At 42.1% G+C, this 72,089-nt stretch overlaps 1 protein-coding gene across 3 annotated transcripts; it reads left to right on the top strand.

The window, feature by feature from the left end:
- The first annotated feature begins 7,636 nt into the window (after nt 1-7,636).
- VGLL3 (vestigial like family member 3) lies at nt 7,637-38,885 on the top strand. Of its 3 annotated transcripts, none has more exons than XM_073584441.1 (3): nt 7,637-7,964; nt 29,120-29,369; nt 38,105-38,885. In XM_073584441.1, exons 1-3 carry the CDS (start codon nt 7,860-7,862, stop codon nt 38,629-38,631), a joined length of 882 nt encoding a protein of 293 aa, XP_073440542.1. In that variant the 5' UTR covers nt 7,637-7,859; the 3' UTR covers nt 38,632-38,885. The 3 variants fall into 3 exon arrangements, with proteins under 3 accessions (XP_073440542.1, XP_073440544.1, XP_073440543.1); XM_073584443.1 differs by having other exon boundaries at nt 7,959-8,076; XM_073584442.1 differs by lacking the exon at nt 7,637-7,964 and adding an exon at nt 8,067-8,175.
- The last annotated feature ends 33,204 nt before the right edge of the window (nt 38,886-72,089 follow it).

Here is a 72,089-nt window from a genome sequence, read left to right on the forward strand (position 1 = left end):
TTTGCACAGTCTTGACATGCTCCAGTTGGCTCACAGCAAGTTACAGAACCAGTCTAGTCAAATAATCTGTGTCCACAGCAAGGCTGTTGAAGTTGCAGTTCCCTTGGAATCCATGGTGATAATCTGTAAAGTTCACCTGATGAGGTGGATTTATGAGGTCACAGGTCAGGGTATACAAATGGACCCAGGGTGTTGGTGCAGATAACTACAGAGCACATGGAAGAACGCGGACTTGGACAAGCTGGAACCATAGGGCAAGCAAGGCTGACGAAGAGAGTAAGTTCAGAATATTATACAGAGGAAAGTAGATGAACCATAGGAGTATGGGAAGCAGGAATGTACAAAATGACCATAGTCTAAAACCATTCATCAGCTTACTGATGGGTTAATCCAGAAGGTGGCTATCAGAGTGTAAACTGGCAAACCTGAGGAATGCAGGGATAACAGGATAACTGCAAGATGACTGCACAATGAGAATGGATGATGGAGTAATCCAAACCACAACTAAAGTTGAGTCTCAATATTAAGACACCGATGTGTCTCTAACTGGGCTTTAAGTTGTCTATGGAGATGATGTCATAGAGACATGTTGGTCAACTTTTAAAACCCAACGTGGGATAGGACAAAGGGGCAGAAACCTGCGAATCCTCACGGCGCTTAGTGCTTGCAATGGGGGATTCAAAAGTCTTCAGTCAAATAGAATAATTGCAGACTTTTCATTTTAGACCAGACAACCGAAGAACTTTGTGGGATTCATATTTTGTGCAGTAAACCTGGTAATTATTATTTAAGGGCACAGCACGGGCAAATATTTTTACTTATGACTATAATAATGAAACTGTTATTTTTAAGGCCACCAAGGTCAGAGAAAGAGACTAAAATGCAGAGATGATCTGTGGATGTCCAAAGTCATCATGGCGTCTAGACAAGAAGGAGATGAAAGGAAAGAGAATAACTCCAATCAGAGATGATACAGGAAAGATGTATATCTTTGTACCGTGTTAGCCAGTAGATAGAAAAATAACCGGGTGCCTCTAGTAGTCACCTACAACCCAAATCTGGAAGTGCTAAGGGGAGATGCACGGAAATTGCAACCTTTACTACAAAAAGATTCCCGATTACAATCTATTTTTCCAGACCCCCCACTGCTGTGTTTTAGGCAGCCCCCAAATTTAAGAAGCATAATTGTCAGAAGCTCCCTGTCCTCTCCAACAGCTGCAGGAACCTTTCCTTGCAACCAGAAAAAATGTAAAACTTGTCCATTTACAATGACCACGGACAAGATAAAGATCCCCAACTCACATCAGGACTACAAGATCCCAGGTACTTTCAGCTGCATTACATCTAATGTGGTGTACTTAATTACACAGGTCAACGAAAAAAAATTTTTTTTCTGGTGTCCAAAATATTTTAATGAATTTGGGGTATTTTTGGGGTGCTGATTCTGAATATGTCATCAGTTTTGCCAGATTGGCTCAAGTTTTTGAGATTTTTGGTATCTTATTTATAGCACTTGTTGGTAAATGCGACGCATCATCTCATTAATTTCTTTGGATTAGTACTTGAACTGAGCAGTTCTCAATATAGTTTTGTGTTAATTAGTGTTCTAAAAGTTTGTTCATAGCTTGATTTTTGCACTAACTTTATGTTGTTGTCTGTTTTCCAGTGAAAAGCATGAACTCATCATGAAGAAGTTGTCTTAACGATCCAGACTCATTCTGTTACATTTGTGGTGAATATACACTGCCAAAACATAGAAGAAACATAACACACTTCGTAAAAAAAGTGTATTTTGCCTATTTTGGGGTTATGCTTGGGGACCAAGACAAGTTTTGGGCACCACACATAGTGTGCAAAGCATGTATCGAATTATTACGAAAATGGAGCAAAGGACAAAGAAAAAGCTTCAAATTTGGTGTTCCAATGGTGTGGAGAGAGCCAAAAAATCATCATGATGACTGTTATTTCTGTGCAGTGCAAGTGCAAGGATTCAATAAGCATAAGAAACGAAAATGGGAGTAACATGGAATCTGCAAGAAGGCCTGTCCCTCATTGTGAAGATGTGCCTGTACCTGTGTTTACCATAAATAACAGTCATCATGATGATTTTTTGGCTCTCTCCACACCATTGGAACACCAAATTTGAAGCTTTTTCTTTGTCCTTTGCTCCATTTTCGTAATAATTCGATACATGCTTTGCACACTATGTGTGGTGCCCAAAACTTGTCTTGGTCCCCAAGCATAACCCCAAAATAGGCAAAATACACTTTTTTTACGAAGTCTGTTATGTTTCTTCTATGTTTTGGCAGTGTGTATTCACCACAAATGTAACAGAATGAGTCTGGATCGTTAAGACAACTTCTTCTTGATGAGTTCATGCTTTTCACTGGAAAACAGACAACAACATAAAGTTAGTGCAAAAATCAAGCTATGAACAAACTTTTAGAACACTAATTAACACAAAACTATATTGAGAACTGCTCAGTTCAAGTACTAATCCAAAGAAATTAATGAGATGATGCGTCGCATTTACCAACAAGTGCTATAAATAAGATACCAAAAATCTCAAAAACTTGAGCCAATCTGGCAAAACTGATGACATATTCAGAATCAGCACCCCAAAAATACCCTAAATTCGATGAAATATCTTTGGCACCAAAAATGCTGTTGACCAGTGTTATTTGTACTAAATGTCCACCTGGGGGTCTGTATGTGGGGGAGACTGGGCAAAAACTGAGAACAAGGATGAATGCTCATCGTCACACAATAAGAGAAAAAAGAATGGATCTACCTGTGGCAGAACATTTTTGTATCCCTGATCACAGCAGCGTGGATATGAAATTACTGGTATTGAAAGGTAACTTCACATCTCGGCGAGAGAGACGTGTTTGGGAGTATAAATTTATGACAACCTTTGACACTCTCAGTGCTGGAATGAATGTGTCGCATGGATTTATGTCTTTTTACATCAATTAAGGAATTTGCTTTCAAGACCTGGTGGGGGCATCACAACACATTAGGAGACCCCACTCAGAGGACTATAAAACATCCGGACTCCTTATCTATGTACTGGTCCAATATTTATGTTTCTCCCTCTCCCATATTGATATTTACCATAACCAGGTTCCCCGCATCATGTTCCCACATGCTTTATGCATCTATTAGCCCTCTGCATCCGTACTGTTACATATTTAACATTATGGCTGATCCATACAATCAGGGCAACTGTTACCACCCACCTTTCGTGTCTCCCTTTTTTCCTCATAGACTGTAAGCTTGCGAGCAGGGCCCTCATTCCTCTTGGTATCTGTTATGATCTATGTGATTATTGTTATGCTGTAATGTCTATTGTCTGTACAAGTCCCCTCTGAAATGTAAAGTGCTGCGGAATATGTCGGCACTATAGAAATAAAATTTATTATTATTATTATTATTAGTTCTGCTTCACGTCACTTGTCTTATCCATTGCATTTTTTCTGTGTTGTATTGTGCATAAATATGTGACTCTTAAGATTTTGCATTAGTCTAGCCTGAAGAAGAGACCTGAGTAGTCTCGAAAGCTTGCAATGTGTTACCATCTTTTCAGTTAGCCATTGAAAGGTATCAACCACTGAGGACTCTCAATTCTGAATATTTTTCCAATCAGAGATGTCACCTATAAGATGACACCTATTCTTATCAATTGTTGGTGGATGTGCAGTACTCAACCACCGCCAGTATTCTGTGGACAGAGCTCTGCTGTGTAGCTCTGCAACTGAGCAGTTCTGGTCGGGTCTGTTACATCCCGCGCCAATCAGATATTAGTGACCTATTCTAAGGATAGGCCATCAATGTTGAAATCCCGGACAATTCCCTTAAGGTGTTAATAAGTGATAATATAGCAATATATATTGTGGGTCTGACCTGAAAATGCAATGGAAAACTCTACTAAGTTTAGCGCTATATTCAAGTAATAAAGTAATAAAGTTTGTGCTGGGGATGTACTCACATACTGATAGTGGTTCTCGTGCTGAATTACTGTACTGCTGATAGTTCTGGTGCTGTATTCATGTTCTGATGGTGATTCTGGTTCTGTATTCATGTTCTGATGGTGATTCTGGTTCTGTATTCATGTACTGATGGTGATTCTGGTTCTGTATTCATGTACTGATGGTGATTCTGGTGCTGTATTCATGTTCTGATGGTGATTCTGGTTCTGTATTCATGTACTGATGGTGATTCTGGTGCTGTATTCATGCTCTGATGGTGATTCTGGTTCTGTATTTATGTTCTGATGGTGATTCTGGTTCTGTATTCATGTTCTGATGGTGATTCTGGTTCTGTATTCATGTACTGATGGTGATTCTGGTGCTGTATTCATGTTCTGATGGTGATTCTGGTTCTGTATTCATGTACTGATGGTGATTCTGGTGCTGTATTCATGTTCTGATGGTGATTCTGGTTCTGTATTCATGTTCTGATGCTGATTCTGGTTCTGTATTCATGTACTGATGGTGATTCTGGTGCTGTATTCATGTTCTGATGGTGATTCTGGTGCTGTATTCATGTGCTGATGGTGATTCTGGTGCTGTATTTATGTTCTGATGGTGATTCTGGTGCTGTATTCATGTTCTGATGGTGATTCTGGTTCTGTAGTCATGTTCTGATGGTGATTCTGGTTCTGTATTCATGTACTGATGGTGATTCTGGTTCTGTATTCATGTACTGATGTTGATTCTGGTTCTGTAGTCATGTTCTGATGGTGATTCTGGTGCTGTAGTCATGTTCTGATGGTGATTCTGGTTCTGTATTCATGTACTGATGGTGATTCTGGTTCTGTATTCATGTACTGATGGTGATTCTGGTTCTGTATTCATGTACTGATGGTGATTCTGGTGCTGTATTCATGTTCTGATGGTGATTCTGGTGCTGTATTCATGTTCTGATGGTGATTCTGGTTCTGTATTCATGTACTGATGGTGATTCTGGTTCTGTATTCATGTACTGATGGTGATTCTGGTGCTGTATTCATGTTCTGATGGTGATTCTGGTTCTGTATTCATGTACTGATGGTGATTCTGGTGCTGTATTCATGCTCTGATGGTGATTCTGGTTCTGTATTTATGTTCTGATGGTGATTCTGGTTCTGTATTCATGTTCTGATGGTGATTCTGGTTCTGTATTCATGTACTGATGGTGATTCTGGTGCTGTATTCATGTTCTGATGGTGATTCTGGTTCTGTATTCATGTACTGATGGTGATTCTGGTGCTGTATTCATGTTCTGATGGTGATTCTGGTTCTGTATTCATGTTCTGATGGTGATTCTGGTTCTGTATTCATGTACTGATGGTGATTCTGGTGCTGTATTCATGTTCTGATGGTGATTCTGGTGCTGTATTCATGTGCTGATGGTGATTCTGGTGCTGTATTTATGTTCTGATGGTGATTCTGGTGCTGTATTCATGTTCTGATGGTGATTCTGGTTCTGTAGTCATGTTCTGATGGTGATTCTGGTTCTGTATTCATGTACTGATGGTGATTCTGGTTCTGTATTCATGTACTGATGTTGATTCTGGTTCTGTAGTCATGTTCTGATGGTGATTCTGGTGCTGTAGTCATGTTCTGATGGTGATTCTGGTTCTGTATTCATGTACTGATGGTGATTCTGGTTCTGTATTCATGTACTGATGGTGATTCTGGTGCTGTATTCATGTTCTGATGGTGATTCTGGTGCTGTATTCATGTTCTGATGGTGATTCTGGTTCTGTAGTCATGTTCTGATGGTGATTCTGGTTCTGTAGTCATGTTCTGATGGTGATTCTGGTTCTGTATTCATGTACTGATGGTGATTCTGGTTCTGTATTCATGTACTGATGGTGATTCTGGTGCTGTATTCATGTTCTGATGGTGATTCTTGTGATGAGTTTCTTCGAAGAATACAGGGATTCGTTCTATATGTAATAATACTATGGTATTGCATTGTATAGTATAAGTAATCAGACTGTGGCAGGTTCAAGTCCTGAAAGGTGAAGAAATAATGGTGAAAAACAATAATGGTATTGTGTTTGTTTATGGCAGGTTTATGTTGCACTGTGTTGAAGGGCGCCATTTCATGTTGCATGATGCCAGAGGTAGCACCAACAGTCCCATTGGCCAGAGCGTTTAGATATCGGCATGGGCAGCAAATTGAATCTTTGCCAAATATACATAAATGCCGATCATACACTTATAAAGAAGCCACTAAATGATACAATCAATTCTGATACATCGGTATCTCTTCAGCTGACTCGTTTGTCATGATGACCCTTTCATTTGTGGTTTGCTCTGTTCCCGCTCTACCGTTCCCTTCTTTCTCTTCTTCCTTGGTAAGGCACACCATCCTACAGGTCATATTAACGTACTGCCTTTTTTTTTTTTTACGTGACCGTGTTATTGCCTCTTGATTTGTGTTCTGTCTTCCTGGTACCTTTTTTGGAACCTTACAGTATCTTGTTATGTTTTTGTGTTTGAGTTATGATTTGGATATCTAAACAGATAAATAATTATTTGAAAGCTGTAGAAGAGATTATGTCTGTAGGATGTTCACAGGACCACTTCATCCCTGGGCTTGCCTTCATTCAGTGTGCAATCTTAGAACTGTATCTAAATACCATGGACAAAGTAGAGTTGGCAACCCTGAAGGCACCCGGCATCTGGGGAACCTGCCGCCCAACCACCCTGCTTCACCTCTGCCATAATATGTAGGACAATCATTATGCTATGTATCCACGTACGCAGAAAAAAACAGACTCCTTCCCAGGAAAAACGAGCTTTTTTTGCCTGTTTTTTGCGCGTTTTTTATGCGTTTTTTACAGGAGCATCCTCCTGCTGATAGAATATAGTTGGAACTGCGCATTTTTCCGCGAAATTAATGAGCATGCTGCGTTTTTTTTACTGCGATGTTTTTTTTTTGCCAAAAAAAGCATCAATATGCACAAAAAGTGCGGAATTCATTAAAATGAATGGGATGCTTCTTGTACACATTTTTAAAGTGTTTCTGGCGGTAAAAGCGCTTAAAAAATGCGAAGAAACGCTTACGTGGGTGCACAGCCTTACTCCTTTGTCTGAATTGATGAATTATGTGTTAGGCTGAGTTCACACGTTGCGGTTTCTTTGCGTTTTCGTGGCTGTTTTTAATGTGCAATTTTGCAGCGAAAATGCAAAAAAAACCGGCATCCCATGCAATGCTATAGGATTCCGCAATGCTGTGCTAATGCTGCGGATTTTCCCGCGGCCAAATCGCATCGCGGATAAATACGCAGCACGCTCATTATTTAGCGGAATTGCGGCGACTCCGCCCACATAGGAATGAAAACCCTAACATTCTGCCGAGTTCCGCAACGTGTGATCTTAGCCTCACGCTGTAATGTCTGATCCTGCTTGTTTATATATTCTTCTAAAGTGCAACATGCTCGTGTTATATAAATAAAACACTATTATTATTATTATTATTATTATTATTTTTGCCTCCCTTCCCCCATACGATGGATGGCACAGCCTCCCTGCACCAGAGTGCTCCGGAAACTTCACTGGGAATCCTCAAGTCCCCGGCAGCCAATCACAGCGCAGCCCGATGTCAAACTTTCCTCCAGTAAAGGCGCAGAGAGCGGTCCCCGCCCCCAGCCCCATGCAGCCGCGCAGATGAGTGTGAACAGCGCCCTGCTGCCTATTGGCCGGTGTGCGGCCGGTCTATTGTGTGCATGCTAATGCTGCTGCCCGGGTCTTCAGCCTGCTCGTCTATAAGGGACGTATGGAGGGAGCACCTAGGAGCGCGGACTATGCGGGGCTCACTGACCCACTCAGGCTGATCAGGGGGCGCACCTTCCCGGGGGGCCGGCAATGAGCTGTCTGGATGTTATGTATCATCACCCAGTGTATGGCATGCCCCAGTGTCTGCCCGGCACGGCAGCTTCGTCCTATTACCACCGTCATCAGAGCCAACAGGTGAGTGCTGCGCATTTCTGGGCTGTTCTCAGCCGACATCTTTCTCTGAACACTAAAATATCCCCGGTACTGGTGATACGGGTGCGACACAGACTAGGAAGAAAGCGGAGAGGTGAGCTGTCACCAGTGTAGCAGAGCTGAATGTGTCACATGGTAGAAGTCAGTGTCATACGATGCTATGAAGGCAGGCTGGTTTTACCTAGGACTGCAGGTAAACCTATGTAGGCGTCATTCACACACCAGTATCTCTATGCCAAAACCGGGAAGGTCTCTAAAACACAGAACGGGGGTCTGTCAGTCTTTTCATTATAGTTTCTCTCTCTAAGGTCCTCTCCTGTTTTGGCATATGTGTACTGATGGAATATACTGACCGATGATAAGACCTTACATGGTATTCTGAGAGCTGTCACAATGCACAAATAGTACAGAACCAAAGCGTTACCAAACGACAAACTCATCTCTACTATTCCTAGAAAAGGAAATCTATCCCATATCCATCTATTATCTATCTATCTATCTATCTATCTATCTATCTATCTATCTATCTATCTATCTATCTACCTATCATTGTTCACTTGCACTGAATTCTTTATAAAATATAATAGTATATAGTAAGCTGTGATACACTATTCAATGAGCTTTATCTATCTATTATCTATTTATCTATCTATCATCTATTATCTATCTAAAAAAAAATTTATTTTTATTTTTTATCTATCTATCTATCTATCATCTATCTATTATCTAGCTATCTATTATCTATCAATCAATCTATCTATCTATTATCTATCTATCATCTATTATCTATCTATCTAAAAAAATACATTTTTTTTTATCTATCTATCTTATATTTATCTATCATATCTGTCATCTATTATTTGTTTCATTTTTCCTTTCTTATTTTCTCTCGTATCCATCTATCATCTATCTATTTATTTATTTATTTATCCATCTATCATCAATTCTTCCTTCCTTCCGTCCTTTCTCTCTGTGATTCTATCTATCTCTCATATCTATCATCTATCTATCTATCTATCTATCTATCTATCTATCTATCTATCTATCTATCTATCTATCTCTCTATCTCTCTATCTCTCATATCTATCTATCTATCTATCTATCTATCTATCTATCTATCTATCTATCTATCTCTCATATCTATCTATATCTATCTATCTACCTATCTATCTCTGATCTATTTTTCCCTCCTTCCTTTCCCTCTGTGATTCTTTCTTTCTGTGGGTCCATATTCCAGTGTGACCAGGCGTCACCCCCTGTGTGCAGGAATGTGCAGCTCTGCAGACATAACAGCACCTGGAAATGACGGAATAGTGAGTGCTGTATACATTGGCTGATAGGCTCTGCCATCAGTATACATATAGCACAGCGCACTGTCCCAAAGTGCTGTACGTCTCTAGCTTGTAATGTGGTAAATATTCATTGCTTATTAGATTAATTTGGTATTAATTTGTTAGAGGCTAATTAATTGCGAAATTAAGTGTAAAAACAAGGAAATAGTGCAACATTAAGACTGAAAGTGTATATCCTATTACCAATTGTGTAGATAATAATAAAAAATTATATAAATGCCATTAGCAAAATTGCTTTTACATATATAAGTATATTTATAGAGCAGAGATATAGATCTGCAGATATAGCGGAGCTGAATTTGTCAGTTGTGCCATGTGCTGTTTTACAAAACATAACAGGTTATCTTAAAGTGGACCTGTCACCAGATATCACAATACAGGCTGTATATATTTTTAAATGTATACATATATTAGACCTGATGAGACTGGTGTACAGACTTTGAAACTCCTGTCTAATCCTTCCTGAATTTAAAATGAGCATGTTATAATTCCAGACAGAGCTAGAAATGGGCTGCTAAAATATTCTTTTTTAAAACGAGTCAGGGAAACTTTCAAAAATATAAATGCAGCCATTTTGACATGGATATTCAAAGTAAATACACCGGCCTCATTAGTTCTAAGCAATCTTCTTAATCATGTATGCAGTTTATGTTGTGGGATCTGTTGACAGACCCACTTAGACTAAATTGATCAACTTTATGGAAACTGTGGGGTTAGAGGACGTTGTTAATTAACGTACTTCGTCCCGTATAAGCCATTGCTGCTCCTATCCTGTAGTAGGGATACAAACGCGTCGTGTTATCGGCCTGACAGCAGACTAGAAGCATGCACAGAGCGTGGGTGTGAGGTGGGGCCTGCACTCTTTTGGCTCAGACATCGCGGTCATTAGAGACGGCAGAATTCTGTTGTTGCATTCCATAAAGTTTTATCATAATTTAGCATGAAGATCATTCTTTACATGGGAAGCGTCTCCGAAAGAAGGAATCTCGCCAGTAACAGAGACGTGTTTCTGAGCTGTCCGGGCACTGGGTGCAACTACAGGAATATTCAGTGTATTGGAATTACAATTGCAGTACAGTCATAAAGCCATTTGACTAAGTTTGTACACCCTGCAGTATTATGGTAAGGAGTGAGAACAATATAGTGAATATTTGTGATGTGTCCTTATATCTGGTTGGATGTTGAATTCCACTGGATGCATATGATCAGCCAAAACATATAGCGGCACTCTCACTTTATAAAACTCTTTATATATTCCAGGCGCTGCGTAATGATGCCGATCGGTGAGGGATCGGGTCCTAAGACTGTGGCACTCACTGATTGGTCAAAACACCGCTCCTGCCTAAGCAGCATGCACAAAGCGGTGTACAGGTTTAATAGTAAATCTATGGGTCTGTACATTCACTCTCACCGAGCTGTGTGCGGCCCCATCGATCCACTGTGGAGCGCACTTCAGAGCGGTGTTTTTGCCGATCTCTGGGGGGTTCAGGTCCTGGACCCCCATCATCAGCGACATTATTCAGAACCTATGATGCATAAAACGTTTTATAAAGCGACTATTAGATTTTAGTCTAGATCACTGTACTGTGTGTCGGACTCGTGAACCTGAAAAACAGAAAAATATGTAGGGAGAAGATGCTCAGAGCTGTGCTTCAGCAACAGGAAACGTAAGTTGAGCTAAAGGAATATATCCAAAATAGTAAGTTATCCCCTATTTATAGGAAAAGGGATAAGTTACTGATCGTTACCGGAAACTCCATCATTCTCAAGAGCGGGGCTCAAAATCTGCTCTATTCATTGACTATGGGACTGCTGCCGGTGAAGTACTCTTTCTGTGGCAGTCCCATAGACAATGAAGGTTTGTGGTTCCCCCACTCTAGACCCTTGTTCCTAGTGCTTGGACCCCAGTGATCAGCAAGATATCCCTGTCCTATGGCTAATGGATAACTGGCACCTTGGGGATGACCCTTCAATATTGATTGATCTGGGACTTTTATTGCACTTGGATGGAGCCCATTGGGTGGTAAGAACAAATGCAAAGTCCTCCGTCTCCACAGGTCCCACTAGGCAACATGGATCTGTGGATCTTCTCTCTTGGAGACTTATTATGAAAGTGTTATGGGGGAAAATAACAGGTAGAGACATGTAGTATGGTGGCCTAGATAGTGCTAGGAAAAGGCCACATTTTGCATTCCCTCATAAACCTGCTGTTCCTCCATGTGCCCCTCGTTAATGGTAACTTTTTACTTGTCTGTGTGCTTGATACTTGTAAAACTACAGAAAAGAAGAAAAATGCCTTTGTTGTTCAGAGCGACCAATCTAAGCACAGCTTTCATTTTTCTCAGCGTAGATCAAGAAAAGAAAACTGAGCTGTGATTGGTTGCTGTGGGCAACCAAGACTATTTTTCTTATAGACAGTTTCAACAAATGAGGACCTGTGTGTTTTTTCTGTCTAAGCCCCCCCAAAAAATTAAAACTAGTCTTCTATAATTCTTAATTAATGCAATATTTCTACACATGCCACTGTAACGTGTTCCTGTACATATGACAGCGCAAGTCGAGGGACTATAGGAAGGATTACAACCAGCTAAAGAAGATGGAGGTTTTCTCTATAGCAACCAATCAGAGCTTGTCTTTCATTTGTTAACCTGCTCTAGAAAAATGAAAGCTACAATGTGATTGGTTGCTATCCACAACAAAGTAATAGTCTTGAGTTTGTTTATTTTTTACACCAGAGATGATGCTTTTCCTTAAAGGGACTGTCCTATGAAAACAAGTTATCATCACCTATCCACAAGATGATAATTGATCGGTGGGAGTTCAACCACTGGGGCTCATACCGATCACTAGACAGAGGAACTTTTTATCTCCATCAGAATAGAGCAGTAGTGCGCATGCCTGACTACCACTCCATTCATGGGCGGCACGGTGGCTCAGTGGTTACCACTGCAGCGCTGGGGTCCTGGGTTCAAATCCCACCAAGGACAACATCTGCAAGGAGTTCGCTTGGATTCCAGGTTCTCTGGATTCCTCCCACACTCCAAAAACATAGTAAGGCCTCATAGTCACTGGCGATAAAATCGGACGATTGCAATCCGATTTTTAATCGGATTGCACTCTGACCCATGTTACTCACTGGGTGACATCTCACTTGCGATTTTTATCTCAGTCAAAATCGGTCTGAGAAAAAAATCGCAGAATGCCGCGATTTTTGCCAATAGAAGTCAATCGGTGCGAACGCACCAAAAACGGACCATCCGTTTTCCATCCGTTTTTAACGGATGCATCACCATTCTGTGGTATAGAACACTGTAATTGGTCCTGTAAATGACTGTAGAAAAAGAGTGGCTGGGAAAAAAAATGGATGGAAAAATAAAAAATCGCATAGAAATCGCATGACACTGGCATAACACTCCACCCTTTTTTCCAGTCCTGAAATCGGACCGTTTTTTTAATCGCCAATGGGTATGAGGCCTAATAGGGAATTTAGATTGTGAGCCCCAATGGGGGCAGAGATAATATTGTCTGTAAAGCGCTGTTCAATATGATGGTGGCACTATATAAGTAATGCATAATAAATAATAATTCTCTATAGGGCTGCCAGAAAAACCCATGCACAGCACTCAGCAGCCCCATACTGAATGAATGACCCCCACTGATTAATAAAGTATTTCCACCTATCCTCTCAATAAGTTACAGCTTGTTTTCTCCAGACAACCCCTTTAGGCCGGGGTCACACTAACCGACGCAAAATACGGTCCGTAGTTTACAGGCGTAATACGGATGAATGACCTCTAAATAGTGCTCCGTGTGTCATCCGTAAGCAAGGTGTGGTCGCGTATTTTGCGCATGTCAGCATCCGTATGTAATCCGCATGGCGAGATTTTCTCGCCGCCTTGCAAAATGGACATATAATGGAGCCCTATGACAGGGTTTCTAACAGATACGAAATAATAGATATAGACACATAGAATGCATATATATATAGTGTATATATATATATACCCACAAGTCCATTGAGATAAACATATATATACACTCACTGGCCACTTTATTAGGTACACCATGCTAGTAAGGGGTTGGACCCCCTTTTGCCTTCAGAACTGCCTCAATTCTTCGTGGCAGAGATTCAACAAGGTGCTGGAAGCATTCCTCAGAGATTTTGGACCATATTGACATGATGGCATCACACAGTTGGCGCAGATTTGTCGGCTGCACATCCCTGATGCGAATCTCCCGTTCCACCACATCCCAAAGATGCTCTATTGGATTGAGATCTGGTGACTGAGGAGGCCATTTGAGTACAGTAAACTCATTGTCATGTTCAAGAAACCAATCTGAGATGATTCGAGCTTTATGACATGGCGCATTATCCTGCTGAAAGTAGCCATCAGATGTTGGGTACATTGTGGTCATAAAGGGATGGACATGGTCAGCAACAATACTCAGGTAGGCTGTGGCGTTGCAACGATGCTCAATTGGTACCAAGGGGCCCAAAGAGTGCCCAGAAAAAATTCCCCACACCATGACACCACCACCACCAGCCTGAACCGTTGATACAAGGCAGGATGGATCCATGCTTTCATGTTGTTTACGCCAAATTCTGACCCTACCATCCAAATGTCGCAGCAGAAATCGAGACTCATCAGACCAGGCAACGTTTTTCCAATCTTCTACTGTCCAATTTCGATGAGCTTGTGCAAATTGTAGCCTCAGTTTCCTGTTCTTATCTGAGAGGAGTGGTACCCAGTGTGGTCTTCTGCTGCTGTAGCCCATCTGCCTCAAAGTTCGACGCACTGTGCGTTCAGAGATGCTCTTCTGCCTACCTTGGTTGTAACGGGTGGCAATTTGAGTCACTGTTGCCTTTCTATCAGCTCGAACCAGTCTGCCCATTCTCCTCTGACCTCTGGCATCAACATGGCATTTCCGGCCACAGAACTGCCGCTCACTGGATTTTTTTTCTTTTTCGGACCATTCTCTGTAAACCCTAGAGATGGTTGTGCGTGAAAATCCCAGTAGATCAGCAGTTTCTGAAATTCTCAGACCAGCCCTTCTGGCACCAACAATCATGCCACGTTCAAAGGCACTCAAATCACCTTTCTTCCCCATACTGATGCTCGGTTTGAACTGCAGGAGATTGTCTTGACCATGTCTACATGCCTAAATGCACTGAGTTGCCGCCATGTGATTGGCTGATTAGAAATTAAGTCTTAACACACAGTTGGACAGGTGTACCTAATAAAGTGGCCAGTGAGTGTATATTTATATTTCACAGAGTTCTTCATAGCAGAATAGCCGCTAATTCAATTGCCGGCTTCTATCAAATAATTCCCCAACCCGACATGAAATGACACATGGTTTACATTCAGTAAACCATTTCATTTCATGTTTTTTTTTATATGTCCTTGACTAATAATTAGATGCGGGTTTGTGTGCAAAATTTGGGAGTTGTAGTTGTTATATTAAGGGGTTAATTCGTTTTTAAAAAAAAGCGTGGGCTTCCCATTACCCTGTAGCGGTGGCGAATGGGTTAATCTAACAAAGGGTTAATGTCACCGTACAATCGAATGGTGACATTAACTCTTTGTTAGATTAACCCACTCGCCACCACTATAGGGCAATGGGAAGCCCACGTTTTTTTAACAAAGAATTAACCCCTTAAAATAACAACTACAACTCCCAAATTTTGCACACAAACCAGCATCTAATTATTAGTCAAGGACATATAAAAAAACATGAAATGAAATGCTTTACTGAATGTAAACCATGTGTCATTTCATGTCGGGTTGGGGAATTATTTGATAGAAGCCGGCAATTTAATTAGCGGCTATTCTGCTATGAAGAACTCTGTGAAATATAAATATATATATATGTATTTCACAATGACATGTATGCATATATATATATATATATATATATATATATATATATATATTCTATGTGTTTATATCTATTCTTTCTTTCTTTATTAAACCTGTCAGTGTGAGTTTACTGTATCGCGCACTGAATTGCCGGCTTTTGTAAAAGACACCGGGTGCGTATTTCTCGCAAGTCACATGTGTGGTCCGTGTGTAATCCGTATTTTTTGTGCACCCATAGACTTGCATTGGCGTATTACGGGCGTAGTACGCTGACAATCGCAGCATGCTGCGATTGGCACGGACCATAGAATACGCCCGAGAAATATACGTCTGGTGGGAGCTGCCCCATAGAGAATCATTTGTCCGTGTGTAATGCGTGCTTTTAACGCCTCTCACTCGGCCGTATTCCTCCCCAGTGTGACCCCGGCCTTAGCTCGCATTACCAATGTGGATCCAACCCTCTGATCAAAATCGGATATGTCTCATCAATTTTCCGATCTGTGAAAATTGACGGTCGTGTGACTGGCCCCAAAGATTGTGACAGGTAGGAGTGATATCCGTTAAAAGCACGGAGACCTCTCGTACGCGAAAATTGGATGTCTGAATGAGGCCTGAAGGAATCGAATTTTGCGTTTTCCCAATTTTTAGCTCTATACACTCGGTACACTTGATCACCTTATTAACCAACGCTTCCCATGTCCCAAAGAATTTTTTTTTTTCCGAAAATTGTCAGAATGTCTTTGCATTTTTAACATAAGGCCTGTGGGAAAGGAAACAACTTCCCTTGTTTTACCTTTCAGTCCATAAATATAATGTCACCCTATTAGTCTCACACTGTCAAGCTTTACTTAACCTTTTCACGAAATTGCCAATTTCAATTTTGATGTTTTCGTTTCCTCATCCCCTTCTTCCTGGAGCCATAATTTTTCTGTCCACAGAGACGTGTGAGGGCTTGTTTTATTGTGGGACGGGTTGTACTTTTGTTTGACGCCATTTATTTTACCACCCAGTGTACTGAAAAACAGGAAAAAAAAATTCAAGCGGGGTGAGAATGTAAACCCCCCCCTCCCCCGCCATTCTGACACTGAGAATTGTTTTCTTTTGTACATTGTGTGGTAGAAATGATGTGGCGTAATAATTCTCCTTGTCGATATGATCACAGTCGATACCAAAGTTGACGAGGATTTTTTTTAATTATTTTTAATGCTGAGCAAAAAAAAAAATGTATAAAAAAGTATATATTTTTTTTGCTTGTGGCCACTTTATGAGATGCGTCTCATTTTCAGTTTTCAGTGGTAGAGCTATGTGAGGGCTTGTTTTTTGCGAAGTGAGCCAACATTAATAATATTAATATTTTGTGATAGATATGACATTTTGATCACTTCTTTGTGCATTTTTTTGCTACGTAAATGCGGCTTTCAGGTAGGAAATTTTGATTTTGACAATAAAAAAATTATATTTTTAATTAGTCTAACCTTCTCAACTACTTTTAAGCCCTAACTTACGGTAACTTGTCCATTCAGTTCTCTCTTTAGCCTCACGGCATATTTTTGTCCAAATGTATCCAGCATTGTCCCTCATTTTCAATTTAAGTGTAAATTAGATCAGAAGTGAGACCCCAATTTATTGTTTGTGGGTTTTTTTTAGTGACTTTCCTTTTCTGTCTTTTTCTCTGTAAAATGACACAATAGGTTAGTGAATTTTGCACAAAATCAAAGATGCTCTTTTTCTTGTCTTTTACCTTTCTCCTTTTTTGGCTCCATTCTAGATCATAAAAGTTACAGGATGCTTTAAAATGTTGCACATTAGTCTTCAATTGAGCAAAAAATAAATTTAGACAGTGTGCACCACGTTAGGGTACTGGAGTATAACTGCACGAAATTTTGCAACATTTTGAAAAGTCGCAAATTACAAATTAGGCTAAAACCTCTACATAAGGAAAAGTAAATAAAAAGACAAAACAAAAAATGAGTAAGAGGCAAACAAAATAGTCGCTATTGGGCCGGGGTCACACTTGCGAGTGTGATGCGAGAAACTCGCGCGAGTCTCTCACATCAATATCCGGCGCTGCCGCCAGCAATCTGGACCGGAATGTGCGGCTGCGTGTATTTCTATGCAGCTGCACACTCTGGTCCCGAGTGCCGGCGGCAGTGCCAGGTATTGATGAGAGTTTCTCGCATCACATTCACAAGTATGACCCCGGCCTTAGGGATTGCTCATACATCCGGTAAAATTGGATACCACATGCAAATGACCCTCGGCTCAAACTCTGCTGCGAGCGTGAGCCGAGTGTCATCTCACTGTGTTCCGATTGTCTCGCATGCAAGAATCGGATCACAGGTGCGGAGAAGATGGAGAACTTCATTTCTCCATTCTGTGAGACGACGTATATTGGACTGCAGTAGGATGACATCCAATGTTTGGCACCCAGTCACAGACTTCTATGGGTGCGTGCCGTCCAAGACACGCTGCCAGTCGCAGCATGCAGTGATTTTTTTTTTCTCATGCCGACTCATGAAACACCTGATAGCACTGGTCCGAGCTCTATGATGGCTGCTCGCCAGTGTGAGTGGACACTTGCCACCATGTAGACTGTACTCCAGAAAAAAAGACGCAAAAACAATGGTGAGTTCAGGCTTCAGTGTTTCTTAAGGGTAGAAAAAATGCAACATAAACATACAGAGATTATCCGAACTCCACAAATATGTTTTACGCTATGTTAAAAAATGCACCAAGGGAAGAATACCTCAGTGTTGAAATATACGATGATTCAAACATAGTGCAATCCAATGAGACTATAAGTAATTATTTCAAATTATTAATTGTGGGTTATTCAAATTATTTTCCCCCCATGTTTCATATCAGCAGCATTTTTTGTACTTTTCCATCCAGTAAATTCACAGTCACAAAAGTTCAGTCCAGCAGATAATTTTACAATGACGTCCCATCGTAAGGTCAATACAAAAAGTGATGTCTAATATCTGCAGTGCAGTGGTTTATTTTAATCTGACTCATATGATAGGATTCCTTATAAGACACATATCTTCTGGACAGAAAGCTCTATGTAGAGAATTGTGCAGACAGACATGCTGCCATTGTTCTTCTGACCGCCGTCAGTCACCCTGCTCATTGTGCCTTTTATATGTAGGTGAGGAGGCCGGCACCTCCTGGGCTTGGTCAATAATGGGAGGACAGAACTCACAATTTCTCTTGGTCTGTAAAAGAAACTTCTCTACACCAATCTGAAAGCTATTATGTGTACAGATGGAGAGCAGAGCTTTGATTGGCTAAATCAACTTGTTTTGTTCTTGTGCCCTTCAATGTTTCATGTACATAGAGCAAGTGCATGTAAAGCAGAATACAATGATATACCTACTGTATATAAGGTAATGAGACAACCTAGTATCCAAAATCTATTTATTTATCAAGTTGAAGATGAAATGATCTCTAAGACCTGGGTCACACTGGCGAGGAATACGGACCAGTGAGAGGCGTTAAAAGCATGCATTACACACGGACAAATGATTCTCTATGGGGCAGCTCCCAACAGCCGAATATTTCTCGGGCGTATTCTACGGTCCGTGCCAATCGCAGCATGCTGCGATTGTCAGCATACTACGGCCGTAATACGCCAATGCAAGTCTATGGGTGCGCAAAAAATACGGATTACACACGGACCAGATGTGTGACTTGCAAGAAATACACACCCGGTGTCTTTTAGAAAAGCCGGCAATTCAGTGCGCTGTACAGTAAACTCACACTGACAGGTTTAATAAAGAAAGAAAGAATAGATATATACACATAGAATACATATATATATATATATATATATATATATACATACATGTCATTGTGACAAACATATATATATTTATATTTCACAGAGTTCTTCATAGCAGAATAGCCGCTAATTAAATTGCGGGTTAATCTAACAAAGGGTTAATGTCACCATTCGATTGTAAGGTGACATTAACCCTTTGTTAGATTAACCCATTCGCCACCACTACAGGGCAATGGGAAGCCCACGCATTTTTTAACAACGAATAACCCCTTAAAATAACAACTACAACTCCCAAATTTTGCACACAAACCCTCATCTAATTATTAGTCAGGGACATGTAAAAAAAACATGAAATGAAATGCTTTACTGAATGTAAACAATGTGTCATTTCATGTTGGGTTGGGGAATGATTTGATAGAAGCCGGCAATTGAATTAGCGGCTATTCTGCTATGAAGAACTCTGTGAAATATATATATATATATATATATATATATATATATATGTTTGTCACAATGACATGTATGTATACATATATATATATATATATATATATATGTATTCTATGTGTCTATATCTATTCTTTGGTTTCTGTTAGAAACCCTGTCATAGGGCTCCATTATATGTCCATTTTGCAAGGCGGCGGGAAAATCTCGCCATACGGATTGCATATGGATGGCATACAGATTACATACGGATGCTTACATGCGCAAAATACGCGATCACACCTTGCTTATGGATGACATACGGAGCACTATTTAGGGGACATTCATCCGTATTACGCCTGTAAGCTACGGACCGTATTTTGCGGCGGTTAGTGTGACCCCGGCCTGAAAGGTCTAAAGTTAAAGATGACACATTTCCTTTGTATTTCAGGCAAAAAGAAAAAAAGTCACCCTTTTCATCTTAAAAAGTACAAAAACAGAAATGGGACAATACAAAAGTTTGGCACCCTTGGAGACCAAGGTTTCAGACCTTAATTAGCCTGTAAGGCCTGTTTCACACTTCCGTTTTTTCAAATCCGTCAAAATCCGTTGTTTTCCGTAAAAAAACGGATCCGCCATTTTTTTGCAGGATCCGTTTTTTTTGTCCCATAGACTTCCATTACGGTTACCGCGGATCCGTCAAAAAAACGGATCCGTTTTTAAAAAAACGGATCCGTTTGCATCAGTTTCCGTCAAAAAAACGGAAACGGATCCGTTTGGCGGACACAAAAACGGAAGTGTGAAACAGGCCTTAGGGCTATGGCTTTTTCACTATCATCGTTGGGAAAAGCCAGGTGATGCAAATTTCCCAGCTTTATAAAAACCCAGCCTCCTCTAACCTTGTGCCAAAAAAAAAAGCAGCCATGGGTTCTTCTAAGACAGGGTTCCCCAACTCCAGTCCTCAAGGCCCACCAACAGGTCATGTTTTCAGGATTTCCTTAGTATCGCTCAGGTGATAATTGCTTCACCTGTGCAATACAAAGGAAATCCTGAAAACATGATCTGTTGGTGGGCCTTGAGGACAGGAGTTGGGGAACCCTGGTCTAAGGGCTCATACTCACATGTGAGAAACTCGGACGAGTCTCGCAGGTCAATACCTGGCACTGGGATCGGAGCGATCAGCTGCATAGAAATACATCCAGCTGAACGCTCCGATCCGAGTGCTGGTGACAGTGCTGGATATTGACGTGTGAGACTCGTCCAAGTTTCTCGCATGTGAGTATGAGCCCTTAGGCTATGTGCACACCTTGCGGATTCTGCTGTGGAATTTTCTGCGCAGATTTTGCTAAATCCGCAGGTAATATGACTTGTGTTTTACCTGCGGGTTTAGTGCAGATTTACTGCTGATTTTCTGCAGTTTTTGTGCGGATTTCCCTTGTGTTTTGACACCTGCGGATTCCTATCATGGAGCAGGTGTCAAAACGCTGCAGATCTGCACAAAAGAAGTGACCTGCTGCAGTTTTGAATCCGCAGAAAATCTGCGTGGAAAAAAAGCAGCATGTGCACAGCAGATTTTTTTTTAAATAGGCTAAAATGGTACTGTACATCACTTGCAGATCTGCTGCGGATCCGCAGCAGAATCCGCTACGTGTGCACATAGCCTAAGTAGAAAGGAAAGTGGTAGGTGCGTCTTAGGGTATGTGCACACGTTGTGGATTTGGCTGCAGATCCGCAGCAGTTTTCCATGCGGTTTACAGTATCATGTAAACCTATGGAAAACCAAATCCGCTGTGCACATGCTGCGGAAAATTCCACGCAGATTTCCTGCGTTTTATTTTCTCTCTCCACAAGGGACAAAGTTTACAACAAATCCGTACAGCCAAAACGCAATAGAAGCCGCATCAAAACCGCAAGGAATCTGCATCAATTCTGCTGGAAAACAGCATGCATTTTACCCTGCGTTTTCTGCCAAGAGATGCGGATTCTCTGCAGAAAAATCCGCAACGTGTGCACATTCCCTTATAGTCTGGATGTATGTTATGTGGCTGTGAATATGGGGTTGGGAGCTGCAGCGGCAGAAGAGCAGGTCACAGGAGGCACGAGCCATAAGACACACCTAGGTTTAAGGCTATGTGCACATGCTGTGGATTGAGCTGCGGATTTTTCCGCGCGGATTTGGTGAAATCCGCAGGTAAATCCGCAGGACAAAAGTCCTGCAGTTTATCTGCGAATTAGCCTGCGGTTTTGCCCTGCGGTTTCACACCTCATAATGATAAGGTGTGAAACCGCTGCGGATTCTGCACAAAGAATTGACATGCTGCGGATTGTAATCCACGGCAAAACCGCGTGGAAAAATCCGCAGCATCTGCACAGCGGTTTTTGTTTTGCATAGGCTAACATGGTACTGTAGACCGCTGCGGAAACCGCTGCGGGTCCGCAGGGCCAAATCCACTGCGGATCCGCAGCAGAATCCGCAACGTGTGCACATAGCCTTAGAGTAGTAAAATAGAAAGCAAAAAATGTGGTCATGACGCACTGTTATGGGGTGGGGAATCTGCTGACACTGTCATAGGGGTAATGTCCCTCAATTCTATACTAATATCCCCCATTCTGGTATATATATGTCCCCATCCTGGTGTATATGTCTCCCATCCTGATATATATGTCCCTATCCAGGTATATATAATCCCCATCCAGATATATATAATCCCCATCCAGGTATATATGTCCCCATCCTGGTGTATATGTCCTCCATCCTGATATATATGTCCCCATCCAGGTATATATAATCCCCATCCAGGTATATATAATCCCCATCCAGGTATATATAATCCCCATCCTGGTATATATATGTCCCCATCCTGGTGTATATGTCCCCCATCCTGATATATATGTCCCTATCCAGGTGTATATAATCCCCATCCAGGTGTATATAATCCCCATCCTGGTATATTTGGCCCCATCTGGGTATATTTGGCCCCCAATCCAGGTATACACTGTATTATATTTAGAAAAATATGGTAATTAAGAAATGGCAGTTAACAGGAACAGTGGAGGTCAAGATAAGATCTGGAAGACCAAGCAAAATTTCAGTGAGAACTGCTTGTAGAATTGCTTTAGAGACGAATCAGAACCCCCACTTGACTGCAAAAGCCCTTCAGAGAGATTTAGCAGATTCTGGAGTTGTCATACGTTGTTCTACAGTTCAGAGACACCTGCACAAATATGGCCTTCATGGAAAAGTCATGAGAAGAAAACCCCTCCTGTGTCCTCACCATAAAGTTTACCATCAGAAGTATGAAAAAGAACATCTAATCAAGCCTGATGCATTTTGGAAACAAGTCCTGTGGATCGATGAAGTTAAAATAGAACTCTTTTGCCACAATGATCAAAAGTATATGTGGAGAAGAAAGGGCACAGAATTTCAGGAAAAGAATATCTCGACAACCATTAAGCATGGGGGTGGATCAATCATGCTTTGGGGATGTGTTGTAACCAATGGCACGGGAACCTTTCATGGGTGGGGGAAAGAATGGATTCAATGAAATTTATTGATTTATTTATTTTACTCATTTATATAGCGCCATTAATTCCACAGTGCTTTATACAGACATTATTGTTGAAATTTCAACAAATTCTTGATGCAAACATAACACCATCTGTAAAAAAGCTAAGGGCCCCGTCACAAATAGCGACTCACCAGCGATTCCGACAACAATATGAACTTGTCAGGATCGCTGGCGTGTCGCTACATGATCGCTGGTGAGCTGCCAAACAGGCAGATCTCACCAGCGATCAGCACTAGCGACGACGAGCGCGTGCGTCGCTGTGTACCTTAGATACCAGCGCGCTGGTTCAGGGAGCTCGTATCCAAGGTAAACAGTGGGTTTCTAAGCGCCGCGTGGCGCTTGGAAACCCGCTGTTTACCTTGGATACGAGCTGGGAGCTTGCTGATCGTTGCTCTCCCGCCTGCCACACGCAGCGATGCGTGCCGGCCAGCGGGAGACCAACGATCAAAAAAAGTCCAGGGCTTTTGAGCATGATCAGCGATACCGGCAGGGGGGCCGGTCGCTGATACCTGGCACACACAGCGATCTCGCTGGTGAGATCGCTGTTGCGTCACAAAACTTGGGACTCAGCAGCGATATCGCTAGTGATCTCGCTGTGTGTGATGGGGCTTTAAGCTGAAGAGAGGATGGCTTCTACAAATGGATAATGATCCTTAACACCTGTCAAAATCCTCAATAGACTACCTCAAATGGTGCAACCTGAAGGATTTACAATGGTCCTCACAGTTCCCTGCTCTGAACATCATTGCAAATCTATGGCTAGACCTCATAATAGCAGTGCATACAAGATGACCCAGAAATCTCACAGAACTGGAAGAATTTTCCAAGAAAGAATGGATGAAAATTCTTCAAACAAGAGTTGAAAGACTCTTGGCTGACTACAAAATGCTTTTACATCAGTAATACTTTCAAATGGGGGTGCTGCTAGGTACGAATGATGCAGGGTGCCAAAACTTTAGCATCGGTCCATTTTCCTTTTTGTAATTTTCGAAATGTAGGAGATTAATACAATATATATATATATATATATATATATATATATATATATATACAGTACAGACCAAAAGTTTGGACACACCTTCTCATTCAAAGAGTGTTCATTATTCTCATGACTATGAAAATTGTAGATTCACTCTGAAGGCATCAAAACGATGAATTAGCACATGTGGAATTATATAATTAACAAAAAAATGTGAAACAACTGAAAATATGTCTTATAGTCTAGGTTCTTCAAAGTAGCCACCTTTTGCTTTGATTACTGCTTTGCACACTCTTGGCATTCTCTTGATGAGCTTCAAGAGGTAGTCACTGGAAATGGTCTTCCAACAGTCTTGAAGGAGTTCCCAGAGATGCTTAGCACTTGTTGGCCCTTTTGCTTTCACTCTGCGGTCCAGCTCACCCCAAACCATCTCGATTGGGTTCAGGTCTGGTGACTGTGGAGGCCAGGTCATCTGGCGCAGCACCCAATCACTCTCCTTCTTGGTTAAATAGACCTTACACAGCCTGGAGGTGTGTTTGGGGTCATTGTCCTGTTGAAAAAAAAATGATGGTCCAGCAAAGCACCCCCACACCATCACACCTCCTCCTCCATGCTTCATAATGGGAACCAGGCATGTAGAGTCCATCCGTTCACCTTTGCTGCATCGCACAAAGACACGGTAGTTAGAACCAAAGATCTCAAATTTGGACTCATCAGACCAAAGCACAGATTTCCACTGGTCTAATGTCCATTCCTTGTGTTCTTTAGCCCAAGCAAGTTTCCTGCTTGTTGCCTGTCCTTAGCAGTGGTTTCCTAGCAGCTATTTTACCATGAAGGCCTGCTGCACAAAGTCTCCTCTTAACAGTTGTTGTAGAGATGTGTCTGCTGCTAGAACTCTGTGTGGCATTGACCTGGTCTCTAATCTGAGCTGCTGTTAACCTGCGATTTCTGAGGCTGGTGACTCAGATGAACTTATCCTGCGCAGCAGAGGTGACTCTTGGTCTTCCTTCCCTGGGGCGGTCCTCATGTGAGCCAGTTTCTTTGTAGTGCTTGATGGTTTTTGCCACTGCACGTGGGGACACTTTCAAAGTTTTCCCAATTTTTCGGACTGACTGACCTTCATTTCTTAAAGTAATGATGGCCACACGTTCTTCTTTACTTAGAATTTGTATTATGGCAAGAAAAAGCAGCTAACAGTCTATTCAGTAGGACTTTCAGCTGTGTATCCACCAGACTTCTGCACAACACAACTGATGGTCCCAACCCCATTTAGAAGGCAAGAAATCCCACTTATTAAACCTGACAGGGCACACCTGTGAAGTGAAAACCATTTCCGGTGACTACCTCTTGAAGCTCATCAAGAGTATGCCAAGAGTGTGCAAAGCAGAAATCAAAGCAAAAGGTTGCTACTTTGAAGAACCTAGAATATAAGACATATTTTCAGTTGTTTCACACTTTTTTTTGCTAATTATATAATTCCACATGTGTTAATTCATCATTTTGATGCCTTCAGAGTGAATCTACAATTTTCATAGTCATGAGAATAAAGAAAAATCTTTGAATGAGAAGGTGTGTCCAAACTTTTGGTCTCTACTGTATATTGCTTAACATACAAAGGAAATGTGTCATCTTTTACTTTAGGCCTTTTAGAAATCATTTCATCATCAACTTGATTAACTATTCACCATAACAGTAATTTTGACAATGGTTTCCAACATATACATTAAGATGCCACTGTGTATCTATCTATCTATCTATCTATCTATCTATCTATCTATCTATCTATCTATCTATCTATCTATCTACCTATCATTGTTCACTTGCACTGAATTCTTTATAAAATATAATAGTATATCGTAAGCTGTGATACACTATTCACTATTCAATGAGCTTTAGCAGTGCCCATCTTTATCACACAGTACACCTACATGTATTTAAGTGTATGATCAATCTGAAATATTAGTACCAGCCATTACCTATCTGTATTAGTGTAAACCATCTCCGCTTGCCCATCTTATGGTGTGTACACTGCATCTTTCTCTGTGCCTGTGGATGGAGGCCAGGTATTGGAAGTATGTTCTGCAGATCACTGGAATGGAATTGAAACTATTTGGTACACGTTGTGCCAGAATCCTGTGCGATGTCTGCTCGGCTAATATTTTTTATATCTTTTCATATCAGTATTCTTGTTTGGTAATAGTCTCCAAGGTCTTTGGTAATAGATAAGTATGCACGGTATATGTGCATAAGGTATTATCCTTCTTACCATTCTTGAAGTAGGAAATCACATTGTCTTATATATTGATTACAGTGCATTTATTGGTTAGCTTTCTTCAGGTTTTTTCATACTTTATACTTTCACATAATAAAATAATTCCTCCCATTGGTAGAGTGAGAATAGTCATCGTATTAGAGTGGATAGAAGATGAGTAACTGGGAAATGAATGGCTGGTCCAATGCTGGAGATCCTCTAATCACAAGCATGGAGATCCCTCATTCCTCCGCACCAGCGTAACTCATATAGAAGGAGATTGTACGGAGCAGTAATATTTTACTTGCTGCTTTGCTAGGGGTGTAGTTATTCGGGATGCAGGTGTAACATGGCACACACTGGTACTTAGGTTGCTGGCAATATATACAGAAGTTAATGGGACCTATTACATAATTTGCATTGTGTGTGGCCCAGAGCTTCACATTAGGCCGGGGTCAGACTTGGGAGAAATTTGCACGAGTCTCGCGTCTCAATACCCGGGAATGCCGCCAACACTCGGGACAGGAGCATGCGGCTGCGTTTATTTCTATGGAGCTGAGCGCTCAGGTCCGAGTGCCAGCAACAGTGCCGGGTATTGAGACACGAGACTCGTGCAAATTTCTCGCAAGTGTAACCCCGACCGTAAAGGGTATTTTCTGAGATCATAAAGATATTGCTGAAAGAGAAAATGCCTTAAGAAATTGCCTGCAGAGGTCATATGGGTATATGGACTCATCATTGCTTCGCTGTATTAAACAATGAATATTGAGGGGACAGAGAGGTTGGATTCACTGGGGATATTTTCTGTTAGATAACTGTTCTTTTGTTACTTGACTTTTAAACAACAACAAAAAAAAAAAAACGAACCAGAGCATGTGTCGCTCTAAGTGTAACCCATATGTGTTCATTCACACTGTGGCCATTTAACAGACAGAACCTAAGATAAAAACAAAATGAGCAAATACCCAGTAATTAGTAAGTGAATAAAGAAATAATACATGTAAATATCACACAATACTTACTTAACACTAGTTTGCTAAAAAAAAGTATAAAATCCATCCCACTGCGACAAGGTGTACCCTATCTGGATGGTACCTAACTTGTAGTTCAAGTCACTATTTGTCAGCATAAAAAGACTTTGCTCTCAACTGCAGGAATAATGTTGGTATATTTAATGCTGCCAAAAATAAACGTTTCGGCCACAAGCGGCCTTCATCAGTTTGCAGACTGCTATAAAGGATTGGGTATCTGGTCAAGGAGAGATGTAAAGGAATTTACTATATCACTTCAAATACGGCAGCTGGAGTGCAGAACTGGTGTGGACGCAGTGAAATGAGCTGTCCTTCCAGACGTCTGAGTGGATGTGCGCGGCCTGCACCTGATGAGCGGTGGATACAAGTCTGCAAACTGATGAAGGCCGCTTGAGGCCGAAAGTTTTATTTTTGGCTGCGTTAAATATACCAGCATTATTCATGAAGCTGAGTGCCAAGTCTTTTTATATTTACACAAGGTGTGGGTGCCTACTTGTGCACCCTCCTAAGTAGTGCATACGGTGTTCTTCCTTAATCTACTATGTGTCAGCAGATGTCCAAATGCATAAGGGTAGATCAGGATTGGGTCCTGACTATGCAGCCGCCTGTCCGTGGGTCTGTGGAAATCCATTTAAACAAACATTCCTCATTTAGTTAAATGGTCAGCTAAAAAGTCATGGCGTGAATGATGAATGACTAATTGGGTATGCAATCAGTGCCCATGGCTGGAAGGGACCAACAGTCCCATGGGAGGTAAAACACAGTAGATAACAGCAGTTGAGATAGTAGTTAAGTAGTTGAGATCGTAATTAGTTGAGTAAGAATCCAGTTACATTTAGGGATGCACCGGTGATCCTGACAACGATATGACCTGGTCAGGATCGCTGGTCCATCGCTAAATGGTCGCTAGTGAGCTGCCAAACAGGCAGATCTCACCAGAGACGCAGCAGCGATAAACTGTCCGTTGGCGGTCGCTCTTACCTGTCACACCGCAGCGATGATGACTTCCGCCTGCGTCCATGCGTCGCTAGTCGCCGCCAGCGGGACGTCAATGAGGAAAAAATGGCCCAGGACATTCAAGCGTGATCAGCGATATCCAGCGGGGGGGGGGGCGGTCGCAGGCACGTGTCACCTGTAGCGAGATGGCTAGCGAAGTCGCTGTTGCGTCACAAAATCGGTGACGCTTTAGCGATATCGCTAGCGATCTCGCTATGTGTAAAAGGTCGTTAAGCAGTAAAATAGTTGAGTAAGTAGGTAGTTACTTAAGTTGAGTGAGTACTTGAGATAGTAGTTGAGATAACAGTAGTTGATAGAGAATTAAAATTTGCGCTTAATAATGAACCCCTTTAGCTTGTAGTGACCTAAAAAATACACACAAAGGAATTGGATTGCTCCAAGTTAGGTAGTTATTACCTTAAGGTGTAATCTGAGCAAATGTCTGGACTCCAGGGGACCAGTAAAGAGCGCTGTATATCTTGATGTTTGCCAGATTGAATGATGTTTGCCAGATAAATGTGGGTTAATACCACGGCTCTTCAGGAGTGCTGTCCCGGCCGGTGACAGACACTCCACACTCCCCTCTTCCTCCTGATGAAGGAAACCGTGTTTTTTCCGAAACTAGTCGGAGAGGAATTGGTCCACTGTGCTCCCTGTAATCTATCACGTGACCGGTGACATCACGAAGGTCCTGTTGGCTCATCACACGCCACAGCTTTACATCATGCACACTGCACGCCAGCGCGCCGCAGGAAGAGGGGAGCGTGGAGTGTCTGTCACCGGCCGGTTCTACTACTACATTATTTTATAACTGTAGCAGTGTAATTATACATTTAAAGTAAATGTAAAATCTTGCCGCTTCAAATTTCTTTTTTTCATTTTTTTTCTATGCAGAAAAAGATTGTTGCATACAGTAAGATGCAAGAAGCCTTAGAAATGGCTTTTCCAACCAAGCAAGAAGAAGACGAAAAAGACCAGCCTGCCGAAATGGAATATCTGAACTCACGCTGCGTCCTCTTGACTTATTTTCACGGAGACATCGGAGCGGTCGTAGATGAACATTTCTCTAGGGCCTTGAGTCAAATAAGAAACTTCAATCCAGAAAATATAGTAGTCTCAAAGAGCAAAACAGGAACAAGTCGAGGTAAACGTAAATTTTATTTCCTAACATTAGCACAATGGCTGCTTTTAGAAAATAATACATAAAATGCATCTCATATACGGTAAGATTTAAGAAGCTTCAGAAATGACTTTTCCATTGTAGCAATGAGAAGAAACCTTTCTGTTTTTTTTTTCATTTGATTTTATGATTTTTAGGTTTCTAGAAACTTTCATAGACAGCAGTGTAAACAATGCATTGAATAGCAAACCCTTTTAATAACGAAAATGATAGAGGATATCAGCATAAAGGGGTCTTGCAGGGAATAAAAATATTTTTTTTGAAAGAGCTGAATGTAATAACGCCTGAAACTTCCATTCTAATGCTTACCCCGTTTCTGCTAATTATTTTATGGTCCTGTCTCTTACCTTAGTGGGCATTCCTAGCCAGTGTCGGACTGGGGTGCCAAGGGCCCACCAGTAACATTGACTTTGAGGGGCACACTTTTCACCTGCATACAAATATTACACTACCCTCATTCACAAATGTATCTATATCTGTAAATAATAATAAGGCTGGTTTCACATTTGCGTTTTTTTTCGCGGTAATTTAGCGCTAAATAGCGCATGCGTTTTTTTTTCCTATACTTTGCATGGGATGCGCTTATGTGCGCATACACATGCGTTTGTACGCGTTTTACCACGCATGCGTTTTTTTGCGGTATGCGCTCAGGCGCACAAAATGCAACTTGTTGCATTTTTTGTGCGTCCGATTTGCCTCAAAAAAACGCATGCGCGCGCAATGCGTTTTTTTACAGCAAGACACCCATTATAAGTCTATGGTGAGCATATGTGCGCATTGGCATGCTTATGTATGCGTTTTTTTGCACATGCGTTTTTTTTTTTACCATTAGTTTAGACAATGGAATTTAGGGGTTTGGGTAAAGTTAGGGTTAGTTAAGGGGGTTTAGGGTTAGGGTTAGGGTCAGGGTTAGGGTCAGGGTTAGGGTTAAGTATGGTTTGGTTAAGGGTTAGGGTCAGGGTTAGGGTCAGGGTTAGGGTTAAGTATGGTTTGGTTAAGGGTTAGGGTCAGGGTTAGGGTCAGGGTTAGGGTCAGGGTTAGGGTTAGGGTTAAGTATGGTTTGGTTAAGGGTTAGGGTCAGGGTTAGGGTTAGGGTCAGGGTTAGGGTTAAGTATGGTTTGGTTAAGGGTTAGGGTCAGGGTTAGGGTCAGGGTTAGGGTTAAGTATGGTTTGGTTAAGGGTTAGGGTTAGGGTCAGGGTTAGGGTTAAGTATGGTTTGGTTAAGGGTTAGGGTCAGGGTTAGGGTTAGGGTCAGGGTTAGGGTTAAGGTTAGTTAGGGTTTGGGTTAGGGTTAAGTATGGTTTGGTTAAGGGTTAGGGTCAGGGTTAGGGTTAAGTATGGTTTGGTTAAGGGTTAGGGTCAGGGTTAGGGTTAAGTATGGTTTGGTTAAGGGTTAGGGTCAGGGTCAGGGTTAGGTTTAAGGTTAGTTAGGGTTTGGGTTAGGGTTAAGTATGGTTTGGTTAAGGGTTAGGGTCAGGGTTAGGGTTAAGTATGGTTTGGTTAAGGGTTAGGGTCAGGGTTAGGGTTAAGTATGGTTTGGTTAAGGGTTAGGGTCAGGGTTAGGGTTAGGGTCAGGGTTAGGGTCAGGGTTAGGGTCAGGGTTAGGGTTAAGTATGGTTTGGTTAAGGGTTAGGGTCAGGGTTAGGGTTAAGTATGGTTTGGTTAAGGGTTAGGGTCAGGGTTAGGGTTAGGGTCAGGGTTAGGGTTAGGGTTAAGGTTAGTTAGGGTTTGGGTTAGGGTTAAGTATGGTTTGGTTAAGGGTTAGGGTCAGGGTTAGGGTTAAGTATGGTTTGGTTAAGGGTTAGGGTTAGGGTCAGGGTCAGGGTTAGGGTTAGTAAAGTCATGGTTTGGGTTAGTGTGAGGGGCCACCTAATGTTGGAAAAAAACGCAAACGCGGTAAAAACGCACTAAAAACGCATAAAAACGCTGCGTTTTTTTCATGCATGCTCATAAAAATGCTTGAAAAAAACGCAGCAGTTGTATGCTTTTGTATGCGTTTTTCAATGCGTTTTTTTGCGGGAAAAACGCGCTGCAAAAAAAAGCAAGTGTGAAACAGGCCTTAGCTAGGTAGATTGGTTAATGAATGATGAGATGCTGCTTTTTTCTGTACAGAGTAAATCGAGTGAATTATGCCTAGTACTATCTACATAGTGGGATTGGGGGCCCAGATCTGTACAGGGGCCCACCAGGGGATTCCCCTGTTACCCTGTGGGCCAGTCCGAGCCTGTTCCTAGCCTTTTTTGGACAGTCGAGAAGGTACCAGTCAGTAGATACTAGCAGGGACTGGGTAAGAATCAGAATGGGAGCTGTGGACAATCGAGATGGTTCAGTGTTATTTTCTCTATTTTTCTTAAGGACATGTGAGCTTAAAATATCCCCAGTGGCCAGTGTTAAAATTGCCTGTTTTCTACTTTTTTTTTTAATACAGATTGTATTATGAAAATGAAAATTGGCAATTTATTTTTTAAGACTGCATTTAACACAAAAGCCTGAGCCCTACATAAAATAATACTTATTCCTTTGAGGATTCCTTTATATTAACATAACATGGGCTCAGGTATGTTACAAGTCAACATTTGAGACATCCTTGAGGTCATTGAACTTCTTCAACTTTTAATAAAACCTGTGTCCCTTGATATGAAATATTGTAGCTGCCATTGATCTAGGACATCCTCATGACTTTAGGATTTGTGACTCGTGTAGAATCTCCACCTTATCTCATTCTAGGATATATAAAGAATTTGGACCAAATTTTAGACTCTTGACCTTGAGCCTTAGTGTAGAAAATTTCTTAAAAGAAATAGATGGCCTAGAAACACAAACAATAACACAAAGCTCCCTGATCCTTCATACCCTTTCTGTTAGACATGTAAAGGAAAATCTAATCCAGGCATCAGAAACTGTTCCCATGGGATGTTCCCTCTTAAAATAGTTGACATTTTACTTATAATTAGAAAAATGAGTCCTCTTAGCCCCGAACAAGGAAACAAACTCCAGCAAACTATTATTCAGTAAACAAATCTATCTATTCTTGAATAAGCAGCTTCCCTTTTTTCAGTCTTGACTATAAAAGGCGTTTTATAAGTCATGGATTTGTCATATTGATTATATCATTCTATCTGGAAGACTCTCCTTTGGTTATTGCAGATGTCCTTGTAGTATGCATGGGTTACATTTACTCTATAAGGCTTCAGTCACACATGTACGTGAAATGTTTGTGTGCTGCCAAATTTTTTGTTGGATGGCACATGAACCCTCAGGTCCCGATCCATCAAAGCCAGCAATTTTTTTAAAGCCGCCTGGTGGAGTCAGATGCTCCTGATTCATTGAGAGGTGCATGTGTTCATGAAACTGGAGCACTTGTTGAGTGGTGTGCACTACCGTGCACCATGCCAGAGAATGGAGTGAGATTTCTAGTATAAGAAATGCCACAGCTGACCATGAATTAGATGAGTTCTGGTGCAGCCTTAGTTTTGTGTTTTTGGCAGAGTTGGGAAAAACTGATGCGAAAAGACAAAAAGTCGCAAAATTTTGGCACAACTCGGTCAATATTTTATGACTTTTTAAAGCTTTTATGCCTTTTTTTATTATAAAAGCTTTGATGAATAGGGGCCTTAGAGTTTCATGGATATATTCACAAATCCCTGAAAATTGTTTTTTTACCTATTTATTTTTTAGACACCTGTCTTTGCATTCAATAAAGAGACATTACTTTCACTTAACCTTTCAGAATAAGCTGTCTTTTGTGTATACATGAAGAATAACACTATTTCTGTTTATTAAATGACTAGTATCCTGCTTTTTTCCATTTATCTCCCTTAACCCCTTCCTGACCTTCGCCGTACTAGTATTGCTCTGCGGGAACTGTATTTACGCCCGTAGCATTACTAGTATGGCGGCATGATCACCGCGACCTCACGCTGAGCGCCGCAGTGATCGGGTATGGGTGTCAGCTGTATGTGACAGCTGACACCTCGCAGTAACACCCACAATCGATGCTAACACCGATCGTGGGCATTTACCCCCTCAGTACTGACAGCGGCATAGAGAACAATCGCGCACTCCCACTCCCACAATTGCGCTCTCCCATCAGAACAATGCGATGCCATCACGTTGTTCCGGTGGTCTCCATGGACATCCCTGGCTCCAAGATGGCCGTGGGGTCCATCCGGGTCCTCCAGTGAGGTGGCTTGTCAGCGCCTGCTGAGAGCAGGCGCCGGCAAGCTTCCTACACTGCCTGTCAGATTACTGATCTGACAATATGCTGTGAAAAGTGTCATATCAGCGATCTGACTTTATATAGTAATGTCCCATACTGGGACAATGTAATAAAGTAAAAAAAATAAAATTATAATGTGTAAAAATATTTTAAAAAATCCCCAAATAAAGGAAAAACAAATTAAATAAATATTTTACCAATAAATATATTTATGTAAATAAAAAAAACAATAAAAGTACACATATTTGGTATCAATGCGTCCGTAACAACCCGACCTATAAAACTGTCCTACTAATTAACCCCTTTAGAGAACACCATAAAAAAAATTAAAAAGGCAAAACAAAATGCTTTATCATCATACCGCCGAACAAAAAGTGGAATAACATGCAATCAAAAAGACGGATATAAATAAACGTGGTACCGCTGAAAACGTCATCTTGTCCCGCAAAAAATCAACCTGCCATATAGCTCCATCACTGGAAAAATAAAAAAGTTATAGCTCTCAGAGTAAAGTGATGCAAAAATAATTATTTTTTCTATAAAATAATTTTAGTTTTTATTGTATAAAAGCGCCAAAAAATGATATAAATGAGGTATCACTGTATTCGTACTGACCCAAAGAATAAAACTGCTTTATCAATTTTACCACACAAGGAACAGTATAAACGCGCCCCCCCCCAAAAAAAAAAAAGAAATTCATGAATTGCTGATTTTTGTTCACTCTGCCTCCCAAAAATCAGAATAAAAAACGATCAAAAAATGTCATGTGCCCGAAAATGGAACCAATAAAAACGTCAACTCATCCCGCAAAAAAACAAGACCTCATATGACTCTGTGGGCCAAAATATGGAAAAATTATGGCTCTCACAATGTGGTGATGCAATAACTATTTTTTGCAATAAAAAGCATCCTTTAGTGTGTGACAGCTGCCAAACATAAAAACCCACTATAAAAACCTACTATAAATATTACATCGAACCCCCCTTTATCACCCCCCTAGTTAGGGAAAAATAATAAAATAAAAAAAGTATTTATTTCCATTTTCACATTAGGGATAGGGTTAGGGTTGGGGCTAAAGTTAGGGTTAGGCTTGGGATTAGGGTTAGTGTTGGGGTTAGGGATAGTGTGTGTAAGGGTTAGGTTTGTGGTTAGGGTTATTAATAGGGTTGGGATTAGGGTTAGGGGTGTGTTGGTGTTAGGGTTGGAGTTAGAATTAGGGGTTTTCCACTGTTCAGGCACATCAGGGGCTCTCCAAACGTGACATGGCGTCTGATCTCAATTCCAGCCGATTTTGCATTGAAAAGTCAAATGGCGCTTCTTCCCTTCCGAGATCTGCCATGCGCCAAAACAGTGGTTTACCACCACATATGAGGTATCAGCATACTCAGGATAATTTTTACAACAACTTTTGGAGTCCAATTTCCCCTGTTACCCTTGGGAAAATAAAAAATTGGGGGCAAAAAGACCATTTTTGTGAAAAAGATAAGATTTTTTATTTTTACGGCTCTACATTACCAACTTCTGTGAAGCACTTAGGGGTTCAACGTGCTAACCTCACATCTAGATAAGTTCTTTAGGGGGTCTACTATCCAAAATAGTGTCACTTATGGGGAGATTTCCACTGTTTAAGCACATCAGGTGCTGTCCATACGCAATATGGTATCCGATCTCATTTCCAGCCAATTTTGCATTGAAAAAGTCAAATAGCGCTCCTTCCCTTCCGAGCTCTGCCATGTGCCCAAACAGTGGTTTACCTGCATATATGGAGTATCAGCGTACTCAGGACAAATTTTACAACAACTTTTGTGGTCCAATTTCTCCTGTTACACTTGGTAAAATAAAACAAATTGGATCTGAAGTAAATTTTTTGTGAAAAAAAGTTAAATGTTCGTTTTTTTTCTAAATATTCCTAAAATTTCTGTGAAGCACCTGAAGGGTTAAAAAACTTCTTGAATGGGGTTTTGAGCACCTTGAGGGGTGCAGTTTTTAGAATGGTGTCACTTTTGGGTATTTTCTATCATATAGACCCCTCAAAGTCACTTCAAATGTGATGTGGTCTCTAAAAAAATGGTTTTGTAAAATTTGTTGAAAAAATGAGAAATCGCTGGTCAACTTTTAACCCTTATAACTTCCTAGCGAAAAAAAAATTTGGTTCCAAAATTCTGCTAATGTAAAGTAAACATGTGGGAAATGTTATTTATCAACTATTTTGTGCGATATGACTCTCTGATTTAAGGCATAAAAATTAAAAGTTGGAAAACTGTGAAATTTTCAAAATTTTCACCAAAATTCTGTTTCTTTCACCAAAAAAACGCAAGTCATATTGAAGAAATTTTACTGCTGTCAAAAAGTACAATATGTCATGAGAAAACAGTCTCAGAATCAGTGGGATCCGTTGAAGCGTTCCAGAGTTATTGCCTCATAAAGGGACAGTGGTCAGAATTGTCAAAATTAGCCGGGTCAGAAAGGTGAAAACAGGCTGGGTGCGAAGAGGTTAATGCTCTGTTTCTTAATTTGCAATCCGAATACTGTACATAGTTACCTAAGTTGAAAAAGACCTAGATCCATTAAGTTCAACCTTTCTCCAGCAACTCTACATTTCGTCAGTAATTTAGCTATAACCCACAATGTTATGTGTATCAAGGAAATCGTTCAGCCCTTTTTTAAAAGCTGTTATAGTGTCTGCCATTACTACATCTTAAGTTCGGGCATTCCCCAGTCTGACTGCTCAAACTGTAAAGAACCCTTTCCTATTTAGCTGCCGGAATTGCCTTTCTCCACCCATAATGAGTGCCCCCCGATCCTCAGTATGGTCTTTGGAAGGAATGTCATGTGCCAGTGTTTTGTATTGACCACACATATATTTATACATGTAAATGAGATCTCCTCTGAGGCATCATTTTTCTAAGCCAAAGAAGCCCAACTTTTCCAACCTCTCATCATATGAGAGGACTTCCATCCCTGGTAATAATCTAGTTGCCCGTCTTTGAATTGACTCTTATTTCTGAATATTCTTTTTAAAATGTGGAGCCCAAAACTGGATCCCATATTCTAGATGTCGCCTCACTAGTGTTTTAAAAAGGGTAATAATACGTTGGAATCGTAGGATTTTATCTTTTTTTTTTAAACATCCTAAAATCTGGTTTGCTTTTGCGGCTGCTGCTCAACATTGAGTTCTGCGGCTCATCTTACCTGTAACCAGAATACCCAAGCCCTCAGAATACTCAACTCTGAACTGGTGGTAGGAGACTGAGTGCTATGATGTCTCATAGACATGGCATAGTAGGCAGAAAGTTACTCCTGCTCTTCATTTCTTAGTTTATACATATGCAGAAGCAGCAGCAGAATGGAGGACAATAGAATAGAGCACTGAGAAGTGTAGATGTGAGTTCAGCTCCAGGCGCAGGGAAAACACATGGCAGAAAGCTGTGGACAACCTTTCTGTGTTTCATTCTATTTTCTCACTTTGAACCTCACTTCTCCTCCCCACTTCTGATCTCCATAGAGTATTTGTGCAGCATGGTGGCTCAGTGGTTAGCATGGTTGTTTTGCATCTCTTGGTCCTAGGTTCAAATCCCACCAAGGACAACATCTATCAGGAATTTTTCTGTTCTCCCCGTGTTTGCATGGGTTTCCTCCCACACGCTAGAGACATACTGATAAGGAATTTATATTGTGAGCCCTAAGGGGAACAGCGATAATGATGTCTGTAAAATGCTGTGGAATTAATGGCGCCTTTTAAGTGAGCCTTATAGGTGAAGTCTGACATTTCCATTTACTGGCAATTCATCTTGTCTTGAACAAGATGTGGTTGAGATGTTTTTTCAGAGTGGATGAGTTCAGGGGGCAGGATGGAGTGGCATAAAGGCTCATAAGTGGAGAAAAAGCTGATAAGAGAGATTACAAAATGATATTAATCTATACTATTGATTTATACATAATTTGGAGAAAGTAGAGTTCCCATTTAATATCTATTAACATTATACCACTGATGTTTTAAATCCTGCTATGTTTGTGGTGGCATGCTGAGTAATGTAGTGGTGACGAAAGTTGACAACCAAGTGTCATTTAACAATATAGTGTTCATTCTTTCTGTCTTCAACATAACACTGATTGATTAACCCTAGTTTCCTCTATAACTGGTTTTCCAGGAGAACATAAATATAGCTAGGGGGTATGTAGATCTATATCTCACCCAAAAGGTACTTTATATTATCCATGTATGAATATATGGATAATACAATTTCCATATATATACTGTATGTGTGTGTATCACTGATCCAAGAACCAGTAGATTGTGCAGTTGTGGCCTTCCAAAATCAGTGTTTGGGATCTGGATTATAACAAAGAATAAATTAAACAAATTAGTGCACGGAAGGGTCATTGTATTCAAATGTGTAAAAACAATGGAGATTTAATTTATGCTATCATTTTTAAAATGTCACATTTTTCACATTTTTATTCTATTTTCCATTTTTAGAGAGTCTGTCGTCATCATGTCAAAGGACTAGTTTGCCTTCGTCACTGTGGACAAGCTCATATCAATCATCACCACCAGCTTGCTTGAGCGGAGCTCATCCAGACTTTACAACGACAGCCACTGGCACTTTCTCCACCACCGAACCTAACAGCTGGTCTGGAGAGAATGTGCACCAGACTATACCACATCCTTCACCAGAATCCTGGCATTATCCATTGGCTTCACCAACCAGTTCTCCTTATGCACACATGCATGATGTTTACATGTATCACCACCATGCTCATCCACATATGCATCACCACCATCACCATCATCACCACCCTGGCTCCCACCTAGACCCACGATATGGACCTCTTCTAATGCCTTCAGTCCGTACGGCCAGGATTCCTCCACCGCAGTGTGATGTAGCTAAAACAGAACCAAGTACAAACACAATGGCTACCACAACCTGGGCCGGGGCATTCCATGGCACTGTGGACATCGTGCCAAGTTTTGGCTTTGAGTCAAGTAACAGTTTCACAGCCTAAATGTTTCTCGGCTCGTCAGGAGGACAAGTACAACTGCAAGGAAGCCAAATCCGGGATTTTAGCACGCTTCACTGTTGAGTCTGGAAGAGAACCTATTTAGACATTAAAGGACTTTATGATTGTATTTTCTTATGCAAAACCAAATATGAATTTCTATGTAAATGGTTTTTTTTTGTCTTTTTTTGACCAAAGCATTCTGTGAATAATTAAAAAGAAACAGACTGGTTTTATATTAAATATTAATGATTTCTTAATCAGTTTCCTCCGGAATGCTCCTACTTTTGTGTGTGGTCTTTATTCATGCTTTACAATTGCTCCGGTGGAAAGATTGAAACCAGATTATTCTGGGTGAACAAAATAAGTCATCTAAGTCACTATATATAGGCAAAAAGCAGGCTGTGGCTATGTAAGAAAAGTCATTGAATTATTCCTAACGGTCTTCATGCAACCAGTATAGTAGGAATAGAAAGGCGGAATGGAGCACAGTGAGTTATGAAGCCGTATAAGGCATTATTCATTGCACCTTATATGTATCAGTACACTTATCGATGCATTTCATGGCATCATAAGATCACATTGTCTGCTTATTACTGTAAAAGAAAATAGAAAGTGTGGCTGAGGTTTCTTATAAATTAGAATTAGGGTAATAATGCTCAATTCTTTATAAACTCCCGATGCCTAAACCTCGTAGGTGAAAATGCTTTAAAACTCTGTTTGTGCGGTATGGTCACTGCAGTGCAATAAAATCACATTTAAGTATACTGTACGCTCTTGTAAATTTGCAATTGTGACCCCCTAATTTTCTACCACCAGTATCTCATGTAAATATTTAAAGGGTTCTTGCCTTAAGTTATAACCACTTGCCTACGCAACCAATTTTCATTTTAACGTTTACATTTTTCCTTCGCCATCTTCAGGACCCATAGCTTCTATATTTTTCCATCAACAAAACCATGTCAGGTCTTGTTGTACTTTTGAACGACATCATTTGTTTTATTATTATTATTTATTTATGCTAAAAAAGAGAAAAATTCCCAAGTGGGATGAAAGGGTGAAAAACCAAATGCATTGCTTTTTTCTTTTCTTTTTACATTATTCATTTTAGGGCAAAAATGACCTGGATCTTGATTCTCCAGGTCAATACAATTACAGTGACACCAACATTTCATAGATTTCCTTTTTATTTAAATGGTGAAAACAAATTCAGAAGTAAAAAAAATAATGCTGGTTTCTGTTGCCAAGACCCTAAGATTTTTATTTTTCTGTCGATGGAGCTATGTGAGGGCTTGTTTTTTTGTGTGGCAATCTGATGGTTTTATTATTAGCAATTTGGTGTGCATACAATTTTTTTTAGTGTTTTAATTGATTTTTTTTTAGGGAGGTGAGTTGATTGAAAAAACACAATTCAGGCATTTTAATGTTTTCCTCTTTATGGCATTTACCTTATGGGTTTTATAAATTATGTATTATGATAAACTTTTAATGACATGGTAATACCAATTTTTTACATTAATTTGTTAAAAATCTTTATTTTAAACCCCTTCACTCCAAAGCTAGTTTTCACCTTCCTGTCTAGGCAAATATTTCTAATCCTGACAATTGTCACTTTATGTGGTAATAACTCTGGACACATTGTACTTTATGGTAGTGGTAAATTTAGGTAAATACTTTTTGCGTTTATTTGTGAAATTCGAAGAAATTTGGCAAAAATTTCACAATTTTCAAACTTAATTTTTATGCCCTTAAACCAGAGTTATATCACTCAAAATAGTTAATAAATAACATTTACCACATGTCTACTTTACATCACCGTCATTTTTAAACATTGTTTAAGGAAGTTAGATAAAATGATTATCAGCAATTTCTCATTTTCCCAACAAAATGTACAAAACCATTTTTTTAGGAACCACATCCCGTTTAAAGTGACTTTGAGGAGTCCATGTGAGAGAAAATACCCAAAAGTAACACCATACTAAAAACTGCATCCGTCAATGTGCTCAAAAGCACATTCAAGAAGCACCACTTCAGCATTTTTTATTGTACCGCTAGAATGGTGCTTCAAATGTTAGTCCAATGTCCCGTCTTTTAATCACCTGCTGCCTTAATCAATTTCTAGTGTGGCTCCCGTTGGTCTCTAGCAAAAAGTGAACTGCCTACAGTTCAAGTATTTCATGGAGCTGCACGGAGGCCACATTTCAATAAAAGTGTATGAAAGCCTCGTTCTGGCTCTCATAGACTTGCATTGAAGGCTTGTGACATAGCTTCTGACTTCCGGCCAGTCAGAATCTGCGCTCACATGATAGTATCACAGGACCGGTCACAGGACCGGAGTGGTGCATAAAAATAGTGGACACCAGAGAGCATATGACTGGGAACAGAGGGTTTACATTTAAAGTGCTACTCCAGCACTGAAAAAATATAATTCTCTTAGCTGCATGTTTTGCGGTTGTTATATAACTGCAACACATACGGGGATTACTTAACAAGCAGGCAATCCCAACATGTGGTGCGGCTCTCTAACAGTCACGAATTATGCAACCGTGGGGACTCGGACATATTATTCGAGCACATCCGAGATACTCGGAAAACACCCTAGCATGCCCGGAGAACACAATATCTGAGCATGCTCACTTACACTAATTATTACCATTAATATTTTGTTTTAACCCCAGATTTTACATTGTCACACAGGGCAAGTAGTTAAAATTGTTACACAATTTGTGCTGCTCGTTGTAATACCCCATATGTGTCTGTACAGTACTGCTTAGCCACATATCGAGACTCAGGAGGGAAAACATGCTATTTGACTCTTGGAGCACAGATTTTCAGAGAATAGTTTGTGGCTTCCATGTACAGAGCTCCTAAGTTTTCAGAACCACCCCTCAAGAGACCCCATTTTGGAAATTAGACCCCTCTGGGAATTAATCTACAGGTGCAGTGATGATTTTGACTCCATGGGTGTTTTCCAAAAACAAACAGCAATAGATGTTGCTGAGTGAAAATTGTAAATTTGCCGTTGTAGTGACCTGTACATTTTAAGGCCCAGTATGTTGTAGTGCCCAGTGCATTGTACCCAGCTCATGCTTCTGGAGTCACACACCCGGTAAATTAAGCGGGCTCTCATCGCTACAGTACTGACAATTATGTGGGTGCTATATGTGGTTTAGGCACACTGAGGCTCAGAAGGGAGGGAGACATTTGAGCCATTTTGCTTTTCCAGAGCCTTTCTGATACAAGTAACATGAAAGCCCCCTATATTTCCATTACAGATGACGGACCTGAGTGGAGACTTACTTTTTTTGTGGACTGATTTGAAGCTTTAACTGGGAACATTTTATATAACATTTTGGATCACATTTATCCTGTGTTCTAAGCTGAGAACTTACATTGTGGTTTCCATCTAAATCTCTGAATAACGTGATTCAGATGGCACCCCATGGATCCAATCACTATAATGAGGCAGCAGGGTTACTCAGGACTCCATCTGGCCTCTGTTTAGTGGCGTCCTTATTTTCAGTGGTGATAACAAATATGTGTACTTTTTTGTTTTTACATTAAATATATGTATTAAATGTAAACCTCGCAAATCTAGACACTCGCACACTCTCTGACTTTATTCTACCGCTGTCCTCCATATCTTCACTCCACGACACAGACACTGCTACTAGTTTCTACAATACCACTCTTGCAGCAGCCATTGACTCGGTTGCCTCTGTCATGCATAGCAGAATGCAACAAATCCATAGACAACCCTGGCACAATAACATCACTAAAAAGCTTCAGCAAGTATCCAGAATTGCGGAGCGGTGTTGAAGGAAAACGCATTTGCAAGATGACTTCACATTCAAACAAGTAACACTTGCATTCACATCAGCTCTCACCTCTGCTAAACATGCCTACTTTACATCCCTCATCTCTTCCTTATCCCACAACCCCAAACAGTTGTTCAACACTTTTAACTTCCTCCTCCGCCCACCACTGCCCCCTCCGACTTCCTTAATCCCTGCTGAAGATTTTGCCACACACTTCAAAAATAAGATAGACCAAACAAGGCAAGTCTTCATCGTTCAACCACCACAAACCCTTTGTATACCAGACCAATGCCCAAACCCCATTACTTCCCTCTCCAAAATCATCCCATCCCACCTCCTCCCCAACCTCACCACCACACTTATCCCATCCCTAACCTACCTCTTCAACCTATCACACCTATCCTCAAAAAGCCATCACTTGACCCGAGTGCTGTGTCCAGCTATCGCCCCATATCTTTGCTCCCATTTGCTTCCAAACTCCTTGAGCAGCATGTCCACACTGAACTTTCCTCTCACTTTGCATCTAACTCACTCTTCGTCAACCTACAATCTGACTTCCATCCCCACCATTCCACTGAGACTGCCCTGACCAAAGTTACTAACGAATTACAGCCAAAGCTATCAGAAAATTCTCTATACTCCTCCTTCTTGACCTGTCTTCTGCCTACGACACAGTTGATCACTGTCTCCTCCTACAGATCCGCTCTTCCTTTGGTGTCAAAGACCTTGCCCTAACCTGGATATTCTCATACCTTACTAATCGCACATTTAGAGCTTTCTGCTTCCACACTATCTCCCCATCTCGCCCTCTCTCTGTTGGTGTCTGTCAAGGCTCTGTCCTAGGACCCCTTCTCTTATCAATCTATATCCTTGGCCTGGGACAACTCATAAAGTCCTATGGCTTCCAGTACCATCGATATGCTGATGACACTCAGATCTACCTCTCTGGCCAAGATGTCACCTCTCTGCTGTCCAGAATCCCAGAGTTTCTATCAGCTTTATCCTCCTTCTTCTCCTCGCTTTCTCAAGCTCAATGTGGACAAATCTGAACTAATTATCTTTCCTCGATCTCACATATCTACCCTACCTAATCTATCTATCTATCTATCTATCACAATAAATTAACTCTCACTGCCCCCTGTTCCGGAAATCTGCTGCCTCGGAGTATCCCTTGACTTTAGCCTGTTCTTCAAACCGCACCACCTCCTGTCACCTCCAGCTCAAAAATATTTCCAGGATCTGTCCTTAACCCTCACTCTACCAAAATGCTTGTGCATGCCATATTCATCTCCAGCCTCGACTATTGCAACATCCTCCTCTGTGGCCTACCTTCTAACACTCTCGCACCCCTCTAGTCATTTCTTAAGTCTGCTGCCTGACTAATTAATTTCTATCCTTGCTACATTCCTGCTTCCCCTCTTTGCAAATCCCTTCACTGGCTCCCAATTTCCCAGCATATCCAATTTAAACTACTAACACTGACCTACAAAGCCATCAATAATCTTTCTCCTCCGTATATTTCTGAAATAATCTCCCAATATCTTCCCTTACGTAATCTCCGTTCCTCCCAAGACCTCCTTCTCTCCTCCACGCTTATTCGCTCCTCATGCAATCGCCTCCAAGATTCCCCCCCCAAAAAAAATCCCCCATCCTCTGGAATTCTGAGCCCCAACACGTCCGGTTATCCACCACATTTGGATCCTTCAGACGGAACCTGAAAACCCATTTCTTCAAAAAAGCTTACAACCTGCAATGACCACACGGCCAACTCAACACGATTGGAGCTACTGCAACCCCCTGACCTACTGTCTCCTTCCCCATAATCCTGTAGAATGTAAGCCCGCAAGGGCAGGGTCCTCTTCCCTCTGTATCAGTCTGTCATTGTTAGTTTGCTTACTGTAAGTGATATTTCTCTTTAGATGTAACCCCTTCTCATGTACAGCACCAAGGAAGCAATAGTGCTGTTAGGAACGGCGGAACGCACTAAATAAAATAATAATAAAGTGCATTTGCCGCTCGGGGTCCACCGTGCAGTAGGTGGTATAACTGCTGCTAAGTGGTGGCAGACAAGCAATATGGCGGTATGATGCACACGGGTTAAACTTCACCCGGAGTGCGCAGCGTGGCTTCTGTTCACACACAGGTGCCGCAACAAAAAACATACAAAACGCTGAACCTGTTAGTGACACAGGCTTCAGGTAGATACACACACGATATCTGGTCACAGGAGCCGGACCCAAGACAGAGGAGCTGCATCCCTCTAGACCTACCGTGTGTGCTGCGTCGCTTCTGCGGACGCCAAGGAGGGCTGCAACTGCAGAGCGGCGTAGGACACTGCTGCTCGATGACAAAGCCAGAAAGCAAGCGCGATGTCGGATACTAGCGTAGCTGTGCGGTGAGCACAGTGGCTTAAGGCTTGCCACTGACTGGCGCTGACTGCTAAACTAATTCCCTATCCACATGCGTATTATCAGAGGGAAGGGGTTTCAAATGAGTCAGTCACCAGAATCATGCATCCATCACCATTCACACATAGCAAGTATAGTCTACTAGCGCATGGCTGAGCAATCATGCGCACTTTTTATAGCCGTGGGGGACCTTCCAGATCTCCGAGATGGACCAATGAGATCTGGAGCAGGGCCTGGGCACATGACTCCCGATCTCCAATGGGAGATCGTCTCATGAGCATGCCCAGTATGATCACAGAGGAACTTAGTCTCTGGAGTGGTCTGTGCAAAGTAATCTTCTCTGCAGTAGATAGACAGCAGGAGACCGCAGAATGTGAGGCTCTGGATTCCTGCAGAGTAGACGCAGAAACTTGACGTCTAACAGGTGCTACATAAATAAATAAATAGATCGTAATAATAACTGGTATATTTAAAAAAAAAAATTGTACTTTATTTTGTGGTTTTTATAAATATTTCTACAATTTTTGAAACCTTATTTTTTCTCTTTTACCTTATCTCAGGTTGGGTCATTATTATTATTATTTATTCTTATTATTTATTATTATAGCTCCATTTATTCCTTGGCACTTTACATGTGAGGAGGGGTATACATAATAAAAACAAGTACAGTAATCTTAAACAATACAAGTTAGAACTGGTACAGGAGGAGAGAGGATCCTGCCCGCGAAGGTTCACAATCTACAAGAGATGGATGAGGATACTGTAGGCGACGGTAGAGCTGGTCATGCAGTGGCTTGGTCATCAGCTTTCTATTGTCTGATCAATGAGTTAATACCCTGTAATGCTTTTACATTGCAGGGTATTACATCTATGTATTGCAAGCAGTGAGGTAGCATATTACCCTTGCTCTCAGCAGGAACCTACAGACTGTCATACCTGGGCAACTTTGCCACTATCTTTCAGCCCGGAGTCACCAAAGAGACCATTTGCATCACGCCATCTCAATCGCATTTTGCCAATCAGAGTGGAGAGTGAGCGCACTGGCTTCAGAGGGGTTAAACAGCCCCGGTCGGTGGTAGCACCGATCGTGTGTGTTCTGTAGGGTGTCAAGGATAATATAGCTCTGACACCAGCTGATGCTCTCACAAGCTCTGTGAGTGAGCCAATGTGAACATCCCACTGTACATGTACAGCGGTTTGCACGAACACACCTCATGCGATGTCGTACATTTAAGGCGGATATCACAAAGGGGTTAGTAACGTTGCCATGGGCAAGACACTCGTCTCCTGTGCCCTGGTACACTACAGGAAAATGGGCTCTCTGGATGTGTGTTGATGTTGCTGTTGGGGACATCTTCATGTTCAACTCCATCAAGCATGGAGGGGCACCTTTAAACCCATGTTGATGAAGCCAGACAAGTTGTTAAAAACTAGCAAATAAAAGGGAATATAGTGGGAGACCAATCAATTTTGGTATAGTTGGTACATACACCACCCCAGACTATATTGTAGCAACAAAAGGACAGTCATAAACCAAATCTAGAATAAAACGACAACACATGACCATAGTCCTATCAATAAAAATATTTTATTTAATAATACCATAAAAACAAGGTTTAATTGGTAAAAAGGCAAAGCATCAAGTATACATAATCATATAAATAGAAATTAAAAGGTCAACTAACCATATTATTGAAAAGAGGTTACATATGTATGTAGGGTCCCATACCACAGAAAATTATTGAAAAAATATATTATGTGACCGCTGGAAGCAGTGTACCAAAATCATGATATACTCATGATACAATAGTGTTGCATAAAAATGTATATAATAGTGCCATAGAAATATGTGATTATAAACATGTGTTAACACAACAACATACCAATGAAATAAAGTGCAACATATGTGCAACCAAAAACGCAATTTGTGTAATAAATGAACAATAAAGTGCAATAATGTCCAGCAGGGGTTGCTACACAGAGATAAAATTATGATCTTGTGACCATGAACGTATACCTCTTAACAAGTGAGAGCATATAGGGGCGCAATTCGGGGATAAAAAAACACCACAAATAGTACTAGAACAATCAGAAAACGGAATGGTTGCTGCCAACAACCAGACTATACTGTTAAATAGTTATACCTGTGGATTTATAAATGCTCCTACACGCCAGAGGTAGCTGCCCTTCCCCAACGCGCGTTTTGGCCAATTGCCTTCGTCAGGCCCTGACGAAGGCAATTGTGTTATCCTCTTTTCAATAATATGGTTAGTTGACCTTTTAATTTCTATTTATATGATTATGTATACTTGATGCTTTGCCTTTTTACCAATTAAACCTTGTTTTTATGGTATTATTAAATAAAATATTTTTATTGATAGGACTATGGTCATGTGTTGTCGTTTTATTCTAAGTTGTTAAAAACAAAGTCTTTTTTGCTGACAATCTAACTGGCACACAAAACATGTCAGGAAATAAACTTGCTGTTCTCTTCTGCACAATACAGAAGCACATTATTGGTGGTTACTGATGGCGACATAGTACTTGTGATGAACTGTAGATTTACAGGTGAAGTTGAAGACCTCCATCATACCTGTGTAGCTCCACCCAGGTCAATCTAATCTATTTTGATGTGGCAACTACACTCTGACTACACTTCCTGGGAACAGACGCACAATAGCTTCTCCTGCTGTCTCCTTCTTATACTTGCCAAAACTCGCTGACATTGTCTTACTGACCACAGCTTCCAGGTCTGACCAGCGCTAAGGGCATTCCCACCAGTCTCTTAAAGATGTTCCTAGCAACCTCTTGCTGTAGCTCCCGCGATTTGTCTGTTTAAAGAACACTGCCGCCTATGAAGCTCTATTGCAGAAACATGCTACGTTTTTCACTGCTTCCTTATCACCCACACCCAATAATGATGATTCTCTGCCTCTGAGTACAAAAATAGAAACTAACCCATAGGTCCCCAGTCCTTCTCAACTATGGCCTGGCTCTACAGTTAACCCTGTCAACCCTGACTACCAGGAACTGCAGCTTCCCAAGGGTAACACATTTAAAATATCAGTGATTTCCAGAGGGGTGCATCCTGAGCAATGCAACACCATCCCCTCCCCCCTAGAGGGTTAATGGGGAAACAGGCAGGTGATTCAAACTTTTCATGCTTTTTTCCTTTTATTCACATTTTTTTTAGTCCCCTAAAAGATCTTGAACATGCAATTGTTTGATTACTTAAACTATGGTATATGCTACAAACCATGCCAGAAAGCCCTTGGCTGCCTTGCAATTTCATAGGTGTCATGCGATCCACAGTTTTTAACAATATCCGCAACCTTATTCTGATCTAAGTGGATCACTGCTTGATTGGCCCATCTGGCATTTGCCAGAAATATCAGATGGGTCAAACTGCTCTGGATGATAGATGGATAGATTGATAAAAGATAGATCAGGGGAGGATATAACATTGGTGCAACTTGTGCAACTGCACAGGGGCCCAAGAGGTAAGGTGGTCCTATTGCCACCTCTAAAAGTGGTGGAATTGTGCATTTTGTTGAGCTATTGGACTACAAAGGGCCCATATACTGTTCTTGCATGGGGGTCTTCTTCTCATTATGTCCACCAATGAGATAGATGATGCAAATGTGGCGCCCCCAGGAGTATGGTCGCCACAGTGGCATTGCCTTCCTCCAGGGAGGATGATGTCAGGCTTGGAGGCAATGAAGGGTCTCTCTAACAGTTAACCATGTCATGCAACACAGTTCCCACTCCAGGCCAGCAGAGGGAGCTCTGAACCAGAATTGGGGGAGGAGTGCTCTCTGAGGGCCAGGAAGGAAAATGAGGAGTTAGTGTGAGGAGGGCAAAGAGTGTAGACATGTGGAGAGAAGCTGGAGGTTGAGCTGAGGATAGAGAGCTCCCTCCCAGTGATAGCGCATGATCTAGAGCCTGGTCTCCACGGTTCTATGGATACTGAAGGTTCTGCAACAGAAACCAGAGGAATAGGAAGCTGTAAATGCTCTATTCCCACCTAAGACTCGGAGGCACAACAGCAACGGGTGAGCCAAGAGAGATAGAGGGCTACAGCTGTCTGCCATACGAGGTAGTTCTAAGAGAAGATAAGAAGGAGGAAGTTCAGTGTAACACGTACTGTATGTAACTCAAGCCAGCGCTAGGAAGGAGACTTCACAACCCATCTGATATAGAGATCCCTGAGTTGCTTCTGGGTCGCCCTCCCAGGGCTGTGGGGTACTCGGTACCGGGCACGATGAGCTTCAATAGGAGATATCACGGCAGCTGTGACCCGGCCCGTGGCCCTGGGTGCCCATTGTAGAAGGGGTTGTTTCAGTGTGCTTGTGGTGATGAAAGTTTATAAGTGATTCGTGACGCCACCTGTGGTGTTCAGCAATGAAGATATAAGCCGACGCTGCAGACAGATCCTCTGGGACAGACGGTGTGGTGCAGCAGTGATGGTATAGCCCTCCACAGGCAGGGCTGTAGTCCCAGGGCAGAGTAAATGGAGTGACACATAAATTGTGCAGTGTCAGGTGCAAGGGATGTAGCAGTGCTGGACAGGTTGGCGCAGGAATAAGTGGAGGACACCAGGGAATGTAGTTCCAAAGGTTCACTCACAGTCTGTTGTACAAACAGGTGCCTGCCTCCATGCTGTGTCCTCCAGGTCAGGGACTCAGTCAACCTCCAGGCCAGATGGAATACTCCTTTCCAACACTCCGCCAACATGTACCTTTCTGAACGTCTCCTCTTATAGCGCCTTTAGGTGAAGTACTCCTAGTACTGAGTTACACTTGAGTTCCTCCTGTCCGATGTTCTTATGAACTCTACTTGTACGGCAGACAGCTGTAGCCTGCTTCGAGGACTCCTTGCTACTTAGTCCCGGCTCACTATTATGTTGCTGTTGTGCCCCCAAGTCTTGTGTGGGAATAAAGTGGTCACTACTTCTATTCCTCCGGTGTCTGCTGCAGGACCATTAGTATCCATACACCCTCAGGGACCGGGCCCCCGCCTTGCGCTTAGAACTTCTAGGAAGGGTTCTCTTCTAACCCACGTTCTCTGTTCTCTTTTACTCCTTACATTCCATACTGATCTTCCTCTCTATGGAGAGTGAGGCTTCCAGTCTACGTTGCCCTCTCTCTCTCTTCCTTTCCCATGCCAGCAGACCCAGGTCACTGGGATCTGCTGCAGCACTTCCATCCATCCATCCCCCTCTCTGCGGGGATCTTCTCTCACACTCTCTAACCAATTGACCAACTACTAACTGTCGTCCTAAAACTCTTCCCGCTCTTTGTAACGTCATCTAACTCCACACACCTCCCAGCACATTTCGTGTTCCAAGCAGGGAGCCACCAATGGGTGCTTTGCTATACTCCAAGCAGGGAGCCGCCGAAGGTGCTTTGCTACACTACTTTGTGGTGTGGGGTACAGGTGTTGGAGCATGGTCAGGAGTCTCCACCTTACCTGGATGGTGGGATACCACACCTCAGGAGGAGGTGCAGTACCTCTGCGGCAACTGAACCTCAGGGGCACCACATACCCCCCGTTAAACACAGCACGTCCGCGGGCTGTAAGGAAACAAAGTTGACAATACAGGAACATACAAATTTTTATATTGCATGATAAACATATCTTTTCTAAACTTCCCAATGTGGGAGGCACTGTTTCTTAAACGTTACAAACAAGTTAACTGTCTATCTATATTTAAAGCTATGCTACCTAATTCAAAGTGCTATAGGAACAGATTCACTATCACTCGAGCAACACATCTGCTAGTGTCACTTTTCTTCTCCATTTATCTTTCACATTTTTATTTAACTCTCACATCTTTATTCAAACTCTAACACAGTCACTGTATTTCTTTCTCAATTAGACCTTATAAAATCTGTCAATAATATCTGTCAATAATACACATTATCACTTTCTAGTTTCCTGTTCAAAAATACTAAGCATTATGCATAAGTGCAAAGAATAGACATTGGTCCGGCCATCTTGTCTTGAAATGTCCTTATTCCGAGGTAGTTGTTGTTCAAGGGAAGGTTCCTATGTAAAACCAAGAGAAAGCACCTAAAGAGGTGCAAACTATTTACAATGACAGTTCCGGATCACTCAGCGTCCATGATCTCCACAGCTCCAGTATGTAAAACATCATAATCAAAAATAGAAAAATATTAGCAAAACTGAAAAACAGGCACAATGGTGCAAATACCCTCCTGGGCAACAAAGTTAGTTTACTGTAAGTTACTAGTGGAAGTCCCCTCCTGGGGTGAAAAATGAGTTGGCTGATCACAGGTACTTTTCCTTCCACGGGGTGAAATTGGTGACCTCCTGTACTTTTGGCTGCGGGACTGGTGCTGATGCAGCTTGGCTTATGGGGGCAGGTACTCGCACGGCTTAGGTGATGACTGTGGGTGGAGGAGCAGCAGGTTGCTTCTGCCTGTAACTCTCAATGAATTTCTCCAGGATACGGGGTATATTTAGGACAAACCACCCCCTTAGCCCCTCATGCTGGGTGAAAGTCACGTAGTCCCCTGGGTGTAGGCTCCGGGCAGGGTGTCCCTTTTTCAGATGGGACTCCACGTCTCTCCGACTAAAGAACAGGTTGGAGATCCGTTTGGGGTCAGAAATAAAGCCGAACCCCCGTTCATGGTTCACATTGAGATCCTGGCCCCATCCTGCCGAATCCCGGGGACCGTAGTGACCAGCACAGGTTTTTTCTTTGTGTGCTAGGTCAGGGCCTAGCACAGACAACCTTCTCTGTTCCCTCTACTGCTGCTCGGCTGCCAGTTGTCGGATGGTCTCCTGGCAGTGGGCCTTCGTCACTTCCTCCTTTTCCCGGGACTGATCTCTGCCCACCCTAGCCCGTGGTACTATGGCTAGGGGCTCCGGTGTTCTCCCCGGGGGACTGGTATCCCGGTCCCAGACCAAATATAGCACGACCTGGCCAGCTGCTGCGACCGCGGTACACCCCAAGATCTTCCCAGGTGCAGGGATGCCAGACGTACCTGGAGCCTCCTGGTGGCACTCCGGTGCAGATTGGAGATAGCCGGCTGCAGCGGGGATTTCCACCGGGATGGGCTGGTGAGGCGGCAGAGGCGCAGGCGGAACAGATGGCGGCTCCAGGTCCGCGGGGGTCTCTGCTGGATGGTGGGATACCAAACCTCAGGAGGAGATGCAGTACCTCTGTGGCGACTGAGCCTCCGGGGCGCCACACTTCCAGGCTAGCCTGCTCCTGTGCCATCTGTAACCAGGACCTTGGACTGCGTTTGCCAAGTAAAGGTAAAGAAACAGCACCCTGTTGTGTCCTTGCCTCCTTCCTGCAACATCCTCAGCACGGCTACATCTCTGTGCCAAACACTGCACCCTCTTCCTAAACATTCCGCTACACTGCCCTGGGACAACAGCCCTGCCTGTGGAGGGTTATAACATCTTGGCTGCACCACACCATCTGTCCCAACGGATCTGTCTGCAGCGTCGGCTTAACATCTTCATTGCCGAACACCACAGGTGGCGTCACGAATCATCTATTCATAAACTTTATTCCATCACTTCACTCCCTTACATGGACGCCCAGGGTCACGGACCGGGTCACCGCTACTGTGAAACTTCCCTGTGAAATACCAGCCCAGTATCGAGTATCCCACTGCCATGGCGGGCGATCCACATACAGTAAATAGATAAGAGTACACTTGGTGATATAAGAAATGGATGGATGAATTGATTAGACTGTATATTCACTAGTAAATTCGTATGTACAGTTCATCCACAGAGGTCCAAATATTTTCTGCTTTGAACCAAAGAGTGCAGGAAAAAACCCCACACACATAAGATTAAAGTTGACCTATCAATATGAACAGGTCTGGCCAACAGTCTATTGTCCATGAGGCCTCCCATCTTGAAGGGTCGGCAGTAGTGATGAGCGGGTATACTCTTTGCTTGAGTTTTCCGGAGCATGCTCGGGTGTCCTCCGAGTATTTTGACGTGCTCAGAGATTTTGTTTCTGTCAACGCAGCTGCATGATTTGCGACTGCTGGACAGCCTAAGTACATGTGAGGAATGCCTGTTTGTTAGGGAATCCCCTCATGTATTCAGGCTGTCTAGCAGCCATAAATCATGCAGCTGCTTTGACAAAAACTAAATCTCCGAGCACGCCAAAATACTCGGAGGACACGCGAGCATGCTCAGGAAAACCCAAGCGATGAGTATACTCGCTCATCACTAGTCGGCAGCTTGAATTTTAACTCTCGACCTTTTTGTTATTCAGGAGATGAACTGCTTGCAGAGCTGTTTGTCATCTGTCTCCACTATCCCCTTGGAAAATAAATGAATGTTTGGCTGGGTTACCCGTTAATGTGAATGGTGGAGTGGAGTTAGCAGAGATAGCAGATGTCTGAATGAGCGCTTGACCATCAGGTATCACATGTGTATGGGGGCATTAAGTCCTTGAGGGAAAAGATAGGTTTGAGGTGTCTGCCATATTCAGGACTATGTGTGATATTCAGTCCTCATTTTACCAGTATTGTATAGTATGAATCATTGTGAATAATCACATAACATACTTTTCTGTATGATGAATTTTGCGATTTATTTTCCTTTCCATCCCACCCAATGTATAATGAACCATTTAAGAGCTGGGAGAAAAATTTTCATGGTGTAAAGTAAAAACACGCAAGAGACTCTGAAAATAAGCAAAGTTACCAGACATAAATCTCCGCAGTATTGTGCTGTAGGTAGGTTACCAGTTAACAAAGAGAATTGCTGAGCGCTGCAGTTAAGTTTTTAGCACCTCGAGAAACTCACATTCTGTAATAATTACCGTCTGCAAGACGTCTCTCAACAGGAACATGCAAATTATTAAGCTGGAATTTATGGATGGCTGTAGTATTCTAACAAGCAGGTTAGCAGATGGCTTCATCAGACGAGGGAACGAAGCCTCCTACTACTATGTATTATTCTGGAATTTCCCATGCGAATGTTTTACTATTATACTTTGCAATTAATTAGGAAAATAGATTAGAATAGAAGTGAAGCTTCACCCTGGAGAAAGTATCTATCATATATACCGTATGGAGACTGCTAACATCAGTCAGTGATATATTATAGAGACCGTAAATAAATAATAATCTTTATTTTTATATAGCGCTAACATATTCCGCAGCGCTTTACAGTTTGCACACATTATCATCGCTGTCCCTGATGGGGCTCACAATCTAAATTCCCTATCAGTATGTCTTTGGAATGTGGGAGGAAAGCGGAGAACCCATAGGAAACCCACGCAAACACGGGGAGAACATACAAACTCCTTGCAGATGTTGTCCTTGGTGGGATTTGAACCCAGGACCCCAGCGCTGCAGCCTAACCACTGAGCCACCGTGCTGCCCAAATAGGGATAGGCTGCAGCACCAACCATGGCCTGTGGACAAAAATGGTGCTGTTTCATGAGTAACAGTAGTTCAAGATTATTTTCATCTTGATCTGGTCTCATTAGACAGATTATGTTGTGACGTGTCCCATTGTAGGAGGACAGTAAACACTTGCCGTTTATTCAGGCATTTTCAAGAAAAATAACACAGGAACAACACAAAATGGAGTTCTACAAAATGAGGTCATAACAGATATGTTAACAGAGCTACTGATCCTCTTTGAATGTCTTTACACCAGTTTATCCTATTTTTATTATCCCCGTGCACACTTTTTACATATGTGAACATATCCGGAGCAGGCCATGTTTCAGGCCTGACTTGGCATTGTTTTAAAGGGGTTTTCCAATACTAGGATATTGCTGTCCTGTCCATCCATGGGATAAATTATTAGTATTAGATCTGTGAGTATATGGCACACAGATCAGCTGTAATCAATACAATGTGTATCTTATGTCCTATGGGTATTGAGATCAATGGTTGGGTGCAAATACACAGTCACCATCGTTTCAATTTTTAGTTCATAAATCAATAGTACACATGAATATAAGAAACTTTATAATGCATCTTATCAGAGAAATCTGTCATTTTCCACCCATGGATTGATCGTCTTTTACTTTCAATTTATTGGTAAAATCTGTATTCAGTGAAGAGAAGACAGATTTTCCCATTACTGACATAGAAGATGACAGTTGGTGCTTTTTAATTCTAAAATGAGGGGAGGTGGAAGGGGAGGAGTTAGAAGTAGACATGGACATTCTGCTTCAAGTTCTTCTGAAATGATAGTTACAACTCTCTATAGAACTTCATGAGCACCAACTTTCATCTCCTATCTCAGTAACGCAGATATCTAGATTCACTGAAAACAGACTATACCTGTCAATTTAGAATCTTGGGATTGAAAGATCAGTCCAGGTGATGGAGATTTGTCTGATAAGATATATACAGTATATACATATGTATATATATATATATATATATACACTCACTGGCCACTTTATTAGGTACACCTGTCCAACTGTGTGTTAAGACTTAATTTCTAATCAGCCAATCACATGGCGGCAACTCAGTGCATTTAGGCATGTAGACATGGTCAAGACAATCTCCTGCAGTTCAAACCGAGCATCAGTATGGGGAAGAAAGGTGATTTGAGTGCCTTTGAACGTGGCATGATTGTTGGTGCCAGAAGGGCTGGTCTGAGAATTTCAGAAACTGCTGATCTACTGGGATTTTCACGCACAACCATCTCTAGGGTTTACAGAGAATGGTCCGAAAAAGAAAAAAAATCCAGTGAGCGGCAGTTCTGTGGCCGGAAATGCCATGTTGATGCCAGAGGTCAGAGGAGAATGGGCAGACTGGTTCGAGCTGATAGAAAGGCAACAGTGACTCAAATTGCCACCCGTTACAACCAAGGTAGGCAGAAGAGCATCTCTGAACGCACAGTGCGTCGAACTTTGAGGCAGATGGGCTACAGCAGCAGAAGACCACACTGGGTACCACTCCTCTCAGCTAAGAACAGGAAACTGAGGCTACAATTTGCACAAGCTCATCGAAATTGGACAGTAGAAGATTGGAAAAACGTTGCCTGGTCTGATGAGTCTCGATTTCTGCTGCGACATTCAGACGGTAGGGTCAGAATTTGGCGTAAACAACATGAAAGCATGGATCCATCCTGCCTTGTATCAACGGTTCAGGCTGGTGGTGGTGGTGTCATGGTGTGGGGAATTTTTTCTGGGCACTCTTTGGGCCCCTTGGTACCAATTGAGCATCGTTGCAACGCCACAGCCTACCTGAGTATTGTTGCTGACCATGTCCATCCCTTTATGACCACAATGTACCCAACATCTGATGGCTACTTTCAGCAGGATAATGCGCCATGTCATAAAGCTCGAATCATCTCAGATTGGTTTCTTGAACATGACAATGAGTTTACTGTACTCAAATGGCCTCCTCAGTCACCAGATCTCAATCCAATAGAGCATCTTTGGGATGTGGTGGAACGGGAGATTCGCATCAGGGATGTGCAGCCGACAAATCTGCGCCAACTGTGTGATGCCATCATGTCAATATGGTCCAAAATCTCTGAGGAATGCTTCCAGCACCTTGTTGAATCTCTGCCACGAAGAATTGAGGCAGTTCTGAAGGCAAAAGGGGGTCCAACCCCTTACTAGCATGGTGTACCTAATAAAGTGGCCAGTGAGTGTATATATATATATATAAAAAATCAATAGCAAAAGCAATGTGCTTAACCTCTGAATGACTATATAGATGAATGCATGTCATAGCCTCAAAACATCTCGCTGATTGTGTGGGCACTGTTGTTGTGCCTATATGATGCCTATAATGCACAACCACATCCCCATTCTGATAGTGGGGATCAGAGAAACCGCTGATCCTCTACATTTAAACAGTTAAATGCCACAAATGATTGCATGGACAGGGACAGAGGAAATTTTGGGGGGAAAAGGAGGTAGTTTTTTTTTTTGCAGTGCCAGCAAAATACCAAGATGGTGCAAAATTATTGAGTCTCACCCCTCTACTGACTCACTGAGATAAGAGCAGCTGTGACTTCAGAGCTTACAGGACAAATTACCCCACCTGTGGCATGCACAGATAGTAGGTAACGACATGCTTAGGAAGATGACAGTCCATTGAGGTACAAGGCCAGGTGACCTGTGGGTTACATTCCTGGCTTTCACAAATATATCCATGGGTCTCAGGTGACCGGTGTGTCCAAATCCTGACTACCCCAAATGTGTCCATGGGTTCAGTGATGGTCAATGGAGCAGATATGTATTCTTTCAGCCATGGTCCCGTAAGCTGGCATCCTGTAGAATGTCAAACCTATGTCCCTCGGGATGGAGCCATGATGGTTTGGCTGCTGTCCTATAGAGTGTTCCTGGCTATGGTTTTGTAAAAAGTCTCTGGTTCATTCTATCTCTGGATCTCCTAACCATCTGAATGCTGGATGTCTGGATGTATATTGTTAGAGGCATATCCCACTTATATAGCTCGGAGCTGTTGCCCTTCCAGCCAGCATCCAGAGGTCAAGAGGAAGGTGTGATGAGACTAAATTGCATTGTTTGACTATTTAATCAATTTGCATAGTTTTAACTCCTCTGTTTTGCAAGTCAACAAGTTAGCTGGACAATATGTAATCAACATATTAGCAAACATCATTGTTCAATTACCCTGCGTCTCTGAGATCCAGGATAACAGCACATTATGTTACAACAAATGTCAGCATAAATTCAAAAGTCAACAAATGGATAACAGTCTATTCCACCTGGCTTACTGAAAACAGATGGTTAATTAAGATAAAATGCCATGTCTCCACATGCCCTATAAAAAGATGTCTCATTGCCAAGGTGCAACACAAGAAACATCTCATAATAGGTAAAACCAATGAGCAGTCTCAAGATCTTTGCAACCTTATCATAGCAAAATATACTTATGGCATTGGTTATAGAAGAACTTCTAAACTATTGAAGGGTCCAGAGAACACTGTTAGGTCCCTAATCCAGCAGTGGAAAGAATATAATTTAACCATAAACTGGCTACGACCAGGTTCTCCTCGCAATACTTCATAGAGAGAAGTGAAAAGAATTATCAGAAGAGTTTTCCAAGAGCCAAGGACCCCCTATGGAGAGATACACAAAGACCTAAAATCAGCAGGTATTTATTTTTCTCAATTATATAGCATCATTATTTCCACAGTTCCCATTGGGGCTCATAATCTAGACTCCCCATCAGTATGTCTTTGGAGTATGGGAGGAAACGCAATCAAACTACTTGCAGATGTTTTGCTTGGTGGAATTTGAAGCAAGGACCCCAGTGCTGCAAGGCTGCACTGCTAATCACTGAGCCACCGTGCTGCAAGTGCAACTGTTTCAAATAAAACTGTAAGAAATGTACTCATCCTCCATGGCCTGTATGCACACTTACCACTCATTTTCTGAACAAAAAGCATGTTAAAGGGCTTTTAAAGTATGCTCCACAGCATTTAGATAAACCTGTGAAATACTGGGAAGATATAATCTGGTCAGATCAGGCCAAAATTGAACAATTTGTATACCATAATACACATCCGGTTTTGAGGCCAAAAAGCACTGCATAAGAAACCACTGGAGCCATAGGCGGAGGAGGACATGACTTGGGGATGGGTGGACCTTTACTCCTGCAGCTTTTTTGGTATAGTGGTGTAGATTTTTAAAATGAGGGATGTTGCTTTAAGAGTAAGAAGCCCAGTATGTCAGTGCCTGGGGGGTTACTGTGAGGAGTGTGGGGCTTATATAGAGCAGGAAATCTGTGTCTCTCCCTCTTTCTTGCACAGGATGAACAGGAGGAAGCATGTCTGCAGTGTCAGGGAGTATAATACTGGGGATATCACCTCACATTACAGATGATAGGAGCACATTCACCTCAGACATCATGTACCAGTGTAGTATCAGCTCCTACATTATGTATGGGACCAATATTACCTCAGCAATTCATGGAGCTGCCATGTCCCTCATGTGCATGCTACATTTTCCTCACAGACTGTGAGCTTCCGTGTGACCTCCCTGCAGACATGTTTCATATACTACTCTGCAATCACCTCAGACATTGTGTAGTGTGTACTAGGGTAGTATCAGCGCCTACATCATATCTGTGTGACCTCCCTGCAGACATGTTTGATATACTACTCTGCATTCACCTCAGACATGGTGTGGTGTGTACTAGGGTAGTATCAGCTCCTACATCATATCTGTGTGACCTCCCTGCAGACATGTTTGATATACTACTCTGCATTCACCTCAGACATTGTGTAGTGTGTACTAGGGTAGTATCAGCTCCTACATCATATCTGTGTGACCTCCCTGCAGACATGTTTGATATACTACTCTGCATTCACCTCAGACATTGTGTAGTGTGTACTAGGGTAGTATCAGCGCCTACATCATATCTGTGTGACCTCCCTGCAGACATGTTTGATATACTACTCTGCATTCACCTCAGACATTGTGTAGTGTGTACTAGGGTAGTATCAGCGCCTACATCATATCTGGGATCAAGATTACCTCAGAAATTCATGTAGCTGCCATGTTCCCTCACTCATTGCAGAGGCAGCTTTTGTGTGACCACCCTTCTGACATTTCTGATATACCACATTACTGCTGTATTATACAGAGTCTTCATGAGTTCTGGGTTTGTGTATGATAGGACAGAGCAGTGTCTGGCATTACTATGGTGGAGCTGGGCAGTCACATGTATTAGAGACACTGGTGAGAGAAGCAGTCGGGGGATGGTATATGTGTATGATGAGAGGCTGCATGTCATGTCAGTGCACTGTATACTGACCCTGCTGTTTGCTGATTACCCCCCTTTCCAGTTATGGAGTCTGATGATCTGTATGTGACCACATCTCTGTTACATACTGTGATGCTGGGTGTACGGATCCAGTGTAACCAGGTTACTTGCTATATGTGGTATATGTGTAAAGGCTCTATTCCTGTGCTGTATACTTAACCTGTACCACAGGCCTGTATACATGATATCACTCCTCACTCTGCTATATTCGGATCATGCTGGGTATAGACATCCTGTGTCTCCAGGTCATTTTCCTGGCTGTACATATAACCTGGACATGACTTCCAGCTTAGTGCTTTATTTCTGTAGCTATTGCTGCCTTTAGTCCTTCCCCTGGTATATTGCATGATCAGAGTATACCCACCAAGAGCTTATTTTATATTACCTAAGATGGTGGATGGAACAGGCCTGAATGGATTATGTTTTATCATGTGTAAAATAAATAATCGTGGAGTAACTCGGCACATTTGAGTGTGCACTAATAACTCAGCACATGGCGGGCAGTGAGTGGGCACTAATAACTCAGCACATGGCGGGCAGTGAGTGGGCACTAATAACTCAGCACATGGCGGGCAGTGAGTGTGCACTAATAACTCAGCACATGGCGGGCAGTGAGTGGGCACTAATAACTCAGCACATGGCGGGCAGTGAGTGGGCACTAATAACTCAGCACATGGCGGGCAGTGAGTGGGCACTAATAACTCAGCACATGGCGGGCAGTGAGTGGGCACTCCTAGAGTGAGGCTGCACATTGCTCTGGAGGACACATCATGGGCCCAGTTTTCAGCCCTGTCTCTCGTCTATTGTAATTGTATGTAGTAGAGTGACTGGGATACAGAACTTGCAGTTTTCTATCACACACCTATGGCTGCAGGCAGCTTATATTAGACCTACATATTTCTTACCATTTATGCGCAGCTGGTGATTAGAGTCTGTAACTGCTGTAGAGGAGCAGGCGTCTTCTCATTTATTGTTACAGCATATAACACAGCATTGCCCATCTCTGTCTATTTCTGGACCTTACGATGGGGTATTTTCCATTATTAACCTGTTGTATACCTTGGTTGTAAACCTGCATGGTTTTCACCCTCACTTATCCCACATTTTGTGTGGTTGGAGGGGTCCTTGAAGTTGGTTAAATATGGTCTGGGGTTGATCCATTTGGATATGGTTGGTACATTTTATGTTCACTTTATGTTTGGTAATCACCAGATTTTTGGGAGCTTCAAGGACTCCTACCAGCGTGTTAATATTATTTATGCTTTGATGTTTTATAAGATAAAAGAAGGAGGTAATCCAGCTCACCGCATTGCCTTGCTGGTAGGATCCAAATCCTGCTCACGGATTTGACTAGGCAGTCAATCAATAGTAGAAAAAGAAAGGAGTTCCAGCGCCAGGAATGGAAAATTAAAAATCCATTTTATTGTGCCAATGCATATTAAGATTCCAGCAGGTACAGCATATCAGTCGGATGACTGCAGGATGTTTTTTGGTATGTTTGTTTTAATAAAGGTGTGAATAATAATTATATTAAAAAAAAAAAAGGGATCAGTGTATACCCACCTAGTGCTTATTTTATATTACTTAAGATGGCGGATAGCACAGGCCTGAGTGGATTACCTGGAGCCTGTTGGTTGGAGGGGTCCTTGAAGTTGGTTAGAAATTGGTCTGGGGGATCCATTGGGATATGGATTCCTCTTTTTGGAAGTTAATATGGGTCTGGACCTGGTGAAAGGTGGAGGGGAGTTTCGGCAAGAGTTTGTCGGATCCCCAGGTAAATTCAAGTGAACATTGGAACCCTTGTGGCTATGGTGCTCCCGATCTAGTGGGGTAATGGCTGGGAGTAATTGTTGGTACATTTTATGTTTGGTAATCACCAGATTTGGGAGCTTCAAGGACTCCCCCCAGCGTGTTAATGTTATTTATGCTTTGATGTTTATTTTATGTTTATTTTAATAAGAACATGAATTTAAAATTTATAAAAAAACAAAAAAAAAACAAAAAAAACAGTTATTTGTTTTCCTTTTAGTGGGTCCTTGGAAGTGGTTTATAAATTGGTCAGTAGGGGTAACCATATTAAGTATGGACCTCTGTGGTGGGGTTCTTGGCGTTGACGCTGAAGCAGCGAATAGGAATTGGAAGTTAAAATTCTGGATCTGGCTTTTGGTTACAGCTCTGGACGGGTAACTCTCGACGGGGTGTTACCCGGGAGCTTTGGGTGGTTGGACTTCCCGGAACGGGATGTTTGGTGCCCTCGGGCTGGTGGTTTACGGCTGAGGGTAACGTGGATTTTTAAGTTCTTGTGTTTTTGCCAAATATTTAGCCAGAATTTTGGGGCTCCAAGAACCCTCCCCTCATGTCGTATAAGATTGTGTATTATACTTATTGTAAATGTTTATGTTATTTGTTAATAAACTGGCTGCTGACCCCCCTGGGTTTGGAAGGGTAACCATTTCAGGTATGGCACCCTGGTTTTGAGGGGTAATCATCTCAGGTATGGCCCCCTGGTGTGGAGGGTAACCATCTCGTGTATGGTCCCCTGGTGTGGAGGGGGTAACCATCTCGGGTATGGCCCCCTGGTATGGAGGGGTGACCATCACGGTATGGCCCCCTGGTTTCCAGAAGCATTTATATTTTATAGGACCCTGTTAGGGTAAAGTCCCGGGGGGTCATGGCAATCATATTTTGCATGCCTACAGAAGAAATTGCCTCCTCTGAGCCAGGAACAGCGGCTGGAGAGGTGAAGAGAACAAGTTTGTCATCTGGACAATGCAGTTATCTAGTGCATGAAACTGAAGAGCAATGTACCTAATCTGTGTGCCCTTGAGTCAGTGGGAGTGACTAAGGGTAAAGTAATCAAGTGCATTAACATGAAGGGCAATATGCCTATTCCCGATGCCCTTGAGCTGGTGGGAGCGGCTAAGGGTATCATCAAGTGCATTAACACAAAGGGCAGTATGCCTATTCCCGGTGCCCTTGAGCCAGTGGTAGCAGCTAAGGGTAAAGTAATCAAGTGCATTAACACAAAGGGCAATATGCCTATTCCCAATGCCTTTGACCCTGTTGGAGAGGTCAACAGTAAATGTTATCAAGCGCATGAAAAACAATTAACAATGGCGTGTCAGTTTTATTAATAATGCCTTTGTAGATTTTTTCTGCTTTAGGTTTGTTTAAATTACTACTTCCAGATATTCTGAACGTTATTTTATGGTCGGTTATAATTTTGTTATATTGTGTATAGTTTTTAATTACTCCCCATTTATAATATCTTTCTTTTTATGTGTTCATCACTTTTCGGGTAGTGATAGTAAGTGGGTTTAAGAAATTTTACTGCACAGCTACTGTAAATAATGGTGGTTTCTAGAACTAAAATCTGTGAATTGGTGAATTATTAGAGCTGGCTACAATACGTGCGGTATAATAGTTTTTTGAGGCATGACAGATGTCATTATACAGGTATTCAGATTGTGGCTACGACCTTAATTATGGTTTACTTTCCACATTCCCCATTATGGGATCCTCATTGCAGCATGTTTAACAACTGTTATTTTGCTGTAGTTACCGTATTATCGATCATAACTGGGTAGCATGGCATCGATAAAATTAATCTGTCGGAGCTCTGGAATTTTAATTTTATTACTTGCGTGCTCAGACTTTCCATAGCATGTAGAAATGGTTGATGGCTTTGTTAGGCATGGTTGATGGGGGTCGAGTCCATTTAAGGTGTCAAATGGCCTCTCTGGTGGCGGTTTAGGAGTCAGGTGGAAGTTGCAGGCAAGTTAAGGTGGACTCATTTTAACTAATAGAGGATGTAAAACCTTATGGTGGTGAACAGGCTCGGCTTTGGTGGCCAGCCTCAAGGACGTTGTAATGGTAACGTCAATCAGGGACGGGCACAGTGGTTAAGCACAGGAGTGAGGATAATAGGGTCATTGGTGCCCTGAAAGTTTACTGGCTCTGCTTGAATGGCAAGCCAGTGCGTGCCGCCCCTTTATGGCTGTCTGTCCTGGTTCTGTAAGTCAGACAGCTGGGATATCACAGTACTTGTGAATCCCAATGTACTAGCACTTCACCTGACTCCTACTGTGATTGTTTTAATCCTGTGATTTAAATAAAGCTGTGGCCATTTTGACAACCAAAATAATGTGTTGTGTATTTATACTAGTGCCTAGGTTTACTGTAGTTATGGTGGTTTTAAAATGGAGTGGGGGTCCGTCCCATATCCATAAGTCAAGAAACCACTGGAGCCATAGGCGGAGGAGGACATGACTTGGGGATGGGTGGACCTTTACTCCTGCAGCTTTTTTGGTATAGTGGGGTAGATTTTTACGCATGAGGGATGTTGCTTTAAGAGTAAGAAGCACAGTATGTCTGTGCCTGGTGGGTTACTGTGAGGAGGGTGGGACTTATATAGAGCAGGAAATATGTGTCTCTCCCTCTTTCTTGCACAGGATGATCAGGAGGAAGCATTTCCCGCCCACCCGCCCTGTTTATAATCATTGTCCTAAAACGTTTTAATTATTGCTTGTATGATAAATGCTTTATTGTATTTTTGAACTTACCATTGTATATTTTGTTCCAGGTTCAATTTTATCATGGCTATAAAGAGTTAACAGCAATAACCTTCTAAGCCCAAGGGAAGGGCCATCCTTCAGCCATGGTTCCCTAGAGGTTTCCTCCACAGGGGGTTTTTCCTCTCCTGAGTGCTGTAGGATGACTCTTTGTGAGTCGGAGGTTTGCCAAGTTAGTCCCCTTAATGCTTTTGCAGGGACTTCTAGTTTATAAGTTTACAAAAATGATTTATTAAAAGAAGAAAAAAAAAAAAAAAGTGTCAAATGTGAATTTATAATCCGTCACAGCTTTGCGGTTTAGGAGTCAGGTGGAAGTTGCAGGCAAGTTAAGGTGGACTCATTTTAACTAATAGAGGATGTAAAACCTCATGGTGGTGAACAGGCTCGGCTTTGGTGGCCAGCCTCAAGGACGTTGTAATGGTAACGTCAATCAGGGGCGGGCACAGTGGTTAAGCACAGGAGTGAGGATAATAGGGTCATTGGTGCCCTGAAAGTTTACTGGCTCTGCTTGAATGGCAAGCCAGTGCGTGCCGCCCCTTTATGGCTGTCTGGCCTGGTTCTGTATGTCAGACAGCTGGGATATCACAGTACTTGTGAATCCCAATGTACTAGCACTTCACCTGACTCCTACTGTGATTGTTTTAATCCTCGTTAAAGGGTTGATTGTGACTTGTAGGATCGCTACTACCAATAGGTGGCGCTGTAGAGTAAAAGTCCTCTTTCTTTCTGAAGAGGCAATTTGCATATTGTTTTAATCCTGTGATTTAAATAAAGCTGTGGCCATTTTGACAACCAAAATAATGTGTTATGTATTTATTCTAGTGCCTAGGTTTACTGTAGTTATGGTGGTTTTAAGATGGAGTGGGGGTCCGTCCCATATCCATAAGTCATGGTACTGGTAAACTTTATATGATTGAAAGAAGGATGAATGGACAAATGTACTAAGACATTCTTGATAAAAATCTGCTGCCATCCACCTGGATGATGAAGTTGAAACAAGGGTGGACGTTTCAACAAGACAATGATCCCAAACACACAGCCAATGAAACTCTCAATTGGTTTCTGAGTAAGAAAATAAAGCTGCTAGAATGTCCCAGCCAATCACTAGACCTGAAGTCAATAGAAAATGTTTGAAAGGAACTAAAACTCAGAGTTCATATAAGGAATCCAAAAATGTAGGATATGAGGAGTATTTGTATAGAATATTTTTTATTTTCACAATGGTAACATGAGAAAATGGACCACAAAAATTGTTATGCAATTTCTCCTGAGTACGCCGATACCCTATATATGGTTGAAAACTACTGATAGTGTGCATGGCAGGGCTCATAAGGGATGGAGCACGGATTGACTTTTTGAGCACAAAATTGGCTGGAATCAAGAGCAGACGGCATGTTAAGTTTGGAGAGTTCGTGATATACCTACACAGTGGAAACCCCACAAGTGACCCCATTTTTTAAACTAGCTCCCCTAAGGAATGTATCTAGATGTGTAATGAGCATCCCCAGTTGCTTCACAGAAATGTATAATCCGTGCTGTGAGAATAAAAAAATCACATTTTTTCCACAAAAGATGTTCTTTTAGCCACAAATTTTTTCACAAGAGTAACAGGAGAAAGTGGACCCCAAACATTGTTGTGAAATTTCTAAATTTCTCCTGAGTAACCCCATACATGGGGGAAAGCTACTTTTTGGGCACACAGCAGGGTTCCAAAGGGAAGGAGTTATGTTTTGGAATGCAGATTTTGATGGAATGGTCTGTGGGCGTGAGGTCATATTTGGAGAGCCCCTGATGTGCCAGAACAATAGAAACTCCCCACAAGTAATCCTTTATTGGAATTGATCTAGTGTTTTTCTGATATGCAAATTTTATAATTTGGTAGCATAAGTAAATTGTCTGTTGGTCAAGAAAAGGACATCCCTCTTGTCCTTGTACTTGTATAGTGTGCTTCAGATGGGCATGTAAGTTGTGTAGAGTGCATCAGGTTGGCTTGCTTGAGTACTGTAGAGTGCACGAGTTGCGTCGAGTGCATTAGGTTGGCAAACATGAGTAGTGTAGAGTGCATCAGGTTGGTTTATGTGATTTGTGTAGAGTGCATCAGGCTGGCATAGGTGAGTAGTGTACAGTAGCATACATCATGTTGGCTTACGTGAGTTGTGTACAGTGCATCAGGTTGGAATACATGAATAGTCTTGATTGCATCAGATTGGCTTACATGAGTTGTGTAGTGTGCATCAGGTTAGCTTACATGAGTGTAGAGTGAATCAGGTTGGCATGCGTGAATAGTGTAGAGTACATCAGGTTGGCTTACGTGAGTTCTATACAGTGCATCAAGTTGGCTTTCACGAGTTGTGTAGAATGCATCAAGTTAGCTTAAGTGAATTGTGTAGAGTGGATCAGGTAGCCATATGTGAGTTGTGTAAGTCAGAAAAATAAATTTAGTAAGCCATGGACTTGTTTTACAATTTGAAGTATTCTTTTATACATAGGCCAGGTTTGTCGAGGCAGGTATCATATTGTCAAAATTCAAGTTATGTCCTTTCTTGTCCCCTTCTGGTTCTTTTTTTGCTATCTTCTTTCTGTAAAGTTTGAGGGAATTCAGCCCTGGTACGATATGGACACCTTGAGTTTCGGAAGTCCTGGAGCCTGCTCTTTCCTGACTGGCAAATATTAAGGCCTTGATCACTACCTCCTGGAACTGACGGCACGTACCGGTCTGGCCTGCACATTGTGATAGCACAAAAGTGTTGTATATTGCCATCTGTACGATGTGTACAGCGAGCTTCTTTCCTTTCCTCATGGCACTGTATGGCTGGAGGACTTGATTAGAGAGATCAGCTCCTCTCATGTTCTTTTTGTACCTCAGTATGCAGTCTGGTTTGGCAACCTGTGTAGCGGTACTTCATACAGCGGTGGGGGTGGTGTCATCACCATGTCTGTTGGTCAAGAAAAGGACATCCCTCTTGTCCTTGTACTTGACCACCAGCATGTTGTCGCTACATTGGGCTCCGCTTTCACCCTTTCTGCGCAGCTGCCCAATTAGCATCTTAGGAAGACCTCTCTGATTTTTGCAGACAGCACCACATGCTGCAATAGCTCATGCAAAGAAGTCAGGGACTTGAAGAGTGGGATGCTGGTATAAAAGTTATCTATGTAGAGATGATAACCTTGATCTATCAGTGAGTGCACCAAATCCCACACAATTTTTTCACTAACTCCCGGGACAGGCAGGCATCCAGGAGGTTGAAACCGGGTGTCCTTCCATTCATAAACTCTAAACCTGTTGGTGTACCCTAAGGTACTCTCACATAGATATAGCATTTAATTCTGTACCTGGCCCTCTTACTGGGCAGGTATTGCCAGAATTTGAGCCTCCCCTTGAAATGTATTAGGGACTCATCCATGAATATGTCCCTTAGAGGCAGGTACACCTCAGCAAACTTGCTGCTGAAGTGCTCAATGACCAGCCGAACTTTGAAAGCCGAACTTTGAAAAGTCAATGAAGTTTGGTGTCATCTCAGGACCACATCACACATTACCGCTGTTATGCAAAAATTTGTGCCTCAAATTGTTTACGAGTCATAGTCATGCGGAACAGTCGAGTGTTGTATACACCATCAACACTCCAATATTGAGGAAGTTCTGGCTTCTTCATTAACTCCATGTGAACAACAAGACTTCAAAATGTCTTAATTTCTTCTGCTTCTACAGCGGTTCAGTTAGAAAATGAAGTAGTGGTGTTTTGGGCCAAAAATTGCTGTATGTGCAAATTTGTCTCGGTCACCATGAGGTTTACAAAATTCTCAGAGAACAAGACCTTGAAAAGTCTTATTTCTGTGAGGCCGTTGGTGTCAATTTGGATTCTTGATTGTGCCACAAAATCAGAAATCTATGGCTCATAATCTTCAGGGAAGGGGGGGAGGTCCATATGTGGTCAGTAATGGTGGGTGCAGGTTCATTTCCTGGGGCGTTCATCGTCTGCATGGCGGTTCGATATCGCTTGAGGAAGAGGAAAAAAAAGGAAGGTGCCATCCTCTCCATCAATATCAGTGTTGGAGGCATGGAAAGCATATGACTCCTTTCACTGATTACCGTGTTTGGTACGAGCGGTACATATTTTCACGTGTGCGGTGTTTGTGAATGTACCAAATTTTATTCAGGTGTGTGTTGTTTGGTGTAATCTTCTTTTATTTAGAAGAGAAAACAAAGAAAGGAATCTAGAAAGAAAAAGAGAAAAATAAAATGAAAACAATATAAAAATTTGATAAAATTAAAAACAAACTTACTAAACGGACGTCAGTAAAAAAGAAAAAATTACTGCGCATCTGCAACTATCTAACAATATTCCTGACTATATTCAGTAAAAAAAATACTGAAGTAGATGCTGAATATTACAGTATATTTTTACTGTCCATAATGTAGTCATGTCAACTAATATCATTTTTTTTTAAATTCTTTTTTCACACACACAAAAAAATCCAACAACAACCGGATGCTGATCAGTGATGTGTCGCTGATTAGCGTTCGATGGCTGAAGGATGCATGCATGAATGTTATTCTTTTTTTCTGCTTCACTATCTGACACAAACCCTGACTATATCAGTAAAAATGGCTGTAGTAACACTGAATGCTACAGTATAATTTTACTGTCCCTAGTCTATTCCTATCAGCTAATCTAAATGATTATTTTTTGCTTCTTCTTTTACTCTTTACTATCTGACACTAACTCTGACTTTAGGCTAGTTTCACACTAGCGTTTATTCGACGCAGCGCACGGCGCCGCTAAGCCCCGCCCCCTGCCGGCTCCCTGCCCGCCCCATCCGGTCATCACCGCCTACTATCGCACATGGATGCTTGCGATCTGCGCACCCTATCTTTAGCATAGGGTGCGCAGATCGTGCACTCGCCGTGCGCTAGTAGGATTTTGGCGTGTGCTGCGCACTTTTGAAGGTGCGCCATGCGCGCCGAAATGCAACATGCTGCGTTCGGCGCGCACGGGCGCACCTTCAAAAGAGCGCAGCATAAGCCAAAATCCTACTAGCGCACGGCCAGGGCACGATCTGCGTACCCTATGTTAAAGATAGGGTGCGCAGATCGCAAGCGTCCATGTGCGATAGTAGGCGGCGATGACCGGATGGGGCGGGCAGGGATCCGGCAGGGGGCGGGGCTTAGCGGCACCGTGCGCTGCGTCAAATAAACGCTAGTGTGAAACTAGTCTTTAGTCAGTAAAAAATACTGTAGTAGGCTAGTTTCACACTTGCTTTTTTTTGCAGCGCGTTTTTCCAGCAAAAAAACGCATTGAAAAAACGCATACAAAAGCATACAACTGCTGCGTTTTTTTCAAGCATTTTTATGAGCATGCATGAAAAAAACGCAGCGTTTTTATGCGTTTGTATGCGTTTTTAGTGCGTTTTTACCGCGTTTGCGTTTTTTTCCAACATTAGTTGGCCCCTCACACTAACCCAAACCATGACTTTACTAACCCTAACCCTGACCTTAACCCTAACCCTAACCCTGACCCTAACCCTAACCCTGACCCTAACCCTTAACCAAACCATACTTAACCCTAACCCAAACCTAAACCCTAACTAACCCTAACCCTAACCCTGACCCTAACCCTAACCCTGACCCTAACCCTAACCCTAACCCTGACCCTAACCCTTAACCAAACCCTACTTAACCCTAACCCTGACCCTAACCCTTAACCAAACCATACTTAACCCTAACCCTAACCCTGACCCTAACCCTAACCCTAACCCTGACCCTAACCCTTAACCAAACCATACTTAACCCTAACCCTGACCCTAACCCCAACCCTAACCCTGACCCTAACCCTTAACCAAACCATACTTAACCCTAACCCTGACCCTAACCCTGACCCTAACCCTTAACCAAACCATACTTAACCCTAACCCTGACCCTAACCCCAACCCTAACCCTGACCCTGACCCTTAACCAAACCATACTTAACCCTAAACCTGACCCTAACCCTGACCCTAACCCTTAACCAAACCATACTTAACCCTTACCCCTTACCCTAACCCTGACCCTAACCCTTAACCAAACCATACTTAACCCTAACCCTGACCCTAACCCCAACCCTAACCCTGACCCTAACCCTTAACCAAACCATACTTAACCCTAACCCTAACCCTGACCCTAACCCTTAACCAAACCATACTTAACCCTAACCCTGACCCTAACCCCAACCCTAACCCTGACCCTGACCCTTAACCAAACCATACTTAACCCTAACCCTGACCCTAACCCCAACCCTAACCCTGACCCTGACCCTAACCCTAAACCCCTAAATTCCATGGTTAAAAAAAAAAAACGCATGTGCAAAAAAACGCATACATGAGCATGCCAGTGCGCATGTATGCGCATCCATAGGCTATAATGGCCATTTTTAGCGCAAAACGTGCGCATATGTGCGCATGCGCTTTTTTGCAGGGCCAAAAAATGCAACATGCTGCGTCTGGAAAATCCAAACGCACACCCCAAAAAAACGCAGCGCATGAAAATCGCATACATGCGCTTACCAGCGCGCAGGTATGCGCACCCATGTTAAATATAGGGGAAAAAACGCATGCGCAGGTATGCGTTTTTTTCCAGCGCTAAAAAACGCAAATGTGAAACCAGCCGTAGCTGCTGATTACTATGGTGTACTTTTACTGTCCCTAATCTAGTCCTATTAACGTAACTAATCTAAATAATTTTTTTTGCTTCTTTCTTTCCGCTTTCCTATCTAACACTAACTCTGACTATTCAGTAAAAAGTACTGTACTAGACGCTTATTACTATAGTATATTTTTACTGTCCCTAAAATAGTCCTATCAACTAATTTAAATTATTTGTATTGCTTCTAATTTTACTCTTTATTATCTGACATTAACCCTGACTTTATTCAGTAAAAAATACTGTAATAGATGCGGATTACTATGGTATAATTTTACTGTCCCTAAACTAGTCCTATCTATTTTTTTTATTAAAATAGTGTTATCTAAATTATTTTTTGTTAAATTCTTTTTTTCAGACACATGTGCATGACCGACCAGCGCTCAACGGCTGTAGGACGCATGCACAGAGGTGGTGCAAAGGGGAGAAGAAAAATTATTTAGGGAAAAAAAGTTCTGGAAAACAGCGAGCACGAGTGCCGATCAGTGATTTGTGTCACTGATCAGTGCTCGGTGGGCGCAGAATGCACAAACAAGAAGAAAACTGCCAAAATTCAAGTACTGATCAGTGCTCAGCAGAAGAGAAGGTATGGGAAGGGGTTAAGGAGATGGGGAAAGGGGGAAAAAGGGAGGAGATGGCAATTGGGGTGGATTACGAAAAATCGGGGATCAGAAACAGATCAGTAGAATTTTCTTTCTTCTTTCAGGAACAGCAACATCAACACCAGCAGTGATTTCTCAGGCTTGGAAACATTTGTGGCACCACAAAGCCCAGCACAGCGCAGCACAACAGAACAGCACATTGTCTGGATCCAGCATGAGGAACTACAGAGCGGTTATTGTGGGGTCAGATGGCGTCTATGCACTCTGATTGGTGCGACGTCATACTTTATCATCTGGTCATAAAAATTAATGCTGGGCCTGATGATGCTGTCGTTGCTAGACTGCAGCCTATGAAAGGTGCTGTTACAGCACCGATCATCGATCGTAGTTGCAGGGGTAAACAAAACCCCTCATGACGATGAGTCCAGGTAACCTGCTGTCAGAAACAGCAGGCACCTTACGGTAATCACTGTGACTACTGTCGCAGCGCCGCATTTTAGCCATGGCAATACCAGTATGTCCAATGTCGGGAAGGAAGTGAATCCTGCTTTGAGCAGGGGGTTGGACCAGATGACCCAGGAGGTCCCTTCCAACTCTTCCATTCTATGATTCT

The sequence above is a fragment of the Dendrobates tinctorius genome, unplaced genomic scaffold (genome assembly GCF_039654945.1).
Source record: "Dendrobates tinctorius isolate UK_male_01 unplaced genomic scaffold, ASM3965494v1 ptg000084l, whole genome shotgun sequence".
In the NCBI taxonomy this organism is placed as follows: domain Eukaryota; kingdom Metazoa; phylum Chordata; class Amphibia; order Anura; family Dendrobatidae; genus Dendrobates; species Dendrobates tinctorius.

Coding starts and splice junctions, on each gene's coding strand:
- VGLL3 (XM_073584441.1), top strand. CDS start 7,860: ATGAGCTGTCTGGATGTTATGTATCATCACCCAGTGTATGGCATGCCC. Junction 7,965..29,119: donor ACCGTCATCAGAGCCAACAG/GTGAGTGCTGCG, acceptor TTTTCTATGCAG/AAAAAGATTGTTGCATACAG. Junction 29,370..38,104: donor CAAAACAGGAACAAGTCGAG/GTAAACGTAAAT, acceptor TTCCATTTTTAG/AGAGTCTGTCGTCATCATGT.